At 41.1% G+C, this 72089-nt stretch overlaps 3 protein-coding genes across 9 annotated transcripts in view; 1 reads left to right on the top strand and 2 right to left on the bottom strand.

The window, feature by feature from the left end:
• Window positions 1-17333: 17333 nt before the first annotated feature.
• On the bottom strand, window positions 17334-55810 carry CRY1 (cryptochrome circadian regulator 1). Of its 2 annotated transcripts, XM_086753893.1 has the most exons (14): window positions 55242-55810; window positions 33908-34016; window positions 30032-30174; window positions 29036-29220; window positions 27589-27677; window positions 26869-27009; window positions 26465-26776; window positions 23960-24111; window positions 23661-23863; window positions 22744-22845; window positions 21450-21539; window positions 20214-20285; window positions 20010-20117; window positions 17869-18005 (listed from the first exon to the last, which is right to left on the bottom strand). In XM_086753893.1, the coding sequence occupies exons 1-13, from the start codon at window positions 55397-55399 to the stop codon at window positions 20014-20016; spliced, it is 1860 nt and encodes a 619-aa protein (XP_086610019.1). In that variant the 5' UTR covers window positions 55400-55810; the 3' UTR covers window positions 17869-18005; window positions 20010-20013. The 2 variants fall into 2 exon arrangements, with proteins under 2 accessions (XP_086610011.1, XP_086610019.1); XM_086753885.1 differs by lacking the exons at window positions 20010-20117; window positions 20214-20285 and having other exon boundaries at window positions 17334-18005.
• A 3890-nt stretch (window positions 55811-59700) lies between these two features.
• On the top strand, window positions 59701-65233 carry MTERF2 (mitochondrial transcription termination factor 2). 2 transcript variants are annotated; one of them, XM_086753906.1, is made up of 2 exons: window positions 59701-59728; window positions 64007-65233. In XM_086753906.1, exon 2 carries the CDS (start codon window positions 64021-64023, stop codon window positions 65212-65214), a length of 1194 nt encoding a protein of 397 aa, XP_086610032.1. In that variant the 5' UTR covers window positions 59701-59728; window positions 64007-64020; the 3' UTR covers window positions 65215-65233. The 2 variants fall into 2 exon arrangements, with proteins under 2 accessions (XP_086610032.1, XP_086610041.1); XM_086753915.1 differs by having other exon boundaries at window positions 59711-59728; window positions 63990-65233.
• A 2565-nt stretch (window positions 65234-67798) lies between these two features.
• TMEM263 (transmembrane protein 263) overlaps window positions 67799-72089 on the bottom strand; it is a 15242-nt gene continuing 10951 nt past the window's right edge. For all 5 annotated transcript variants that reach the window (XM_086753935.1, XM_086753926.1, XM_086753957.1 and 2 more), the window contains one exon: window positions 67799-70515. In XM_086753935.1, the coding sequence (XP_086610061.1) occupies window positions 70229-70515 (287 nt within the window). In that variant the 3' untranslated portion in view covers window positions 67799-70228. The remainder of the gene's footprint in view (window positions 70516-72089) is intronic.

Consider the following 72089-nt stretch of genomic DNA (forward strand, 5'->3'; position numbering starts at 1 on the left):
AAGTTCACAAAATTAAAAATATTACTAGGTCAAATTTTTCCCCAGAAGTTTTGAAAAAAGGTAAGAAGAGTGGAATTATTTCCATGAGATCATTTTCTCTTCCTAGCTACATTTAGCTAGTCGTGAGTACTGCTGTTCTCCAATGTTTCTGGTCCTGTCACTTCTTCCCAAGCTCAAACTCCCCTTTCAGACCAAATGCCCTGTGTTTGAGAACAGCTGATTTAGTGTACATGAACATTTATAAACATGCCCTCCTAAAAAAAAAAAAAATGCCATTGCACACAATTCTTCCTAACAGGAATACAAAAAATGAACAAGTCTCATGTGAGAGACACTGGGTACTTCCCATGGGAGGGCAAGTCAATACCATCAAGATGAAGAATAACAACAACAAATCAAACTAGCCAGAAGCACCAGCCCCTTTGAGGCTTTTGTTTCTTGTATTTCTATGTCATGCTCACAGCTACTGCAACATATAAAGGGTAGAAAGCAAAATAGAAAGCAGGTTTAAGTATATAAAATGAGTTCGGTATATGAAAAGCAGGTAAAGTTGGCATTGCTCAAATGAGAACTGAGTACGTTCAGATAACTTACATTTACCTTTGATTACAGCACTGCGTGGGCCAGAGCTGGGAAAAAAAAAAAAGCAATAGTTTCCTTTCCCTTGAGAGATCAGTGGAAAGGGTAGGTATCCACCCCAGTGACTGATAAGTTAGATGTCCAAAGATCTTTTGACACACAATGGATGGTTTTAGCCTGCACTTTTACACATAAGAAATTATTCTGGGCAGAAACACCTGGGCATGCACTGGTCACTCCTAGAAAGATCAATACAATGAGAGCTGCCAGGCTGTGCTTTGGTTTCATGGAGTCAGTAAGTCAGTATCTAGTCATTTCCCATGTGATTATGGCTAAGGATGTCAAACTAGATTCTGTGTCTATGTCTACACGAGGGCAAGTGTAAGTTAGGTGTGTTTCACAGTCGTCACCTCCCTGCAAATGTAGTTACAACTAATGAGTTAATCCAGTGCCAGCAAAATCCACAAGCATTGTGTATCGACTTTAGTACAGATAGGATCAGACTCCACATCATCTTACTGCCTATAATCTACCTTACAAGATAAAGGGTTTAAAAAAAAAAATAAATTACAAAACACCTATTGACTCTGAAGGCACAGGAAGAAGCCTATGGTGTGAAAAGTGCACAGGATGCTTTCTGGCTAGGAAGAGTTAAGCAGAATTGCTTTTCACTCAGTAAACAGTGGAAAAGCAGAATTCCACTGTGGCTACTAGACAGCCTCTTACAAGCTGAATAGACAATTGAATCAATACTTACAGTTTTACACTCTTACACATGCATTGGGGAAAAAAAAGTTTGTATTCTCATCATAGTATCTGATGGCTCAACAACAAAGACCATAGAAACAAAAGGAAAAAAACAAGCATTTGAAAATTCAGTGAGTGACAGTGAGACCTTGCTTTTAGATAGGAAATGCTTCTACTAAAATGACTTTAGCAAAATTGATCAGGTCATTCTAAAGGTTTGCAAGGTACATTCATTGAGGTAGCAATTTGAACTAAGCAGTCTCTTAAAATACCTAGCAAAACTTTCTAAAGAAAAATAGTTTGTTGGGTGTATCCCTGTAGATTAAATAGCCTTGGTAGAAGGAGAACTATTTCTGAAATTTTAATCAGCTTTCTTGCAAACAGTGAACGAGGAAAAATCCTGCCTAGCCCCATCTCCAAGTTTAAGCACGTGCAGAAGCTCTGTTTAGGTTGCTGAGAAGCAAGTCTGAGCCAAGTCCTGCCCTTTGAGCAATTCAAGCCCTTCAGAGAACAAGGCTTCCAGTGACACCAGGGTTCACCCTCTGGAGGGAGGTAAACTTGGTATCCACATCCTTTCTGGCTTGATGCGGAGGACAAGAGGCTATGGCACACTTGAACTGTTGCAGACTGTGGGAAGTGATACAAGACTCTGAGCTTACAACCAGCCCAGCACCAGTGAGCCAGAAAATGGAGGGGTTTCATCTTGTTTATTCTATATTCTGTGCAACTAAGACGAGTGCCTCTCTAACTGCATGTCCCTCAGTGACTGAGAGGTTACAGCAGAGATCCAGCAGTGCACTTAAGCACATGCTTAGATTTCTCTCTAGTAGAATCATAGAATAGAATCATAGAATGGTTAGGGTTGGAAGGGACCTTTTAAAGGTCATCTAGTCCAACCTCCTTGCAAGGAGCAGGGACCTCTTCAACTAGATCAGGTTGCTCAGAGCCTCATGCAAATAAGGGGTAGTAAAACCCCTCAAGTGTGCTGCTGTACCCTACACCTAGGTTTGCATTTCGCTACAAATCCCTCTGCCAGATGAATGGAGTCCTTTTTGTTAGAAGTGCTGGATTCAGAAGTGGTGTTTTGGACTGGGCTGCTACTCCTGTGGGCTCTCAGACAGGAGGACCAGGAGGAGTCACCTCAGAGGAGTGTAGCAGAAAGTAAATGCTATAATCGAGAGCAAAATGGATGGTGCACCTTCTTCAAGGACTGGGACGAAGGGGCATCTTGGGGCCCTGTGCAGCACCACTACATGGTGTTCAATGGCCTGAGAAGACACAAATATATTTACCTTATTTTCTAAGGCATACCCCATTTTCAAAACTGACTTGCGGTGAAAGGCTTCTACAGTAGCTATGTAACTGGGGGGGGGAATGCAGTCTGAGGCTTCCTTCATTATTTCTGAAAATTTTATGTGGACTGAATTGCTCTTCAGTATGTGAATGTGGAAAACTGGACACAGCTTCCCCGAGATGCAGGTTAGCACCTTACACGGGCACAAGCACGGGGATCGCGCTGCACACTCAGAAAGGTGCTGCCCACCCTGACGGTGAACCTTTGCAGTTTGAAGGGTGTTAGGCTTGACTACAACAAGAAAAGTGTTCAATTCTTAAGTGCCTGAAACTGTTTGCAGAGTATCCAGCAGTCCCTAGCATTTCACAGCAGCTGAGAACTCGTCTCAGGCAGCAAGCGCCTCCAGTGATACCAATGCTTGAGTTATTTCCAGGAAAAAAAACCTATTTTTTAAAACACTGATTAAAAGCAGATTTCTGTTCCTAAAACTAACTCATCCTAAAGATCAGGAAAAAAACAACTGCCATAGATAGAAAACTTTGACAATGCTGTTGCAGAACAAAGGAACAGCACACGAGCGATTAAACGATCATTATTTTAGTTACTGTCTTTCCTTCCTGATAAGCGTGGGAAGCAGCAGTAAAACAACGGCCTCGTACAGTGCTGTGCTGCACAACATTGAAGTGCCTTCAGCAGAAGCGCCCAGTGAAGTGTACTGAGTGTGTACCCACATACTCCAGTAAAATAAATATTGAAGGACAGAAAGGGAAAGCAGATTATTTTTTTTTATATTGCCACCTCGCCCCATACATGTTTTTCCCCTTTGAATGTGCTTTCCTGATCAGGGCTGGCTCAGAGACCCCATATTGCATGAAGTTCATTTCCTTAGTAGAGTCCACGGGCAAGATGCCACGTGGCTTTGCAGCCCCCATCTCAGGTTCGTGTGTGTCTTCTCTTCAGTCTACTTGCCACACGTGCAGCTGTGAGCTAGATGTGCTCTCCCATGCTGCCAGTGCAGACCTTCTTTGAAGTCTGGGGAGGAGGAAGGCAGTCCTCTGCACCCCATGCTTCTCTCATGCAACTCTCTGTGCGAGGCTTTGCAGCCACCATGCATGTCAGCCTCGCAGCCGGTCCCACGCTCCGACAGCTCTGACACGCCTGCAAGCCCTGAGAACAAGGATCTCCATAGAAGCTCCTCCAAGACACGACACCAGGACCCTTGTTGGTCACAGCAGGGAGGAAAGAGTTGTAAGAGGAACATGATGCCCTGTGTTCATGGAGGCGTGAAGAACTGTGGATCCTCCAAGGTCCATGCTGATAGTAGGAAGGGCTGCAATCTGTAGAGTGACTTCGGGTATCTGCCCATGGGTCCCCTAAAATCCTTCTACCATGTGACCTCTCTCCAGATGGTGTTCTCTGGCTTTCCCAAAAAGCAGCAAAGCTCCTTGGGTGAGTTGGCATGTGGTCAGAAATACATTGCGTCAGGCTTCAGTGCTGAAATTCACCATGCACAAGGTGCCATTGCTTCTTCCATCCATGTGTAGTTCACCTGTGGCAGAGCCCAAGGACATTTAACACCAGTGGTGATGACTTAACCCTTAGCTAAGGAGTGTGTATAAGTGCTATCTGTAGCAGCTGCTCCTGGTAATAGTTACCGTACCCTTAGGGATCCAGACCCATCCACACCAATGCCTTGGTCATTTGCATTACCACCAACAGCGCACACAAGCTGTCCCAGATGAACAGGAATACTGGGCAGCCTGGACAAGCACCTTTCCCCAGCTGCTCTTTCTTAGGGCTGGAGTACATGATTTTCAGTTTGCCTGGTATCACTTTACATTTCTTGGGAAGTTTTCTTCACGGTGCCACAGAGCCTCACACTGCAGCAGAAAGGAAAAAAGGAAAAAAAGACCCACGTATTTACAGCCACCACAGGGAGGATGTCGTTCCATTCTCCTCAGCTGTGCCCCACTCTGATGTGCTGACTCGACAGGATGGAAGAAGAAAAGGCAGGACAGCAGATGGGATTCAATGCTGCATAGCGATACCACTAATGGAGGGAAAACAACTTTCTGAACAAGAAAGGCTGAGAAAATTATAGGACTTGTAGTGAGCAAAGGAAAGAGGTAATGAGGGGGGACAGCAGGATGGAAGAAGAGAAAGAGGCAGGACATGAAATGCTGTGGGATCGAACAAGGCTTTTAGTTATAGGAGTAGAGAAAAAAGGTGACATGTCAAAGCTGTACTGGAAGAAACCATAAACTCTGGAGACAGAGGCAGAAATTCCCACAGGGCTGGCTGGCAGTCCTCATGGACTGGTAGTGCTGCACTGCTAGACGCTCCACAACCTCATCATAAGGCAAGGTCTGCCCCAAAGATCACCTGCCACTCCAAGGTGGACAGCAAGTTTTCTTCGGTTACTCCTTGATACCACTTGCTCCACAGCTTGGCATCTCTCCCTGCACTGCAGCAGGGAAGAGGTGCTCACCTTCCAGCCCAGGCAGAGAAGACCTTAGAGAATCATAGAATCACAGAATAGCTTGGGTTTGAAGAGACCTTTAAAGGTCATCTAGTCCAAACCCCCTGCAACAAGCAGGGACATCTTCAACCAGATCAGGTTGCTCAGAGAACCCGTCCAACCTGGCCTTGAATGTTTTAGGGATGCGGCATCCACCACCTCTCTGGGCAACCTGTTCCAGTGTTCCACCACCCTCATTGTAAAGAACCACCATCATTTCTCTCCATGGCGAAGAGAAATAGGCATTGCGCTAGTGGATACCAGCATTGTTATCCATGCAAAGACCTCTCAGTGCAGCGAGCAGGATTGCTGGAGGAGTCTGAGTGAAGAAATGAGACTGGTTTTGGTGTGGGGCTCCAGGCAGTGGGTCCCTTTGGAGAGGCAGCAGTGGCCTCCAGCAACGAGGTGCCAAACAATCACTGCTGCTCTTTCCAGATGCTGAGGGGGAAAAAAAGCCTTTGAGTGAATAGTTAATTACAGGGATTGTATTCCATTTCCTACAATTAAGGGAACCCATCTGTAGAGATTTTAATTAATGGAGATCTTATGAGGAGTTTCAGTTTGGCTAGAGGGTCTTACTGGGTGTACTCTGTCTCCTCGGTATTTTCTGTAGTTGTGCCGTCATTAGCATCTGCCATTAAAGACAATGTTAGATGGCAATAAATGAGGAATGGACAATAAAATTATTATCATACCTAGCAGATGTATGTGCCTCTTCCCCTGATTCCCACTACCTTTCCCAAGTTAATACAACTGCTAGCTACAAAAGTTTTGGATTTGTTTGGGGTTTTTTTTAGGGGAAAAAAAAAAAGGCAGATGGTACAATTCATGTGCATTAAGCCATTTTTTAAAAATGAAATGAGGACATTTTACCCTATATAATATATCAAATATAAACAGGCATAGGGCAGATATTAATAAGAATGATCCAATAACCCCTTTTTCTATCTAAAGGATTTTCATTCCGTTGTTTTTATGTGTTGCAATTAAAACTTATCAATATTTCTGTTGATCTGAATGCTTTTTCCCAGCTTCCTTTAGATATAGCCCCTCTTCTGAGACAGGATATTTCTTTCTCAGTTTAACTGAGTTTCTCCTAAAAGCACCTCAAAACTAGCAGTTCCAGGAGAAACAAAAAGCAGCTTAAATCATACATGTCATTTTTACTATGTGCTTGAGATACCCCAACGCACTGAGTTTTGTGCAGCCATGAGGAGTGCATAGCCGAAAGTCCAAATCACTGTGCATCTTCTCTTGCCATCAGGAGGCTTTGGATCTGACCTACACTCGTTTCTTCACTCATTACCTGACCAAGAGTACCCACACTGCTAGCTCCTGCTGTAGACTACTTAGGTTTTGCTTGGTCTAATTATTCCTCATGTCCTGGCTTCCCAGACACAGTTAAGCATCCTTGCAGCTGGCTGAGGGCTGGGAGCTGCCAGGCTTGCTGGTAAAGCCCTGGTGTGAAGGGGGAGACTGAGCCCTCCTGGCCCACCCTGCCTGCAAAACAAAGCCATAATGTAAAGCCCAAGGAATGTAACCGGACTCATCAGGTCAACCAGGCATGACTTACCATCCACAAGACTCCATTAGACTCTGCCTCCAGCTTCATCATGCCTGATCTTAAGATGGCAATGAGGGTCTGAGAGAGAAACCTCTGGAAAGTGATGGAGCCAGCAGCAATATGGTTTCTAGGCCCTGACTGTTGAATGCCACAGCATGTGTTTGCCTATATTGTAGCCCAGTCCAGATGTCTCTCCTGGGCCCAAGCATCAGCTGTGTGGATGAGGCTGCTCTTGCAGGGAGGGTCACAGAGCTGGGGGAGGCCGCTGCCTGGTGCTCTGAGCTGGACATCTGCACAAATCCCTTTGGGGTGTGAAACAGTCCCATAGGTGCAGCTGGAGTAGCGTCTTTACTTATATGTAGGTGCTTTGAATTTCCTGCTGCCTGGATTTCACTGCAGTCCCTTCTATTTTTTTTTCCCATTTTCAGAGATCATTTTTCATTCACTGTCTTTAATGAGACATTCAGTTCCACAGCAATATCCAGCTCATCAATCTCTTCCCTTCAAGACCACTGGTGCTTTTATTGATCCTCTATTTCTTTTATTATATACAGGCTATACACACACGCATTTATATGTGTGTGTACACAGTAGATTCCTTTTCCTTTTGTCTGTCTTTTTGTTCTTTGCTGTGTTTAAGTTGTTTTCAACATTCTCGTAATTACATGGCCCTTGATTACCTTATTGATTTATTCGGCCTTGAGTGATCTCTCCTCCTCCGTTGCAGCTGCTTGAATTTTCCTCACTGCTCCTAACACCTTCTCTTCTCATAGATGTCTCTCAGGAAGAATATTAACCAGCTTTTCTGTCATTCCCTTTCTTATGCCATTCCTGCTTATTAGCTGTCCAGTGAGATCTGCTCACCCATGCATATTTTTCTGGTAAAATGTGCTCTGCAGCAGTGAAGTGTATCCATCTTGACCTTCAGAGAGTCAGTCTGAGTCAAAGCTGAAGTCTAACTAAACCTCAGATTACTGTTTAAGAGATTTGGTAACATCGGCCCTCCTAACAAGGTCTGCCATGTTGCTCAGAGCCCTGGCAGGCAGCTCTGTTTCCTCTCCTCTTCCTGCATTTGGCTCCCAGTGCAATTATTCTCAAATTTTCAAAGCCAAAAAGCTTTACATACTGTCTATTCTCCATCTCAATGCCTGGAACAAGCCACAGTGGCCTTTACTACTCAGTCAAGTGTTACTGAAAATGTGGTAGATAGACACTATGCTATGCAAACCAGCAGGCCTTTGGGGGTTTGAGGCACTGAGTAATGCAACTTCTCCTGTGGGAGCGGCGCAGAAAAACAAACCAGCTGTCTGGATTGAAATCATGAGCAATTAACAGCAGTTTCAATTATCCAGAACAGAACTTTATAAATATTTGGAAATTACACCCTATCTATTTTCACATGAGGAGTGGCAACCCATGAGAGAGCTCTCCCTAGATCAGAGGGACATCTTCTCAGGAAATCCCAAAGGTCAAGGGTTCAAAAGATACTTCAAAATTATCTTCTTAATTAGAAGCAGCACAGCCTACTCTGCTATGCACAGACAGGCACAAGAACTACAGATAGAAATTAGAGACGGAGATTGGAGGGAAACTCTGCCAGTGGGTTCTCGTTGCAAGGCATGGCACGGCAGACATTCCAGCAGGAAGAGATTCTACCCCTGCCCACCTCCAGCATCCAGTGGAAATGCCACACTCATCAGACTGCAGTTACCATCGGAGAAAAAAAGGACCATTCATCTATACTTGTCCTGGGAGAAGGGAGTGGTTTGGAAATGAGTGCCCTTGCCACGTAAGAAAGATTTCTTTGGGTGGGGGGACAGATCTGTGTTTCCTTTTTGGGGCACTGGAGGCCAAAAGAAACCTAAGCATCATAATCGTTGCCATGTTAAAACATATCATGTCATGACAGCTGTAGAGACAGAAACCCACCCCAGATAGTCTGATAAAAATAGCTAAGATACATGGGGAATGGAATCCACCACCACCTCAGTGAAACCACAGGAATCTCTTTCCATTGTAAGTACGCTCCATACGACAATGCCAGCTCTCACAGGAGCGATAGTAAAACATAAATCACACTAACTAGTAACAGGACCCACAAAACAATGCAAAATGCCTAAAAATTGAGGCTTGGCTCAACACACATAGAGAATTGTGTGTAAACTTGGAGCATTTGCTAGGGCAGCCAGAGGCGAGGCTCAAGGCTTTGCTCAGATCACGGGGGGAAGGACCTAAACTGGGGACACAGTCTACACAGATAAGCCCACACACCTGTGTATTTTGTTGCTAGCTCATTTCTGGGGAGGTTGTAGGGGCTCAGTGTTTCTAACAGCCAAGGCCCAGGTAAAGAGAGTGCTAGACAGACCCATGGTACCTATAGGAAAGAAGTTATTGTATCAGTTTCAGATGAGAAATAATTTGGTCAAATCTGATACTCTGACTACATTTTGCTGTTATTAATTATTTAGAATCCATCTAAATCTGGATTTAGATCCTGAGGATATGTATGCAAATTTGAAAGTCCTGGCATACAAAACATTTCCCAGGGCTTCATTTTTGTCATGATTTTCCACAAACGTTAACGAGAGCAGAAAGAGGACAGTGACTCCTCTCATCAGTGCGTACTCTACCTGCCCACAGGACGTGCACACACAGCCTGAGAAACAGCCCAGGATTTTCTGTCAGTGGTAGTAAACTGCGAGTTAAATGCGAGTTCATCAAGCAGTACTGCTGTGGCTTCAAAATGGCATTATTCTTTATCTTGATCTACAAGTACACATTTGATTACAGCTGTAAGCAAATGACAAAATGCCTTGCAATGCAAATGCTATACAGTCATAAAGATAACATTTAAATATTTTTTCTTCTATCTACAGACTTCATTACTTCGGGTGGTGTTTTATGGTATGGAGCATAAATCCTTCAGATACTACCTTCAAACAAGCACTAAGGTAGTTTTTCCTTTCCCAATTGTGAGTTGACTTTTTTTTCCTGTATCTACTCAACACATTTGTCCTTAAACTGCAGGATTAAGCCAGTCCTTCCAAAAGCGTGACCATTTACAAGCTTTAAGTCTTGTCCAAAGCCCACAAAGAGCCCTGTTAATGGCAGCTGTTCCCCAGCGAGCCAGCTGTTTGCTGAAGCCCAGGCATCTACAAGGAATTAAGGAATGGTCCTGAATTCTCCCTACAGTGACTTGGAGTACAGCGGTGCAGGCCAGGCTCCCCTGCCTGACTACAAGGTGTGTGTGTGTGTTTCCCTGCAAACAGCTTTTGTCAGGCAGCCCCTCAGCTCAATGCTCCCCATGCTACACAGAAGCCGAGCTGGATGACCTAGCCATCAAACTTTGCCAAAACTCTCAGTAAGCGCCCAACACCACAGCCTCAGTAAATCCCCAAAATCACAGCTTGTTTAGCCTCAACACACGTGCGGCACAGAGAAAAAGCCTCTCATGAGCTCCAGCTTCTCAGGCAGAAGTCTAGCAACAGGAGCCATGGTAGAGGAGGGCTCCCCTCATCAGTAAGTGCTGTAATTAGTAGCATTTGATGTCACAAATAAAATCAAGGCTCGACTGTGCTTATTACCAAGAAATACATGTATGCAAATACTTTGCATGAGGTGAGCTGCCTTCTTAAATGCCCAGCCATGCTTTGCTGAGCTGGCTGAGCGGACAAGGGGAACGCTGAAACATCCAGGGGGGCAGCACCTCAGCTGCTCTGAAGAAGGGAGAGAAGCTGGGTGCGCTACCCCATAATGCTCTTCCCTGGAGGGGCTGATGGTACAACTGGGACCAAAACCATCAAAATCCCCAACCACTTGGAAAGCAAAGCCATATGCACTGTAAGTATTTCAGAAAATTGTAACATTGTGTAATACCTAAAATACCTGCAAAGGATCATTTCTTCCCCTTCTCAGCCCCTCAAAAAAAGGCTTGTGTTACAAAAGGACTAATTATCCAGTTAGGCAAGACACAATGGATGCTAAATGTATCCATGCACCCTCACCTGCCAGTACACTTTCATTTCTTATCTGATGTTTTGCTTCTTTCCTTCAGCTTGCTAACTTTCTTACACCATCCCTTTAATTTTCCTTCTTCCCTCTCTAAGCTTTCTGTAAAATCCTTCCCCACTTCCATCATCTTTCTTCCATCCATTCGCCAAGCTTCCCTGAAATCTCCTGCTCTTGTGCATGTAGCAGTCACCCTGAGGTCTGAACGCAACAGTAATGGCTGGGGAAAGCCATTCCTCAGAGCAGCGCTCTGTTTCTGTCTACCATCAGGTAAAGATGACTTTGCTTAAAAACATTCCTACTTTGGACAGGGTAAAAGGCGATTGAGAAACACGTATAACTCAGGTAATTAAAGAACTTGCGACGACCATATGGTCTGAAGCTCTAGAAAGTCAAAAAGACCTGAAGAAAATCCTCCCTCTCTGTAATTGCTGACTATAAATTGCTTTCTTATTAATTATTTATGTACTTACTGGCTACTCCCAGTCAGAACAATCACAGTTAACAGGATTATCTTCTTGTGCTAGGTGTAATTAGTGGAGATAAGAAAATCAGATAAAAGTATAATTTACCTGGCATTAGGTGCACAAGCTTCCACTAACCACAGGTCCTCGGATGTGATCTCACACATCGGTTGCACTTTTTTGTAGCTCTTTTGTAAGAGTTTTGGATTGTGAAATTTGCACTAAGATCTACTGCAAGCAAGGAAACCAACAGCATCCTGAAGAGAGATGCTCCTTGTTTATATATTTTCAATTTTTTATCTGCATCTTCCATCTTTCTGTCCTGCAGGACATTTTGTAAAAATTACTGAAATCAACTCTATTTGCATTTTTAACTTTAGTATTGAATTAATTTTGTATTTGCAACACAACTCAATTTCAGGAGCTTAGATCCCTTGAAATGAGCACTAAAATGATCTCTTTGCATCTGCTAAGAATTTCCCTGTGCTTTTCGGATCAATGTAAATTTCCCTTATACCCAGAAATTTTAAGAATTTTTGAAATTTTGAATTTTTTGGGAAAAAAAAATTGCAGTAGACACTCAAGTTGAAAGCTGAGATAATGGCTAAAGTGTGAGAATTTTGTTTGCTTGGTCTTTTAAGGGAGGGAATTCTTGCCCAAACAACACTTTTCTATTAGAAATAAGGAGCACAAGCAAGAGGGAGGAGGTTCTCTTTCTCTCCTGCTTCTTCTAATCTGATCTAATCTATAACAAAGCAGAACAACATGGCAATGCTAGCAAGAGCTTGTACATGAAGGCCTCAGGAATGGGCAGAGACTTACCTGAGACTGCTTAGCAGGTCCATGATAGAGAAGAGGCCAGAACCCAAATCTCAGGGGTCCAGCTCCATGCTTTAGTTACAAGGGTCTCCAGACAACAGAGGCAGCTTGACCACCTTTCCAAAAGCCAGTTTTTAAACAATCACTAGGTGCAAACAGACTGAAAGAGTTGGGGTTGGTTTTAAACTGAAAGAGGGTAGATTTAAATTAGATAAGAAGAAGAAATTATTTAGTGTAAGGGTGGTGAGGTACTGGAACAGGTTGCCCAGAGAAGTTGTGGATGCCCCATCCCTGGAAGTGTTCAAGGGCAGGTTGGATGGAGCTCTGAGCAACCTGATCTAGTGGAAGGTGGTGGAACTAGATGACCTTTAAGGATCCTTCCAACCCAAACTATTCTGTGATTTCATGAAGTGTATTTAAAAAGAGAATATATGTTTATGCAGTCAAGCACACAGGGTAACATTCCCAAAAAGCAACTTTTAGAGTAACAGAAGATATTTGGGTTCTAATCTGGAAGCACATGGTAGCTATTATTGCAGTGACACAGCAATTCTATAATTTCTCTGTGTTTCCCCTTTCCCAGCTGCTAGCAGAATATTTTGGATGACTAAGACTTTTTTTTTTTTTTTTTTTTTTTTTCGCTTTTCAAAACCGAAGTTCTCACTCGAGGGCAGTCAAACTCCCGTAAAAAGGTGACCTTGCACCTTCTCGAGGCGCTGGCCAGGCTGTGCCAGTGGCGGGCTCAGGCCCCAGCCACCTCCCCCCGTCCCGACACCTGCAAACCCCGGGCTGGCAGCACCATCTACGGACCGAGAGCAAAACAGCAGCGAAGAGAACAGCCAAGCTGGGAAGGGGGCAGTGCTCTTCCTTCAAGCTGCCGTTTGGTGCTCAGCGCCCGCCAAGAGAGGCCAAGGTGCAGGCCGAGGCCTGTAAGGTGACAGGGCAAGGCCTGTGGCACCGTGCGCTCGCCACTGCAAGGGAAAAGCAGCGGCGGAGGCCGTAGGCCAGGCCAGGCCACGCCACCGTGCAAACCCCTGCACGCAGGGCACAGCTTGTGCCCCTCCAGGCCCTTGTACTTACATAGCTTGTAACTTAACTTAAAAACATTTTTCCTTCTGTCTCACACTCAAAGAATGACTGCATTATCCTGAATTTAAAGTTTCAGCAAAGTGGCAAAACTGTTTCCAGCATACACATGGCTCAGAACATTTCAGTTTAACTTACCATGAGATTTGAAAGTATAATTTTAAAATAATAAAGCTTAATAAATAGGCAACAACAATAGTTTTACTTAAAACATACATCAAGAACTTGAAGGGGGTTTGTCTGTTACCTCTGAGCATCACTTCCAGCAGCCCAAACGACCTGTAAATACAGAGACACTGCTTCGGGGGAAGCCAGGCTTCAAATCACCACCCAGGGGAGCAGCACGGGCACCCACCTTCGTTTGCAAACCGCCTTTTCCTGACAAGGTGGGGAAGTGGTAAACACATGTATCACAGCTTGCTGTTGCACCTGCTCCTGCTGAGTACAGACAGGATTTCTAAGTTACAGGAAGGTTCACGCAAATGTCACTTTTCTTCAACAGAAACCAGTTAACTATGTCAAGCCTAGCATAAAACTAATTTCTGATTTCTAGCGGACAGGTACTCCTCACTCCAGGTTAGCCCAGGATCCTCTCTGTAGGGCCTCTGCAGGTTTGCTCTGAATTTAACTCCTTTCATTCCTCTCCTTTCAGAAGCATCTATTACCAGGTAGCACCAGTACAAGACAGGTCAGACAAGTTCCTTTGAAAACTCTCGGTTCTTTTTTCATCACAAATATCAACTAGAGTTATCCCTGCACACTTCCAGAATACGTTCTCCTGGGGTTTGGTTTCCAAGAAGCCTCAGCCTGCAACGCTCCCCTCCACATCCCCTGCCAGCTCAGTGAAGGGCCAGCTAAATCCCTCAGGAATAGAGCTTTCTTGAGGAATACTTTAAGCTCCATTTCTGGAGGAATGATCTAACAACAAACAATATCCTGGCCTTTATCCATACTGGTTTATAACACTTGTCCAACTCCTCCTTGAAAGTCACAAGGGGAGTAGTGGGAGCAGGGAGAGAAAACCTCTGCATGGTACAATAGTTTTGGTCAATTTTACTGTGCAGCCAAAGCCTCAGCCATTTTCTATTTATTTTTGTGGTCACAGCAAATACTAGTGGGAGGGAAGAATATGAAGCAAAGGGCTTTTATGAACCTACTGCTACTCAGAAGGCAACTTCTCCCCTTTCTCACAATAACCTACTTACAGACCATTTCTTCCACTGCAGTCCCGACACCAGAAATCACACGCACCAGCATGCGACTGAAACAGCATCTTCATCACAGACTTTCCTTTGCTAATCTAAGGACTTGCCTGCACCAAAAAGAGGAATTCTGCGTTTAGCATTCAAGGAGAAGGGAATTAACTTACCATAGAAATAAACTCCTTGTGAAACTTCTTTCACCTATTGAACTTCTAAGACTGGTTGGAAGAAAGACAATCTTTAAGCATATGTTCTTACCTTGATGAAGTTTCTCTGTGGGAGTTTCATAGCCTATTCATTCAGAAAAGCTAAGTGGAATATTTCATTTAGATGGTACGGTTTCTTTTTACTATAAGTCGGCAGAAAAAATCCAATATCATCTTAACAGAATCACATACTTCCTAAGACAGTGTAGGCCCATAGTCTTTCCCTAGCCACCCTCAACTACTTAAACAGAATTGTTTATTCTACTGTATTCTTGTGTGTCCTTCTAGGAAACCTCATCATTCTACTTGGACTCATCTGTGGAAAATACTTAGCATCTGCTTCTCTATTCTCATTGTTGAGATTTTTTTCTTTGCCTCAAGACAGTAAGCATGCCTGTATTTTCTTAGTAGTACTTTTGATTTTGCTATTGTATCCAAATCAGTATGCAGAGATATTTACAGTAACTATTATTATCCAAAATCATAGAATGGTTAGGGTTGGAAGGGACCTTCAAAGGTCATCTAGTCCAACCCCCCTGCAAGGCGCAGGGACATCCCTGACTAGGTCAGGTTGCTCAGAGCCTCATCCAGCCTGGCCTTGAACGTTTCCAGAGATGGGGCCTCCACCACCTTTCTGGGCAACCTGTTCCAGTGTTCTATAACTCGCATCGTAAAAAAAATTTTCCTAATTTCTAATCTAAATCTACCCCCCTCTATTTAAAAACCATTACCTCTCATCCTATTGCAACAGGCCCTACTAAACAGTCTTTCCCCATCTTTCTTGTAGGCCCCCTTGAGGTACTGGAAGACCGCTGTCAGGTCTCCCCGGAGCCTCCTCTTCTGCAGGCTGAACAGCCCCAACTCTCTCAGCCTGTCCTCATAAGAGAGGTGCTCCAGCCCTTTTATCATCTTTGTGGCCCTCCTCTGGACCTTCTCCAACTGGTCCATGTCCTTCTTGTGTTGGGGGCTCCAGAACTGGACACAGTACTCCAGGTGGGGTCTCACCAGGGCAGAGTAGAGGGGGAGAATCACCTCCCTCGACCTGCTGGCCACGCTCCTCTTGATGCAGCCCAGGATGCGGTTGGCCTTCTGGGCTGCAAGGGTGCATTGCCAGCTCATGTTGAGCTTCTCATCCACCAGCACTCCCAAGTCCTTCTCCTCAGGGCTGCTCTCAATCCATTCCCCGCCCAGCCTGTATTTGTGCCTGGGATTGCCATGACCCAGGTGCAGGACCTTGCACTTGGCCTGGTTGAACTTCATGAGGTTGGCACGGGCCCACCTCTCCAGCCTGTCAAGGTCCCTCTGGATGGCATCCCTCCCTTCCAGCATGTCAACGGCACCACACAGCTTGGTGTCGTCGGCGAACTTGCTGAGGGTGCACTCTATCCCACTGTCCATATCGCCGACAAAGATGTTGAACAGGGCCGGGCCCAGCACAGACCCCTGAGGGACGCCACTCATGACCGGTCTCCACATGGACATTGAGCCGTTGACCACCACTCTGTGAGTGCGGCCATCCAGCCAACTCCTTATCCACCGAGTGGTCCGTCCATCAAACCCATGTCTCTCTAGTTTAGAGAGAAGGATGTCGTGCGGGAAAATCTAGGAACAGGCAGAACCACGGCAGTTTATTCTGCAGCAAGTGCCCTGCTGTGTATGTTGTCAACCCGTAAATTTGGTCTGAGTTTTAAACCCACACACAGAAGTACCCCATGACTGGAAGCCACTCATGTGATACCAAGAACAAAGATAATTAACTCCTCCCTCATGAGAATTAATTTGTGCACCCACTGAAGTAGGTAACTTACTTAGTTATATGTTAAATGTAGTAATTCAGATTGCTTCTTCAGAGACCTTAATTGTCTGAGAAAACCTTTAGATACAACTTCTCTAAACATGTGAGACAGTATTGACTAAGTCCTCAGCAAACTTGATGTTTCTTTAGAAATCAACATCCTCAAAAAGCAGCAAGCAGGAAAGACTACCAAGCTATCAAATTGCAGTTACAGCAACCCTTCCTCCACCTAGATTTTTAAGAAACATTTAATACACTGGTGAAAAACTTTTAATGGTAAGAATACATACATGCATGCAATTTCAACAAAAAGGCCTGAATAATTTGGATAGTGTTTTGCTTCAGTATCATGAAACTTGAAGTGAAAGGTGTTGTGGTTTAGCCCTCATCACCACACAGTTTCTCACTCAGCCTCACCCTCCCCAACAGGATGGGGGAGAGAATTGGGAAGAAAGGAAAACTTGTGGGTTGAGATGAAGACAGTTTACTAGAACAGCAAATTAAAATTACAGTAACAACAAAATATAAGCATACTAAAATATAAAAAAATGAACCAGGCACGATTCCTGCCCACCTGATGTCCCAATGACCGATACAGCCCATCCTGAGCAGCGATCACGGAAACAAAAACCGAGCAGCAAGCAAAGGAGCGAGAGACGGAGAGAGATGCCCCTCCTGGCCAACCCCCACTTCCATACTAAGCATGATATTTATGGCATGGAAATTTTCTTTGGCCATTTGCGGTCAACTGTTCTGGCTATACCCTTCCCAGCTCCTGCACCTGCACATTAACGAGACCTGGAAAGCCAGTGTCCTTGGTCTTGTTAGCAACAACTCATAATATCAGTGTGTTTATCAACATTCTTCACATACAAAATCCAGAACACATCGGCTCCATTCCTGTCAAAACCAGAACAAAAGGTAATGTAGTTCACTGTTCATGGCTTCCAGATTAAGTCTAAAAATGACATTTCCCTTTTGTTTTTTCCTGAAACAGTTTTGTTTAGAAATATGTACCAGGGCAATAGCATACACAAGAGACAGACATATGTATCCATATATACACAGTTTTCCTTTATTAACAAGGTATGGCATTACTGAACAAGGCAACCGGGAAATACAAGGACTGAACATATACATGAAAATTTTACAACTCGACAAAAATTGGCATATGACTTATATACAGATGCGATTAATAAAGGTTACAACTCTACTGTATTTGATTAAACATAGTTCTAAGCACTTACGTTATGAAAATATGAAGTTGATCATACAGAGGTCAAGTTCTGGAATCTAAAAATAATAGAAATTTTAAAACTTCAAAACCTTCTATGTCCATCCATTTTACATAACATCACTATAGCTTTTCCTACTACCATATACATGAAAGATTATAAAAAATATATTGAGGGGTCTATCGCTAATCATGAATGTTTATATTTACATTAAGTTAGCAAACTCTTCACCAAATACTTTATATACAAAACTCAATTTGCCCTTTGTGAAAGAGTCATTAAAAAGTTAAAAACCATAGAAATGCCAGTTAGAAATAAAGCATTCCAAAAATTGGACTTGTTTACAACAACTGAGAACAATTGAAAATAATTTATGAAAAAGTATGTCATTTTAATACAAGTACTCTCACAACACTTAAGTTCCAATACAGAGTAGCAAGAATTTTGTCCTGTGTGTTCTTTGAGTAGTATCTTCTCTTCCAATAATGCTGCAAGAAAAAAGAAAAAATATTCTTAAGCAGTTTGTCTAAAGTCTTTGAAGAAGGCAAAAATAATTCAAGGGACTAATATTCTCCCCCCCGCTGCCCCACTCTGTGCAGGAAGCGCTGTCCCCATTTGTACTGGTCCAAATACTCAGAATTCTTATTTCTTACACCTTAGAGGCCAAAAGGGGAAGGAAAAAAAAAAAAAAAGAAAAAGAAAAAAAAAGAAAAGAGAAACGCAACATCCTCTCTGTACTTTAGTGCTATTCAGAAAGTGCACATCCTTTTGCCAGCAGTGTTTTTGTGTATGATCTTGATTGATTTTTTTGTTTTGACTATAATGCTTTTGCAGCATGCTTTGAACACACCTAACAAAATCAGTCTTCTCTGCCAAACTAGAAACCCCTCCAACCTGTCTCTGAATTGAAAAAGAGCTTAGACAGGAACCAGACGTTCGCTCTGCAGGCACTTCTTCTACACAGACACGAGCACCTAAGGAATTCTGCAATACAAAACATGGATGCTGAATGAATCTACAAGTACTAAGGATCAGACAGCTACTGAAACACGGACTCTCTATGTTCCACTCAGGCCCATCCAAGTACGAGAAATCAGTTTGAGAACATAGAAGCACAGTTTACAGTGCTTCCAGTATGAGAGAAAACAGCAGATGTATCAATCACTAAAGTCTCAGCTTACTTCAAGTGACAGGCATTACGGAAGCAACGCTGGGGTTCATCACTGAATCAAATCAGTACAACACAATTGTTCATAATGCACCGCAATAACTTTGTCAAAATGCTGACACCACATAACAAGCAAAAGTAGGTTTTGCTGTCAAATCGAAGTGAAGTGGATTGAATTTCCCTTTTTATCTCTATAGAGATGCTGAACGCATCATCTATACTTGCTGTATGGAAATCCTATCTTCCAAATCCACCAAAGTCTCTCCACGCGCTATTATTTCGCTTATGTGCTATTCTTTCTTATTCTTGAAACTCCGTAATGACCAACTCAAGTTTTTTTGTTTTTTTTTTTTTTGTAAAAGGTAACAATGGAATGACATGTCAACCACGTTTAATCTATGCAGCTACACTCCTAGCCTTGAAATTGTCCTCCCTTGTTTCAGACAGTCCTCCATTCTTTGGCTTTCCTCCCAAGTAATTAATCTTTAACTTGTCTTTCAGGTCATCCTCCTCATTCCTCCTCATTCCTCTCAAATCAAGCTCACTGGGAGAAGCAGTATACCATCTTCGGCCTTCCCTTTTCTCCATCCTGTTCCTAAATAACTTTACTCAAAACATAAAATCCAGTTATTTTCTCTATGTTGATGATTTCATGCATATCAAACTTTCTCCAGCTTACTGCTTCTCTCTACACATTTTCACACCTGTTTGTGTCTTATCTCGCAATGCCTCATTCTCCAAACTCAAGTACTTCTCACCACAGATTTTCTTGACAAACTTTGGCAGTACCAGCATCCTGCTTACGTTACAAACCAATGACAAATGCTCAAGTCTTCAAATCTTCCTTGTCCCTACATCTTTGCATGCAATAATTACATCAGCGTTTTCCAGGTTTTCTGTAGTATCTCTCTAAAACATGTTCTGCTTAGTCCACTTGCATGTCTAAAGCTCTAATCCAGGTCCGGAGCCTTTCCTTTTAAGTTCTTTTAGTCTTTTGATTCAGGTCACCATACATTCACAGAAGCAGTGCTGCTGGCACAACTTAAGGTGAGATGCGAGAGCAAAGAGTAACTGAAGCTACATAAACAGCTTTGCTAATGTGTATTAAACCACAGTTTATCCATCTCCCTTTCATTAACGCCTTGATCTGTGTCTGATAATCTTCAGTCTGGTTCTATAACTGTTTGTACAGTACCTGGAACTGAAATATTTACAGCAATAATTTAGGATCCTTTGCACTGCAGTTATATAAATGTTATAATAGACAATCTGTACAGGAATTTACTCATCAACAGGACATACTTCAAGGTGTCTCAGATCTTACCAGTTTAATTTGTGCTCTGTCGCTGGACTTTTGGTCCAACGCTCTGAGTATCTTCTTCTGGATTTGGGCGTTTCCCTGCACTAATGCCAGTACCAAGAGTCGTCCTTCCTGATAATTTAAAATCAGTATTTACATTAAGACTCTATTGCACCTTTACACATTCAGGAAAAGTGTTTTGGATTTTTTTGTTGTTCTTTAAATTACCTGCTTGCAATAAGTGTGATTGCTGATTGTCTCCATGAGCATAGTGTAAGATACTACTTGCTTGACAGTAACCTGTTCAGATACAGTAGATATGTATTATAATAAATAAAATTTAGAACTGCAAGCAAGTGTACAATTACATTTTTTACAATAACAAAAAGGAGCCAATTGATTTCTTTTCCATCATCAAAAAAAAATCTTGCCAGAAACCATCCTGAATGCAGAAGAGTTACCATGCAAAAAAAACTCCACTCTCATGGCAGTCTACAGCAGTTAAATATATATGCACAGTGAACAATATTAAGTGCGTACATATTTATGCATTATATTTGCAACAAGCAGGATGTTTATATATCCAAACACTTTAATTCTAAGTTGTTATAAATTTTAACATTTGTTCTGCCAAGTCTCCTTACCCTTTTTATTATTCTGTTATAGCAATACTAGTACATCCTTAGCATAACTAAGCTATGAAAAAACAAATGCAAGAAACTTAAAGAAAGATGCAAACTATTTTCTGGTTCACGCAAACTATCCACTGGCAACCTTGACGCTGAGTGCTCTGCATAAAGAGTGCAAATTAGCCAAAGCAGTTGCAAGGTTTCTTATTCTGAACAGTTGTGGTGTTCCAGTTATGTTCTGGATGCCTGAACAAAACAGATTACAGTCTTTCATGATCAGTAAACACATGACCTCTGTTAAGACTGCAAAGAAAGAAACAGTTGTGCTAAATTTGATTGTAACTTTGATCTATCACAAATCACAGCTTAAGTTTCTGTATAAAGTAACAAAAATTTGCCTCCACAATATGAGAATATCCACACAAAACTGTGGAAATTTATTATACATGGCAAGAGTATTAGTGAAATCGGGGAAAATATAACATGCAAATTTTGCTATCAAATACACAAACTTAACTTCTTTTTTTCAGTATCTTTCATTCAAAATAACCTAGGATAAAGTTTATTAATTTCTGTTTAGTCACACTTGTGATCCCTCCCACTCAAAAGATAAAAATACTGTTCTAGATTAGCATTTTAGACATAAAAGTGACAAGACAAGGATGTTCACTCTAAGAGATAATTTTTATGTTTCAAGAACAGAAACAAGGGCAGTTCAAGTTGTAGACAGCAGCTGTCACCAAAAAAATCTATCCACGTTATTTTGATGTTTTGTCTGTTTTTCCGCAGTTGCAAGGATTTGGAGATCCTCTACAGACAGGCACTGCCATAATACCTTGCTGCTGAATTCCACTTGCTCCTGTATGAGAATCTCCCAGGGCACATTGCTGAACTGTATGACCATCACCAGTTCCCAGCTGAGCTCCTGGAGAGGCAGGAAAAAAAGACTTAAACATAACAGGAGACACAATTCCTGTTCTGGAATTTTAAATGTTGGGGCTTTTCACCCTCTTCAAGAGGTAGACTTTAATTGTGGCTTTTTTTTTTTTTTTTTTTTTTTTTAAAAAAAACCCACCTCAGAACAGGTCGAAAGCTCTAATGCTTTCGTCTTTCCAAAGTCACACTTTGCAAATTGAGATGAATACACAACCTCCTACAAAACGGCTACATTTCTGATATGAAAAGTGTAAATGCATGTATACATTTAAGTATATACGCATACACCTTTAAGGACAAAAGACTGCACATAATGTTAATTTTTTTAAAGTAAGCCCTTCCTGTCTTCTAGATCACTGAACTTAAAAGAAATAAAAGCTCAAGCACCCAGCTTTAAGGAGTCTAGACTTTAATTCTTCGAGAGGAACTGTACTGGCTGAGAACAATAAGGTCCATCTTCCTCCGCAATCTCCTTCTAACCTTGACCAAAGCCTAAGGAGAACACAAAGCCAGTAAATTTCCAGTTCTGTTGTACTCTTTTACAATGAGGAGTCCAAGGTATATATAGTATTCAAGATGTTGATGCAGCATGGTTTTATACAATGTTAATACTGTTGGTTTTTTTTCTTCTTAGTAACTAGTTAACGCTAGTCTTTGTATGTCACAATAAGACTGTTAATACTCTAAAATAATTTTCATCAAAACTGTATGATAAATTCTATATTAAGTTATTTCAGACACTGTCCACCATATTGTTGTTGACATTATAGTAGAATTAAATTCCAGTAAGCAATCTAATGCTAGCATTAGAAAGCTTTACAAATTAACAGTTCTGACTTGAAAATTCACAAATCACTCCTTATTACAAATATCAGGATGCTCGCAGATGTCTAGAAGGAAATCACATTCAAATGCTTTTGAAATCAAACTGTTTAATATGTGTTAATGAATAATTTTTGGGGGATAAAAGAACAGGTTAAAAATTTTTATAAGTTTAAGGAAAAAAAATCTAAAGTTTTCTTTATACAAATACTAGCAAACTTAATGAATAAATTAGAAAATGTTTGTGATTTGCACTGGAAACTGTCTGGTGAAAACAATTATTTTTTATAATACATAATGTCAAGAGCATTATAAAAAAGTTTGTGTGGTTCAGTTCCAATAATTCTATGAATTGAAAGAATTTAACTGACCTCCTGTACTACCACAACCAGACACGCTTTCTCCTGGTGAATAGCCCATTAGGCCACCATTTCCATTTCCATTTGGATTAGAAGGCACTGTTGCAAGAAGACCTAAGCAACAAAATAAAATATATAGCCATAAAGAACGACAGGAAAAAAAAAAAAAAAAAAAAAAAAAAAGAGATTAAGCATAGTATGCTTTTTTTCCTCATGACAGCAAATTCTCCACCCTCACCCTGAGTGGTTTACCTTTATAACAGGAGAACATCTCTCTATATTGCCTAGTCCTGGGATCTTGCCAAGTAATTTTAATTCACAAATTATTTAACAGACATTTTCTATGTAATATTCTGCATAACTTTTCCCATGTTCATTAGTTACACGTATTCGCCGCATTGCACTGAAGTGCAATGCATCCTGATTCAATATCTAATATCTGAACATACTGACCACTTACACCTTCCTGAGCAATACAAGTGCATGTGGTTTTACCTCTCGGAGCAAAGGGGGCAGTCTTTCCTTTTGAGGAAGAATGCCTCCAGAGGTTGCACTGGTCTTATTTCAGCAACAGGACTTGCAAATGCATATAAAATATGGTTGAAGTTATGAACCATATTAATTTTCTAATCAGTGGTATTAAAACCTATCTGTACAAGAGCATCAGAATGCACAGACAACCTAGTTTAACAAAAATTTCCAAAAACCCACAGAAAAAAATTTCCAGGTAAGATTTGGAAAGAGGCGCTCCACTCAAGTTCCTTCTTCCCCTTTTTGGTTACATCTAATATTTTCATTTATTTGGATACACAACCACGGTCACCACACTGAGCTCACACCTGATTACCACTGCTATGGGAAAACATTAGTAATTGCTAGAAAGTGAGAGAAGTCTTCAAATAAATAAAGCAAATAGCATATAACCATACCTAGTCCTCTGTATCGTGAAAGCTGCTGGTAGATTTGTTTCATCCTTTCAATATTCAGACGGCTTGCCTCTGCATGATTTACCATTGGTTTGGGATAATTAACTCCAATAATACATTTTGCAGCCTTCTGGACACTCTCTGGGGCATTCCAAGGATCATAGATGTATTTTGCAGGGAAGCCTCTAAGTACTGGCAAATAACGTCTTAAAAAAAAAAAAAAGACGTCATTGTAAGTATAAAGGCACTTGGCAGTTTAAGCAATATCCATAAGATGCTGCAATTTCTGGACTGTGAGTTACCTGATATAATCCCCATTTGGGTCAGTTCTTCTGCCAAAACCCACTGGACAGTAGCAGTGAAAAAACTGCTGAAAGAAGGAACTACAGGATAGCCACATCCAGCTTCCAGCATTGACACTCCAATCTGCGTCAAGTAAGAGCTCTTCAAAGACCTTAAAAAAATTAGAGCAACAAGTTAGTCTGAACATAGCACACCTTCGAGACACCTACTTTTTCAAGAATTGTTCTGAGTTTCTGATTTCAGCAGAGGAAACCTAGCTCTTCAACACAGCAACACTTTCTTACATGGCAACATTCACAGAATTGCAAATACTCACCTAAATGCCAAACTCAAGAAGAAAAGTTACACATTCTTGCATAGACACATCCTTAAAAAAAAATCCTCAAAGGATGTCTGGAGCTTGACTGCTTTCAAGTGGCATTTGCTGATTTCAGAAAAATTGCTTCATTACATTACAACAAGAAAGGTTTGCAGACTTCCAGAAAACAGGGAAATCACAAAGCACATTTCAAACTCAAATTGTCTGAGTGTTGCACACCACCTTTCACAATGTGAGGAGTCCCAAGAGCAGAATTCAAGAGTTTCAAGGGAGCACAAACATTCAGAAGTTGTATTCTTGAAGGGCAATACTTGAATATTCAAGTCACAGCTTTGAGGATGTACACTTAAATTCTTGGAGGTTTATAAGCCACCAAAGCATGCTGAAGAATGGTAGGACAGATAATGAACCCTGATCTGAAGATAAAAAAAGTCTTCTCCGGTAACTGCTACCTCTATTATATTAAAAATAATCCATGAAGAAGTTGAAGATTTATGAGGGTTTTACTTCAAATCTGGAGCTCAATAGCTCTGAAACATTCAAGTTTCCAGCACTGATTGTTTTTTAATTATTAGCACAGAAAATACTAACTTGTATGAAAAGAAGTTTCTCTGCTCAGTCAGATCACTGGCAATACAGGTTAACAGGACATAAAGAGAAGCCTTATTCTTTGAAGGGGAACATTCAAGTACCTTTCACAAAAACAGTACATTGAGAAACAGTTTTTTAAACAGATGCTTAACATATATTTTTACAAGTTCCGATTTTCCTTTCTTGCATTGTCTCCAAATGTTCCAAATAAACTACCATCTTTCTTCATGCTACAACACTAAAACTTAACATCTTACTACTGCCACCCAACTTCAACTAATATTATTCCAATGTAAAGCCTAAATAAGGCAATATTATGAAACAAAGATCTTTCTTATACATTCAATAAGGCATTAATTCTACAGTATACACTGAATAAATGTTACAAAAGTATCTTTGTCTAAATATCTACAAGTGTTCTGGAAAAAATTCATTTAAAAAAAAGATTTATCTTAAAATATTTTTTAATAGAAAAATACTAATAATGTAATAAGATCTTTAGGTGAACATTAAGTGTTAGCACACAACTGTTCCACTAGATGCTGCCATGTACTAAGACTTCAGAAGTAACATCCCCGCGGAAGGCCAGATTAACTTTTGCTAGCTACAGATGTAGGAATTAAACATCCCTCCACTGCACAAGTCTGCCCCCCCCACAAATATTTGTATTATTTCAAAAGAACAAGTTGGCCTTTATCTGTAATATACAGCTTTGTCATTTGGCTGAGTTACCTATGTATGTGCATCTTCAATGTCTTTATCTATGAACTGCAAAGGAAGATTCCTAAAGCAGCTTATGTTGTTGTGTAACCAAGACAATTTTTTTTTTTAAACAAAAGGTGTTTGCTTACAACTGATTTGCTGAAGGTGAAATTTTGTAAGATTATATACATTTATAAATACGAGGTCACAATCCCAATGGCAAATATTTTTAGACTTCAAAAATAAATAATAAAAAAAACATTTTAAACTCTCATTGCTCAGTAAGTGATATGCTACCCTTCTAAAAATGTAAAACTGATTCAAAGGCTGAGATTAAATTATTCCATTATTTTATTCAAAAAACTGACATTTGTAATTTGAACTTCAGCATCTCTTGAATACTTGCATAGAAATTAATTCCACAAAAACTTCAGCCAAAATCACGCTGCCCATACTCACATTTCTAACACTGGGTGAAAGGACAGAAATTGCTGAAAGGACATTCTCAGCTTTTAGTTTTCTCCATTTAATTCCTGTGGTGCTTTCCCTTCACAGGGAAGCAGACACAAGACGCAAACAGAAACTGTTCACACAGTATGACTGGAAATCAGTTTCAATTACAAGAGTAATCCATGCTTATTTGCCAAGATTTAGGAAGAAACCTCCAATTTAAAAGAACTGCAGACCTATTCTGACTGCAAGAAATACTTTAATATTCCAATAAAAGGGGGCATTCACCAGGCAGAACTTCAGCACCACTGGTTTATCAGAACTGACTTAATTCTGCTACAGCTTAAAGTTTAAAACTCATCCTACACCACACAGTAATTCCAGAATGGCCATCTGAAACTTTAACAGGTACTTTAAGAAATTCACAAATATGAAAAAATACCTTCATTCCTTCTTCCCAGCTAATCCAGAGGTCACCTCGAGTCAAAAAGCATGCTACAGCATGCCGGGCTAAATGGTGAATCCAGCCTTCTTGACGAAGCTGCGTCATAATTGCATCAATCCAAGGAAAACCTGTCCTGCCTTCTGCCCACTTGGCCAAAGCCTCAGGATTCTTATCCCACGGAATTTGAACACAGATAGGATTCCCCTCCATTTTATCAAACCGTGGATTGTTAGTTGCCGCTGTGTAGAAAAATTCACGCCATAACAGCTGGCCATAGAGGGAGAGGGGAGGGGAGCTGTTCTTTTTTACCTGAAGATCATCATTAAAGGAAAACATTTTATTAGAAGTAGGGAAAAATCATGGCATCTAAGACTGCATAGCTGACTACGTAGAAATCATACCTTTTTGTACAGATCCGTTAACTTGAAATAAAAGAGACGACAGGACAAACAGCCAAAGCGGAGGTAGGGACTAAGCCCTGTAGGGCTTGCCAGAAGGGAATTTGCATTCATTCGTGGTCTTTCAAAGTTTGCTACCCAAGCCTTGGGAAAAACAAAACAAAACAAAAACCATACAGCAATATCAGACTACAGACTAGGTTGCAACTTGTAAGCATAAAGGGAGAAATCGTGCACTATCTATAACTGAATCCAGACAGCGGACAGATGATCATATTACCTACAATACCTGGAGGTCCCTCTTGAATCAGCAGAATCTCTAGAACATAGTTCACCTCAATGCAGAAGGCATGAACTGTCTTCCAGAACTATCTATCCCTTTCTTTTAAATACAGAGGAAACCTAGACAACTAGCAATATGTTAGCTTTGACAGGAATTCCCCTCCAAAGTTACTAAAAGTATGTTTCAAGCAAAGTTACCTCCAAAGAAAAAAAATTTTTTTTTTTAGTAGAAAATAGTATAATAGATTTTCTCTAAAATTCAAATTAGAAGACAACTTACTATCATCTTTCAAAACTAAGAAACATAACTTGATTTATATCAAGACTTCAAGTTTGTGGTTTTGATTTTTTTTAAAATGACTTGCCCATGGCTTTTACATTCCATTCCAAAGAACAACCATGTTTCTGATATGTCGTGCCTTGCAATGATCTGAAACATACCTTGCGTTCTAAATGTCTTTCCAATCGTGTGAGAGCTTCTGTTTCTCCCCCTGGCCATACTGCAGAAGGCAGACCATCCGTGTCAAAACCTGAAAAAACCAAACAGATACAAGGAAATTCCTTGTTTCCTTATACTGTAGGCCAACAAAATTCCAGCATATTGATACCCGACTACATTTTGTTGTATCTTGAGAATAACTCCAAATTGAACATAAGGCAAAGTATAAGTTTTAAGAGTATGCAATCAAATCTTATCAAAGCACATTCAATACCTCTAACTTGCAGCAAAAAAAAATTTTACTTTTATATTTATGTTACTAGTTTTACATGCTGACTGGTCTGTCTTCAATTCCACTTCTGTTTTTTTGCCTTTCTACCATTTTTCAAATTATTTTCAAGTTCTCAGCTCTGCAATATCTGGGCTATCCAAAAACCACAACTTTTTTTTTTTTTTTTTTTTTTTACAAATTACTAAGAAGCAACAATTGCTATTGTAATTTACAGAATGTCTAAAAACTTTTCCCATCAAGTTAAAAGCATGAATGCTATCTTCAGAACATTTTTAAGTTTCATTGCCCTTTACTTAAACAACAGATGGGGATTATTGCCAATTTGTTGATAAACACATACTTTACCCGCAAAAGAAAGATTAAAAGAAGGTAACAAGATTTCTTCCACACCCACACACCTTCTCCAAGATCATTCACCAGTTGCTTGAAATAACATGTCTCCCTACAGTTTAACCACTGTATACTGAGATCTTCTTTTCTTAAAAAGGCTTTAAAAGCAAGGTCTGTTGCATGAGAGTTCAAAGGGGCTAGACAGAGCAGCCAAAGCTTAGCTAAAAGCCATCCAGACCCTTTTGTTAGTCATGCCACATTATCTTGTATTTCAGCAGTAGTGGGGGAAAGGAAAGGGCGCGGAGGGATTCACAGGACAACAGCTTGATACTATTTCTTAAAATTAAATTTACAGAAGCCTAAGGCTTTTTTTTTTTTTTTTAAGATGCTCCTAAAACAATTATTTGCCTTATTATCATTTTTTTTTTGGCATTGCAAGGCAAGGGGATTTTTTAATTAACTTGTAAAATAACAGATTAATGACCTGAAGCACAAAGATACCAAATGCATTTAATGTAAAATGAACTATCAAAGACTATTAGTAGCTTAATGAATATTTGGTACCATGGGAAAATGGCTATGTTGCATTACAAGAAGCCAAACAGTACTTAGTGTAGTTTGATCTATCTGACCTCCCATTTAAAAGAAAACAACTAAAATTTACAGAGTTGATTATCCTTTTTTGGTCCTTTTGTATGTCATAATTGGCATCAATTTAACAATTAACCGAAAGTAGAACCTCTGTCATGGTTATTTTAAGTATTATGCTTCTAGTAGTAGATTCCATCTTACTTGTTTCACAATGTCAAAGCAATCTCAAAACATACCTAGCTCTTCAAGTGATGGGACACCGTATTTCTCATCATGGTCATCAGAAACTGGAGTAGTACATTTTTCCATTACTTCTGGGGTTATCGTCTCCACTGGCATCTCCAGTGGTTCCATTCTGCTAATTAGGGTCTGGAATCGCTTGTAAGTAAGAGGTGGCTGTCCTCCATTTAATTCTATTATTCTGGATTGGGGGGCGGGGGGGGGGAAGAGAGAGAGAAAAAAAAAGAAAAGTAGTATGTCAACAACAGTATAGAACATTATTTAAAAAAAAAAAATTAAATATACACATCCACACACATAGAAATATCTTCTTACCTGCCTCTAGCATGCTATATAAACATATAAACATCACAGATATACATGGTAATCCAGACAGTTTGAACTTTAATTTTACCATCCTTTTTTCCCCACTAGGGAGATATATAAACTAACTGCTTATAACCAAGTCAATTATTTTTCATTCCTGGGTTGAGGAAAGTCCCTCAAGAATAAGTAATTACTATGGACAGCTAAAGCAAAGAAAAATACAGATCAAAGCAGATGAGAGACCATAAAGATACATCCAAGGCACGTATAACACCATGCTATTTGCGTAAAAAACCCCTATTTGTCTATTTTGGTTAGATTGTTTTTGTTAGAAACCAGGACACAAAACAACTAAACAACAACAGATCTTTTTTTGGGGAGAAGTTACAGGCACGTTTGAGTAACTTCATTATAAGAGACAGATGATTAACATGATCATTATTTTCAGAAAAACCCCAAACCAAAACTGTATTTCAGATACAGTTGTGTATCATTTTGTGGAGTTGCAAAGTTCTACTCAATATGTAACAAAATTTAATGAATTAATAAAAGAGAAATATAAAACAAATTTGTAGCCTTCTTAACTATAAAGTGCTCTGTGTAGAAAGTAGCACACAATATCTAACCAAATACTACATAAAATTCATACTTTTTGCTTTTTAAAATCAGAGGTAATGGTAACTTACTTGTCTAGGTCATACAACGTATGGGAAATTCGAACGATGACCTCGACTCCAGCTTCACTAGCCAGCTTCTTAATCGCTGCATCTCTTTCCTTCCCAAATGGTTCAGAATCATATTCAATAGAAAGTTTTGCAATATTCCATTCCTGCAACATAAAACAAAAATGTACTCCTTCAGCAAGTCAGCTGCTTGATGGAGGACGAGGGAAAAGGAAACAGGAAGGAGAGGGACAAGATGGAACACTAGCCATTACCTGTGGATAGTTGTCAGAGACACACAAAGGCCCAAAATACATTTACACACCCAGATTCACAAAAATAAAGTTCAACGTTTTGCCATGTAAAAAGGAATTGGGCATAAAAAAGCCTGTATTTATTCATCCCATTAATGTGGGTGCACACAGTAATGGGACAACTTCTGTGCTAATTTTGAAAACTCAGCTCTGACTTTGGGATCCATATACCTTAAGAGACACAACACAACAGAAAGATGACAGGCTTTGTTCTGGACATTTATCAGCAGCAGTATCTTGCTCTGTAGAAAAGCTTTTCACATACGCCTGTCAGCTTTAACAGCAGAACTGAACGGGTTTTTAGGGAGGGGGGAGGCGGAGGGCAGGCAAAATACACCACCCACCCCCAAACCAAGCACCATACATTTTCCTTCCCTTTCTCAAATCCCTACCCCTCACCTTCCAGCAGAGACAATCTTAAAATTCTCAATTAAAAAAAAAAAGTCTCCTAAAAAGAGGATGCCTTAAGGAGTGCTCACTCTTGGAAAGAAGGCTCGACTCTTTCTGTCATGAAGTCTGCCAAGACTGACCCAGAAGGCCTTGAATCCTCAAACAACCTCCTACACCCTGATACAACATTTATTTTCCATTTCGTAATGTAAAGCACTGTCTGACAAGTTGCAGTAGATATGTTTCTAAATCTTTCTTTCCTCTGGCATATTGAAAAGAAAACAATAAAAAACGTGTCCAAGAGCCAGAGCCACGTCCCCAAGGGAGCCAAGGAACTCTGAGACAAGTGCTACATGATGTGAATACACCCAGATCACATCAGCATGAGTTAGGCATTTAGAAGAAGCATGGACACAAATTGCTTTGCTGGATGCTTTTAGCAATACTGATGCATTTGAAGAATTAGAGATCATTCCACTTCTGTTTTCTTTATCAAGCCAGTCCCAAAGAGCTAGACATACAGAGCAGACCAGGACAAACTGAAGAGAATGAGGCAAGAACCAACCAAAACTTGACTGGTTGAAGTTAACCTACAGGCATCAAGTGGGTGCCTGCTACTAGTGGAAGTTGCACCTCTAGTTAGAGGGAACCACCACCCTCAGGTTACTTGAAAAATGCCCAAACAAAAAAATAACCCAAAACCCAACAAAAGAACTAAGAGAATTTCGCAAAGATCTGCAAAGTCCACTGGTAAAAATATTCTGTCTCTATGCACTGCTCCAGAGGATGAGGATGACAGCCTACTGCTGCTATCGTCAGCACAATTATCTACTACTGCTGAAAACATGTGACACTGAATTCAGTGTCTTAAGGGAAGCAAAGCTGCTCTGAAGGACTGGAAAGAGTAAAGCAAACAGTCATATATATATATATGCATAAGACACACACATGAATGAAAGAGCCTAAAGGCCCTTGAGGGCTTTTGCAAGGATAAAGATAGATCAATGCTCTGCCTTTTGAAGAAATTGTCCTTTAGCTTGTGAAGAGTCCTACCAAGAAACAGCTGCGAAACATTCATTCCCAGGAAATCCACAAATGCTGGCATCTGTGATAGAGCTCCTGATACAAGGCTCTACGGAATTTCTACTACCTCCTACCATTATTTACTTAAAGTTATCTTCTCCCAGCCAAAAAATATCTACATGTGTTCCTCAGGGTCAGCATCATCGCTCACCTTTGAGACATTTAATGAGGATGATCTGAAAAGCTTGCTTCAGTCTTACATGCCCTTCACTGAACTGCAAGAGCCTGATGTACAGCTACTGCTCTGGCAAAAGAGGCTGTGGGATTAATGATATGAAACAGATGCATTTCCAGTTAGTCTTCAGCCAAAAGTTTTAAGTCCTCAAGAGCTTTAACAATGCCTCATTTATTAAGAAGGACATGGACCAGCTGGAGAAGGTCCAGAGGAGGGCCACAAAGATGATAAAAGGGCTGGAGCACCTCTCTTATGAGGACAGGCTAAGAGAGCTGGGGCTGTTCAGCCTGCAGAAGAGGAGGCTCCGGGGAGACCTGATAGTGGTCTTCCAGTACCTCAAGGGGGCCTACAGGAAAGATGGGGAAAGACTGTTCAGTAGGGCCTGTTGCAACAGGACAAGGGGTAATGGTTTTAAAATAGAGGGGGGTGGATTTAGATTGGAAATTAGGAAAAAATTTTTTACGATGCGAGTTATAGAACACTGGAACAGGTTGCCCAGAGAGGTGTTTGATGCCCCATCCCTGGAAACGTTCAAGGCCAGGCTGGATGAGGCTCTAAGCAACCTGATCTAGTCAGGGATGTCCCTGCTCCTTGCAGGAGGGTTGGACTAGATGACCTTTGAAGGTCCCTTCCAACTCTAACTATTCTATGATTCTATGATTCTATGATTCAAGGCTAGAGGATGTCCTGAAAAGCCCCCCCATGAACAAATATATAATAAAGACAATTTATGGTTATTTAAGGAATCAGAAGACAAACAGATGTGAATGTTCTTTTTTGACAACTGTACACTATCTATATGACAAGTTATTTTCATTACCTTCTCAGCACTAAAATTAATATTCTGCAAATGTGGTACTCCAATGCTGTTAGGCATAAGAAGATCAGCCTAGTAGCAAGATCTGAAACATAGTTGTCAAAGTAGCCATTAAAGTATTTAAGAAAACTTGTCATAGGTCACTCAAATCCTGAAGACAATGCACACAACAGTAAGATTTTTGCCCCTATTTAAATGCAATCAAACCAAATTTGGCAGGCATATATAACAAGCTTGAATATCTAGGGGGTTGCAAGCAGCAACTAATGCCGTAGTACTCCTGCAGTAAGTTCTTCACTGAAGGGAAATCAAGAAAAGACCAGTCAGGGTATAATTCAGTCAGCCTTTCAAAACTAAAGCACAAGAACGAAGACAGAAATTTGAGTTTTGGTTGAGTTTTCAGCTTGGTGTTGAAGACTTGGGAATAAAAATCTTGAACAGATGATCTCTTTGGAAAAACAGATAAGTTCCCCTCCCTCTTCACCCCAGTCTTGCTTGTCTCAGTCACCTCAATCCCGTAAATAAATTATTATCCATGGAAAACAAATTAAAATCAGTAACAATCCCTCACAGCTTTTATTTGCTCAGTAAGACCCTTTTCCACAAAAGCCTAAAATTTTTTTACTAGAAATCGCTTTTTACCTGCACTATGCTTTTACCAAGCCTACTGTCAGCAAAAAGCTTATTAAATCACTTTTAATGGCCAAAAAGCAACCACAAAAGATATTCCACCCAAATAAAACATTGTTTTTAGAGGTCACGCTTTGAACCTGGGTTCACGCACATAGAATTACATGTCAATATTTCAAAGGGAATCTGGAAAGGAAAATTCAGTAACATACAGTACCTACACTTAGCAAGCCCTTAGAAATCAGTTCCATTTCCAGAAAGAAAAACTCAAAACTGTGAAGTCTAATAGCAACTCAGTTAAATTGGCGATATACACATCAGAGGTGAAAAATCAAAATTAACAAAAAGAAGCTTAAAGAGAAACTACAAGAGAAATTAAGTATTTGCATGGATAACAACCTGCACTAAAGTATACAGTAGAAGTTCTTAGTTGAAATTAGCTTGACAGTCATATTCATGCATAGAAACAGCAACTGCAAGATGGCATTTACCTTAAAAAGTCTGGGGAAAACATCTGCTGGCTGTCCACGAATAACAAACAAACGTGAATTCAGTTTCCGTAGATTGGCATCAAGGTCCTCAAGACACTGAAGCAGGAATCTGCAAGGAATAGTAAAGAAACATTTATTTTCTGAGGCAAACCAGACAATTTTACAACAGAAGGGAACTTTGAGGAACAATCATTATCAGACCTTCGGTATTTGGTGCATATTTGGGTGATGCATGCATGTTCACCTTCAAATCACACTTAGCTTACAGTAGTTTAACCGCTACTAAACTTAATCCAGGTCCTTCTTACAACACAGCAGCCTGAACCATTACTAAAAACAGCATACCACAGGACCATACGGTCGTAACTAACCCTTTGGCCTTCATTTATTAAAACAGCCCTCTATATAACAAACAGTTTCATGCAGCTTGGCTGTAACCTCACCTGAATTATTTAATAAGCAAATCAGCAAACAAGGGGGGAAAAAAAAAGGTGGGGAGAGGAATGGGGTGCTGCAAGTCTTCAAGAGGAACAGGTAATTGCACGGAGGATGTTGAGATAGGTTCACATCTGCAAAGATTTATGGGTGGGTTCAGTAACTAAAAATAAGTCCAATGGTGAAAGTTCTTTTGGGGAAGAAATAAAAACAAAAGGAAGGAGAGGAAAAATGGAAACTCTCCCTTGCAGCCAGCCAGAGAGGTGTTGGGGATCCCCAGATGAATGCCCTTCCCCTGGACTCCTCTCCAGCATAGCAAGCAGCTCCTCTCCAATATTTTGCCTTGTAGTAAATAATATTATTTTCGTCAGAAGCTACTCAAACCCTGTCAGCTGTTCTTATTCACTATGCTATTGGCACTCAAAGTGCGTGTTGATCAGTGCAGTCACGGAGTCAGAGCCTGCCAGTCATTAACCTCTGTGCATGCACACGCGCATTGGATCCCCTGCCATAAACCAAAAGCTACACCCAATAGAGGGGAAAAAAAAAGAGGAGATTCCCACACTGCAGACCATTATTCCTGAGAGAGTCTGCTGTAACAACACCATGTGCGGGCGCAAGGCCAAGAGGGCAACACCACAGGAGCCACTGCCCGCGACCAAGGCAGGCAGAGCAGTGCCACAGAGGCCTGGAGACGCTGCACCTGCAGCCTGGGTGAAAGGCGCGGAGCTACCCGGGAAGGGCAGGCTGCCCCACCGCAACTGCCCAGAGCGTTACAAAGACAAAGGCACTGAGCAACCAGGTTTACCAAAATCAGGAGTTCATAAAACACTGGGGTTTTTAAGCATGAATCCTAACAATCAGTTACAATGAAAACGCTACACCTTCTAGAACATAACATACAGGACTATTGTAAATCTACCAACATTTTTTACATTTTCTAGAGATTTAGCAACACATAAGTGATGCCTATCTAACGCGTATCACTCCAACTTTATATGGAAAAAAAATTATTAAAATGAATATATAGGAGGCTGGCAGGAAAACTCCCTAACTGCTACTAAATGCCAAAAACGCATGGCTTACTTAATCTGAAAAAGTAAGAGAAAGCAAGCAATCCTGAGAGGAAGCCCAGTGTACAAGAATGCAACTGGTTCTTGGTTGGCAATTATGCTTTTATGTTTAATGACTGGAACAAGCCAAAAATGTCCAATTCTTTCATTTTGCTAAATTTGATTTTGAAAAATACTCCGGGGTAGTGAAACCATGAAGTAGGATGTGTTGTATCGAAAAATAAACTTTTGTATACTCCTTTAGTTAGAAACCACATAGGAGTAGTTTTAAGAATCAGATGAGAATCACACAGGCTTCTATCAGAAAGGACTTGGGCCTCACATTCCCAGGCCAAAGTCACTTCCAGTTGGACTCTGAGAAGTACAGCTTCATTTTATCTCTTTTTTAAACCTGGAATGACAGACTATCATTAATCTTATCCACCTGAATCTTGCTTTCAAAGAGCACGTGCCTTCACTTATACTTCACAAATCAATGTGAAGACAAACTGCAATAGTGTCCTGCATGCGTTTGGAACGGTCCAGGAAAGTCTGGGTTTTTTTCTTGGTGGGGTTTTGTTGCTGTGGTGGGGTTTTGGTGTGGGGGTTTTTTTTGCCTTTTTTTTTGGTTGCTTGGTTTTTTAACTTTATATCACAGAATATAGGAAAAGGGTATGAAGAGAAACTGGTGACATAAAAGGGTCATAACTACTCAAAGTAAAAATCTATCTTTCAGAAAATTGGTTTTTTTTTCCTATTTACATCTCAGTTCCTTCTATTTTCTCTCTCTTCTCTTCCTACCTGACAGACCATAACATACAACTTCTAGCCTGGACTTGGCACAAAATCCTATTCAAGAAGATTACATGCGCTGACCTGGTCTCCAATTCACGTCCAAGATCCCTAAACTTGCCCTTAATACTGTTTAATCTCTATTTTGTTGGTTCCCCAAATCCCCTTTATTATCTCTCTTAACTATCTCTTACCACACACTCCAGCATCACAATCTCCATAAAACTCTTTCATGTATTTAACAAAAGCAATGATGTAGACTCAAATTGTTTAATAGACGTAGGAAGGGAGCAGGAGAGTGGCCAGGAGACACACACACACTCTCCCTACGCAAACAAACCCAGAACAAATAAACAGCCAAACCACAGCTTGAGCTGCAAAACTCACTGAAAGCACACTGTTCAAAAATAATAGACCAAATTAAACCCTAGTGACCCTATGATACTTACAGGAACAGTAATGCAAAAGCATACTGCTTTTGACTTTCAGAACACAGATTTAGTTTATGAGCATATTTGAATCTTTCAGTTGGAGCAAAGGTGTTTTAACAAAATGTGCCGCAAATAATAATCAATTTTGTTTTCACCAACTATATTTATGCTATACCACATCTAAAGGCATTTTCTCATTAAAGCGTTAATAAAATTTGTCTAACATAAGAGCCTTTACACAGATTTATAAAATCACAGAATAGTTTGGGTTGGAAGTGACCTTTAAAGGTCATCCAGTCCAACCCCCTCCCCCCAGTAGTGAGCCCTGCTCAATTAAAAATGAGCTGTCTTAAATCACTGCTTTCAGATACAACCTCTACCAAAAAAACTTAATAGTTGAAGCAACTACTTACCATAATCAGTTTTCACCTCCTCTTTTTCTCATTAGTACCTTAAAATTTGCAGAAGCAGCACAGCATCTTTACTGTGGTTAAATGCATACAAATTAATACCTAGCTTTAGATATATCCAGACACAAATTACTCTGAATTTAAGGAAGGAAAATTCTACCTTTCTGAACATCTGAATTCAACTGGCATGTTAACAGATGACTGTGTGAACAGCCCTGCGTGAAAGGAAATATTTTAACTATATCAACTCCCTGGGACAAATTCTAATTCTTGCACTTTCTCAAATTTTGGCATGGCATTGTAATGCATTGCATTAATCTCCTGTCCGAGCAAATTATTGTTTCATCTATAACATACCCAGCTATGTCAGGGAGGAGTAATAACATATCCACAACAGGCACACCCCTCTGCATACTAATAGAAAAATAATAAAATAATAATTTTCAGCACTCAACACACCATCACAGTGAATTATTATGGGATCTGGAAGAGGAGAGTTTTTAGTTTTCCAAGGTAACATTTTGACTGGTAAGACTTGTTTGCAAGTGAAATAATTCTGAATTACTCTAATGCCATGCAAGGGCACTCGCTGCAGCACAGGAACAGGCAGGTGTTTTGCTCAGTGCAGACATTTAAACATAATTAAGAGCAGAATTCTAGGATAGACAAGGCAAAATTATTTGAGCTTTCCCTCTGAAGAGGTACACCCAATTGCCCACAAACATGTTCCTTTCACAGTATAACACAAATGAAAATGAATAGTAAGTTAGTCTGTGAACTGAACCCAAATATGATGCCTCCATTGCATAAAAAGTAATTTATTTTCAATGTATGAGCTCTTGAGGCAAAGCTTCTTCATAGCAGCTATGAAGTAAGACCTACTAGGCTTGAACTCTATTATACTTTACACTGAAGTGTGGCAATTAGGAGCTATTTAAATCTCTCCCTACAGTAACAGGTCATGTTTCTGAGTCTGCAATCTAAACCAACTTTTTCCTCTCAACCTAACGGTCAATGGGAAAGCACTTTCTTTTGCAATTTGAATAAGTTTTTAAAAATACATTACATGACTTCATCACAAAGACACAAAAATTATGCACAGATACTATTTATCAGATTAGAGCATCAACCCAGGTTTCTGCATCTGGTCTTCCAATTTCCCTTGGACAAACCAGAGGAAGGAAAGGTTCACTATTACGGTAGCAAACTATGTGTGGTAAATGCACGACTGAGGTGATGGTGTTAAGCAGAAAAACAAAAAAAAAAACCACACAAAAAAACCCCTAAACTTACTTATGGTAACACAGAGAGGATGCCGATGCAAAGCATACCTGCCTTCAAGCAACTTTCTTAGAGGGCATTATATAGATTTTGCTCAGGGTCATTCAATTATGATATTCAGTATTTTCATGAAAGCTTCTGAAGACCACATTCTTTAAAAGACACGCACGTAAAATCTGAGGACTTTGCTTCAAGAAACTCCACAATCTTCCCTGCTGCTAATTATGCAAGATCCACTTGGGGTCTGAAATCTAAACGAAATGTTCTGTCCATCTGCATCTTAAGAGTGACCACCAGAAACTGGTTCGTGTAATACAGACCATAATTTTAGCTACGACGCAGATGAAATAAACCAGTACCATCGAGGAAGAAATTCTTAAATAAATAATTGTTAACACAGTTAACCATTAACTAAATGAACAAAACTAAGCACTACATGATGCAGCCTTCCTGGCTCTGCACTGGTAACATGATTGAAGACTTTCTCCAGAGAAGAAGTCGTGAGTAGTCTGTTAAAAACGTAGCCTTTTTATTTAGGAGGAGACTTGCAAGAAGGATACTTATAGGCACACTGTTTAAGGCTACCGTTAAGACTTGTTGAGTTATTTTTAGGAGTAATAAACACCCAGAAACCATAATCACATAGGAGCATCCTCGCCAGTATGAAATGAGGACAGTTACTGAGAACTGAATGGACTTAAAATGCAATTACTTTTCTTTCAGGTGTCATTCACATCTGAAAACGGTGGTGTTAAGCCATTAAGAATCAAGAAATTTCAGTTTCTGTTTTTTTTTTTTTTTTCCTGAACTGATCCAGATTCTGAATTTAACTGTTAGGCAAGGCAGGAGTCAGACTGCACAGCCAGTACCACACAAAAGAAAGGAATCTAGTCAGGCTTCGTCATTCTGAGGAAGAAGTTTAAAAAGTTGAGTGAAAAAGAACAGTGCTAAAACTGGTTTAATTCCTCAGTTTAATTAACACTTTTACCTATGACTGGTCAACTTCCAGGAGTCCATCCAAACTTCTGTTTAGCCAAATACCGTCTATCCTACCCACTAGTCCTCATGTTGAGCCATCGATTACAATTTCTCCAGTGAAAGAAAAGCACTGTCAAACAAGAGACTACGTCGTTATGCAAATCTGATCGCCACCCAGACTTTGTCTATCAGAATTATCTTAAGCAGTCTGTCTGCTAGTTTAATTTTCCTATTCCATTTTTTTTTCCCAACATCGCTATCAGATATTCTTCCTTCATCTTTCAGAGTTTAGTAGAGCTGGATTTAATAACAAGAAAGAATATTACATACCGTGTAACATTAACCACCTTTTTTTATTTGAATGAGGAGAGTTTACAGCATTAGATGCTGGCTGTATTAATAAATTATGCAACATTTATTTCTCTTCATGGAAAAAAGGGAGAGAGAGTGAGCCTTTCTTTCACACATATCTGCTATTTTGCTGTATGTCCAGCTAGGTCATTATGAAAGTCCAATATCATATGTATTGGTATATAAGTGATATTATTATGTATCATATACCTCATACCAAGTTCTACAGGAATCGTAAGGCGGATTTCATCTAATACTGAAACAGTAAGAGATACTGAGAAGTATCTCAAATCTGATATAGCTATATACAAATACCTAAGATTTTATCAGTGTACTTTCCTGTTAGATTGCCAACCACTGTGTCTTAGTGCGAGCAGTATATTCTTATGAAACTATAAGAAGATTAAGCTCAGACAGGATTTAAGTGTTATGTACACTCCACAGCATCCCTTGGCAGCAAGCCATAGTAATATTTTCCTATTACCAAATCAAGGTCACAGACGCATGCCTTATTATATTACATTGTTTCAGCAAATACTGCATACAACTTCCACATCCTAAAAAGGTATGCAATAATAAATTTCATAGAGGTATTATCCTTTAAGCTTATACACAAGAGCAGGAAAAAGTTCACATTATTAAACTCCAGATACTTAAGTGAAGCGGCTGTGGAAGCTAACTAATCTCCTGCAGGGTTGCTCTGTACTCAGTGAAGAAAAAACAGCTCCTTCAGAGTGCAGTTCAGGACTTCAGCATCTTTCATAACTTAAGAAGAGCTGATCCACATAGAATCATCAAATAGCTTGGGCTGGAAGGGACCTTTAAAGGTCATCTAATCCAACCCCCCTGGAAGGAGCAGGGACATCTCCAACCAGATCAGGTTGCTTAGAGCCCCGTTCATCCTGGCCTTGAACGTTTCCAGGGATGGGGCATCTACCACCTCTCTGGGCAACCTGTGCCAGTGTTCCACCACCCTCATTGTAAAAAAAATTCCGAAAAAAAAAAGAAAACCACAGACCATGAAGTGCGTCACTTAACTTTTTTCCTCTAATATCTACTACTGTTACAATCTTCAAGCCAAAGCAGAGCTGTGATGGAAGAACGAGGCACGATACACCCAAGCCCATGTACAGCTGAAATACTCCTAATTGCTGTAAAAGATATTCTTAAACAAATTCAACTCTTTGAAAAGCATGAAAGAAAGGGCGTCAAACAATATTTGGGAGAAAGCAATGTTTAAAATTTAATCTAAGTTGAGTTCTTTTGAGTGCACCTTCTTTGAAGCTAAGTAGTAAAGACCATCTCACATATGGAGTCGGGCCAGAATACCAACTACAGCAAGCACTACTGCAACAAAATCACTTCAATCTAACTTAGCTTACATTGGACACAAAGCTAGCGTTTCCTTACATATCATTCCTTATTAATTTCTTTCCAATGGAACTAGTTGTTCAAGTTTAGCATTCCCCAAAGGACAGAAACACTATTTTTTTTGTCCTATTCAAAAGACATCTATAATCTCCCAAATAGCAATCTGTATTTGGCTCCTATTTTGTCAACTGTACGTCACAGCAAATACTGCATTTAACTTCTGTAAAGATCTGGATCTCAACTTCACATTCAAAGGGCACCTATTATTCATCTGAACTATTCCCATACAACTAGCAACAAACATCTCAAATTACTTGCTTGTTACAAAGGTCAGCCTTCTCATGATACGGGGCTAACAGGCTCACAGCTTCTTAAATCTCTCTCCCAGTGTCTTCCCTTCTTTAATATATCTATTCTGAGTTTCTTTTTGTCTAACTCTCTAATTCCAATCTGATAAATCAAAGTCCTTATTATTTGACTTTAATTCCTTATGCCTACTCTTTCCAGAGAGAAACTAGTTGGATCCATAAAGGAAAACCCAAGAGCAAACAAATCTATTTGCAGTGGGGACAGCTGGGGAAATAGGACCTAGAAGCAAATTACAAAACTAAGTTACTTGAGAGTACAGACATGCTCATCTTTAAATAAATTTAAAACTCCTTATTCTCATGTACCCAAGTTCTTTTATTTAAATGAGCTGCTCATAAGGCTTGATGTAATTAAACCAGAGCTGGCCTGCTTTTTCTTCCTGCCACTGAATAAAATAGTTTAGCGTGTTGTTTTCGGCAATCTAAGCTGTCCATGAGAAAGTAACAGCTATGGCTCATTTCAAAAGAGCAGGCTGGATAAGAGCACTATAACAAGACAGTCTTAAAATCTGATTCTGAAGGACAAATTTTCTACTGCCCCTCATTTACTTCAATAAAAGCCTTTTACTTACCTTAAAGTGACCTTTTAAGGTTATAATTACTGCGAGTAAGATTTTGCAGAGTTTTACATTTCCCAGAAAAAATACTGTGTAAAATGAACATATTTCTCAGCTACGCTGTATAAATGAAGTCCTTAAGCTTAATTCTGTTGTCTCTTACTTCCCATGTCTGAAAAAACCTATTAAAGTAACAGAAGAGAATTAAGGATAGAGCTTAAATCTAGCAGCAAGCACTGAAATTGGTAGAAAGTTTGGAAAACAGAAAAAAACCCAAGCATTAAGCTATTCCCAAAAATCTTAATTAAAAATGACTGGATTTTATCTCTGTGGTGCTTGCCTTATGGTGGTCAGACACTCAGCATTATCCTAACTTTCCATTGCTACTCTTATGAATCAAGAAGGTAAAAATTTTCTGAACTGTTCTTTCAATATTGAAATTAGGCATTTACACCTGAATACAAGGTGAACAAAACATGTTAAGGTTTTTGAGTAATAACCATGCAGAAATAATGAATTTTTAAAAGAAAGAAAAAAAAAAGGTAAGCTTTGTTTATTAAACTGCCTAAGTCCAGAAAAGTTCCACTTTGTCCCAAACTTTCTTAGAGTATGAGTAGAGTAATGGAGGCAATGGTTCACTTCATGCTGCAGAGGCTTTCCACCTCAAAGTCTAGAGCTGATTAAAAAGATGCACAGAGTTCAGGAACGTAAGCCCTGGGATACAAAACTGAAATATAGCTCAAGACATAATAGATAAAAAAATTCAAATAACCACTAGATAAACATGCTATCTTAATCTGCCACAGCTGCAATACTGAAGGTCAGGACCAACACTGGGGTCAAGGACCAACAAAGTACCTCACTTGAATTAACTAAATTAATCTTGAAAAATTACATAACTACAGTTAAATGGAACATTCCGATAACTAAAAAGTGATAGCAGTTAGCTGAAAAGTTATTTTATGAAGAATGAAACTTTTTTAGAACTGTATTCTTACATTTTCCTTGTTTTCCCTGTCTGCCCACTCCTCTCAGAAGAAGGGAATGAACAAAATTCACCTCCTGAACACCGGTCAGATTTTTTTACTACTTTGACTGTTGAAAGAATAAAGGTAGACAACTGGAAAACATCAGCCTACACAGAATCACTTTGTTTCTTCCAGGTTGCTTGTGCCAGGATCGGAATTCATCGCAACACAGACGATGGACACAGGAACACTGCCAATTTAAAGGGGGCAGGGGTGGGGGGGGGGGGAAGAAAAGGAGGAGGAGCACCAAGCCCAGCTTCCTGAAGGTGAATAAACTTTGTTGAAGACAAAGTAGTTAAAGAGCAGCAGTTGAATATCAAGCAAACTGTTAGCATTCCAGAAAAAGAGACAGTTTCCTTTTTTAAAGCTTCACATTATTTCTGTACACAAAACCAAAAGAGGAGTATTTGTAGGCTCTAAACTCTGGAAATTTAATCACCACTGATAAATAAGTATTATTGCTATGCAGAACCTTCAAGGAAGAAGAGATGTTCCCCACTAGAGGTCAAACTGAAGAAAAACAAATCTTATTTGCTTTAATCCCCTTATGTCCAACATCAAGGGGCAAGACCATCACGGGGGGGGAGGGGAAGGAGGGGGCGAGGGGGTGGAAGGGGAGTCTACAAAGCCTGCCGCTTTCATTGCTACATGTCTCATAACCTGATCATTTCCTTATATCACTTGTAAGAAGACTTCAATATGAATCAACAAAAATAGTTCCCTAAAGTAGGTCGTTGCTGCAGCAACCAGGCGGCTGTTTGGACTACTCCCTGCCACCATGACCTACTTTTCCAGTTATATGTAACCACTGTAGTAGGAGCCCAGTTTTCCTTCCCTTTGGAGCGGCTCTGAGAGGATTCCCGAACCACAGCCGAACTTTATCCCTAAGCAGGACCGAGGAAGGCTCCCAGCAGGTACGAACTGCAGCTCGCTCCTGCTCCTCTGTGTCGCATTTGGAACCGTTGGCTGCTAAAGGTTAAATGAAACCCAGTACGGGGCTGGGAGTTCAAAACGTACCAAGCACATGTTCAAAACCCGAGGAGCTGATCAAAACACAGAAGGGGAGGGTGTTAAAGCGAACAGCAGCCCTGCCAGAGCCAGCAGCTGGCAGCCTGCGTCAGCACGGACGGGCTGCCGCTGCGCTGCGTCCCCGCACAGGCTAACGGACGTCATCTTCTGTCACGGGTCTAAACAACAATACAGCCGCATACAAGAACCACCCTCGCGAACGACAGGTAAAGCTAACACATTTTTAAACCCTCTTTAACCCTGCATGGACAGTGGAACAGGGACATACACACAAAAAAAAAATAATAAAATTGGGGGTTGGACTGGATGACGCTTAAAGGTCCCTTCCAAACCAAACCATTCTGTGATAAATCCAGGAAGTAACGTTGACAACTACTTAATTTCCTGTTTACTGTTGCTGTTAACGACCATTAACCTTACAACAAAGGAAAAAAGATTACCAGTGCAACTTTTCATTGAACCATATCGTAACCTCATGAAGAAAATTATTACCTCTGTAGAAATAAGCCTACGAGGCTTCAAACATCAATCACAGTGACTGGTGCTTAGGCATTTTTTGGATCAATTTTTGCAAACCTTACCTTCAAAAGTTTTCATTCAAGGTAAAATTTAAGAGGCAAGCACAAGAGACCAACACTTCTAAGCGAAAGACAACTCTTTCTAACAAAAGGCAAGCTAGGCATTACCATACAGTACGTCCTAACTAAAACTGTAACAGAAGGGTTCTGACAGAGCTCATACCACGAAAGCAGAAAAACAAAGCACACACAGCAAAGCTCTCCAAAGCTTCCTTTATCTTAAATCTTCTTAAAACTTGTAAGTTCTGCAGGCAAAATACTGGAATCAATGACAAGACAGTACTGTGAATGGAAAAGTTTTTGAAATTTCCACCACACTTCCACTTGGGAACAAATCATATACAATGAGATAATTACTCCTGCAAATCTCACTCTTGAAACAGAGCAGAAAAAAAAAAAACAAAAAAAACCACACCTAAAAACTGTTTTTACTTTACCATTGCACTTGACAAGTGCACGGCAGCAGTTGCAAAGGTAGGATTCTGGAAGAAAGATGGACTAGCAGAAGAAAAATATTGTAGACTTATGAAAAAAAAAATCAGAGAAGCTGCTGCTGCGAGAGCAACATCTGATCCCTAGTAACACTTTTCAGTTTGAAAGCGTGACCTCCCATGCCAAAAACGCAAGCTCCATTGTGCTCTCATATGGAAGTAGTGTAAAGAACTGGAGTAAAACTTTCAGTGCAGCATTGAAGAACTTTTCTTTGACAAAGTAACAGAAAGTTTCAGACTTGGCACTGAAAAAGAGAGGTCGGTGGAGTTATAGTTGAAAGAAAGCAGAAAGCCAAAATTTGAAATGTAAAAAGAGGAAGATCCACATTATCCCCACAAATCCACAATTTTCTTCATGGTTTGGAAGAAAAACACATGCTCTCTGAAATAAGTACTTTTCACCAGTAAATTTATTGGCAACTAGCTTACAGAAAGGAAAATTTCAATCAAATGAAAACAGCTCTCCTCACTGAAAAACACCAAGAATACGTGATCAATACCAATCTTTAGGTCTCCCTATATTATGAAAGCCTTGAAATATAAGGGGAAAATACACCACAGTGAAAACTGAACTGTCAATATCACACCAGTTTAAAACTTTTTCCTTCATCATAAACTGATGAAACTACATATTAGTAGATGTTTCCAGGTCATACCAGTTAAAGAGTGTGCTGAATGAAAGAAAATAAAAAAGTCATTCATAAAAAGTAATTTTAAAAGCATTTACAGGATTTGGGATACACTGCATAATAGCAGCTATGTTGTCTAAAAAGAAGCACACAAAGCACAGTAAACTAGATCTTAATAAGCCTGCCATCTACTGAAAAATAATGGTGTAAAGTCACAGGAATTATCCCTAGGCAATCCAAATAAAACAAATAATTCAGATGACACCTTTTGCTTGATCACCCTCATTAAGAGTTGGATAATTTCAACTTCTTGAGTTCACTACTAGCAAGACTTACAAAAACAAAGAACAAAACTAAAACACAAGCTCCTCCCCAAAGACCCTTTTGAAACCTGGATGGCAAAAATTACTCTGTAGAATAATTTATTTTAAATGCATATCTCAGTTTTACAGATGTAGAATCATGCCTCTCCCATGAGAGAGGAATAAGGAAAATAATACTAGGTAATCTCTGTTAAGAGCTGTATTGTTCTCTTTTTCTGCTATAAGACTCCTAGGAAAAAAAAAAAAAAAGTTTGTTTATTCTCCAGAATGTGAAATGTGAAGGGGGGGGGGGGTGTGAAGAAAGTTTCAACTCAGGGGAAACTCACAAGAGAACACAGGAAAGAAAAAGTTTACTCCATTCTTCAATTAATCCAATGTATTGGAAATCAAATCATTCATTATTTTTAATGCCAGTTGCTCTATCAAATGGAGTTTCACAATTCTGGACACTTCTCCAGTACTTCAGAACTACACAGATAGTGAAACTGAGATAAAGCTTGCCATGGCATTCTGTGTCTTCAGTGTACAGCAAAACTGGAACCAGGCAGACCATGATCATATTTTATGAACTGTACCAGGCATGAAGTAACAAGCAACCTACATGAAAGAGCAAGTTATTTATTTATGGATCTTTCAATGAAAGTTGCCCTCCTATTTCTGTTTGCCCCACTCTCTAAACTGCAGCACAGTTTACCCTTTACCTACAAGGTAAGTAGAATATTGGCATGAAGGAAAAACAAAAGCCTGCGAGTGCTGAACTCCACCGGCTCCTTACTATGAAAAGTAAAGCATTTCCTAGGTCATGGATTCCACACTTTAGATAGATAATAGATAGAAAAATCAAAGTTGTCCATACAGGAATTGTTCCTCAGTAACCTGTGCTGTAAATATTTCATCTCCATCACTGAAGAATCAATAATAATATGTATTCATGCTTCACAACTTCCCCATTTGAGTTTAAACAGATTTCTTTTTCCACCATCTCTAGTTCTAATTTTTAAAGAGCAGGAGTTCATGTTCTGAAAGGAATCAAGCTATAGTGCAAGAATTTTGCAGCCTTTAGTTTTCACAGCTGTGCAAAAGTCACAAACACTAACAGAGGTTAAAAAAATGAATGCATGTGACTGAACAGGAAAGGACAAGCTTTCCTACAAATCAAGAAGCACAGAGACAAAGTAAGTTTCAAAAGCAGGCCTTGAAAACTTCTCTAGTTTAGTTGCAGGAGGAAGCAATGGATAACACCAAAGCTCAGGTGTACAGGACATCACACACCTGTCACTACAGAAATTAAGACTTGCAGGACACATCCTGACCAATGTTCAACTGGAAAAAATTCCTTCTGCCTCTGATAATCTGGACAGGTTCCATCCTATTGCAAAGAACTTGTTGCAATAGCACTTTTCAAACAGATTATGAACAATAATTTGACACTTGAATTTACTTCTCAAACCCCAAGTATTATCAAATTCTTATTTCCTACAGAGGTTTACCCATATAGACTTTCAGACCTTTCAAATGCTAATACAATTAAAAAAAAAAAAAAAAAAGAAGAATCAAAGTATAGAATTTAAGGGGAAAAAAAAAAAGCATAGTTTAGAAAGCTGTTTACTACAGCTCAGCTACTGTCTAAAATAACACTAACAAAGTTCATGTAATAATTTTTATTATCTCTCCATTAGTAATTGGTATGCTCTCAGATTAGTAACTGTTTCAAAAGTAGAGATATACAGGTGGACTTTTGCCACAGCTGTCTCCATTTACACACTTGAAACACAACACTGCAATATTGATGTGTTTTCCCCAGTCCTTTCCAGTCTGTCCTTCACCTCCACTAAAGCTTTATTCCTGCACAAAGAAATATCTACACACACAAAACTCCAAAGCAGTGAAAGTAAACGCCTAACAGTGACCTGAAAAATATATGGAGGCTTTGGGGTTAGAAGAACATTGCAATTACAGTTCACCTGCTGACCTAGATTGCAAAGAACTCGAAAGACAGAAGTATATAGAAGCACAGAAACTAACCTTGCTCCACGTTTAAACTGGAGTTCTAAAAATTTAGTTAAAATGTATTGCATTAAAATACCGTAAAGTTCTTACTCTGGTAATCAAATCCAATCCTTTCCTAGAGGTAAGCAAAAGCACGGCTACTAAACCTGCTAAAATGTGATATGCAAATTACTAAGCCCATAAAACACACAGGCACATACTCCCACACTACTTACACAACCCAGTCATGCTCAGGCTGACTTTTGCCTTTTTAGGTCACTACGGGAAAGTCACAAAATTCCCTACTGTGAAGAGTTCCTTTCAATATACAAATTAATACAACATAGACTTCTGTGTAACTTTTACACTGAAAAAAAATGTCCGACTTTGCTGCCAGATTGACCTTCCTCCTATCTTGGGTTATATAACTAACCTGAAAACCTGCCAGGCATTGAGAGGGTACAGAAAGGAATCCTTTCTCTTGAAAATAAAGGCTTCCATGCTGTAGATAAACTGTCAGAAACCAAAAAGTTCAGCTGGTACAATGATAAACAACTTTTTCTGCAATATTTGCATAATGAAATATGTTTCAAGAATAGATTCCACTGGTAGAAATGAAGACATTTTCATAAACTGGAGGAAAAAATACTTTATTGCATGAAAATGGCCAAAAGAGGAAGACAGTACATAAAATAATTTGCTTTCAAAGCTGATGCAGAATTGACGCTGCCACATACCGATCAGTTAAAAAAAAAAAAAAACCAAAACAAAAAACCCCCACAAAACAACAAACAAAAACAACCCCCCCACACACAACTGTATTCTTGATTGCCTAAAGAAAGCTGCTTTCACATTCATCACAGATGGTGTTTGCAGGGGGTTAAAACCCTCTCTTTTTATGATCAAAGGAAATAACACCACAAGTTGCAGACAGATTACCTTCCCTTGCTCAAAGAAGGTGATCTACTGATACTTAGGTAAAATAAAACAAAAATAGACCTCTGGTCTCAAGAGAAGGAAGACTGAAATAATCCCATGGAGTTGTTTCAAGACCATATTTGTCCCTTGATACTCAAAGTCCACATGCTCCTCTTGACATGTCAAGAACATTCTACCCAGATCTTCTTTTGATATCCTCAAACCTGGAGATTAGTAATGTAAAACTAGGTCTCTAAAACCTCAAAACTTAACATGAGGAATTAAATTCCTTCAAGATCAATCTTGCAGTCAAAAAGCAAATTGTATAAATGCTCATTGGAATTTTTCAGGCCTGTAACTGTTACTTGGAAAAAACCCTAACTTATTGAACATTTTGTATAAAATTGGATTTGCAGTACCAGCAGCCCTCTCCAGACCAACCACTGCAGATTTCTTGTCCAATTTAATAAATAATAGTTACATTACAGAATCTGGCAATACAAGATCATTCACCAGAATAAACAAACAAGCATAGTGTATGTCAGTGTGTATCTCTCTGGCAGAGTTACTTCTCACATTTGGACAGTTCGACAAAAAAATAAATCAGGCCTTTGCCCTAACACAGTACAAAGGCCAATACTTATTTTTGACAATATAACTTCAAAGGGTGTAAACAAATGGCAAGCTACAGAAGAAACCAATAATCACCTTCCAAAAAACACCCGGTGGTTACTACACACATGAGCAATGCAGGCCACAGTTTTACAGCCATTTTAATCTGGAACAAATCCATACCGCCACTGAAAGAAATGGTACCTGCCCTTCCCACTCTCGCCTCTTCACAATTACTACTGCCACAACCTTTCCGCTGGCAACAGTCTACCACAGAGCTAATCCCACCAAAACTGGTAACTAATCTCTCCTGGACAGATTGATGAGCTAACCTGGTTCACCACAGGGCTGCGTGCTATCGTGAAAGGGTGGAACCACCCCTTTCATCAACACTGCAGGATTAAAACCACGAGAACATACGTCAGTGTGGTTCAGTGACGTACTCTGTAAATCACAGGACTAGATAATATAACATGATGAACTACAGAGGGAATCTCTGAACTGTGGGCACTTTTGGGGTACACAGGGCTTTCTATGAAAGATGACAAGTGGGCAACGTCGGTGTGTAGCACTGGAGGGTTTATCCAATTTAACTGCTAGTACCACAGAACTCCCATCTGAACACACAGCTTCTGAAAAGAAGTTATCACTCTTTGATAAAAGATTTTGAAATTTACACATTAATCACCCTCAATTTCATGAGCTGGTTGGACAAAAGTGCTTCAAGTTGCGCACAGAGGTAGAGTTGAAGCCACTCATGAAAAGGTATGATGGCTACATCTAGAACACAGTACAGTGTGCTGGTTTTGTCTGGGGTAGAGTTAATTCTCTTCATAGCAGCTAGTACAGGGCTATGTTTTGGATTTGTGGTGGAAGCAGTCGATAACAGGGATGTTTTAGTTACTGCTGAGCAGTGCTTACATAGAGTCAAGGTTTCTTCTGCTTCTCACACCACCCCACCAGCAACTAGGCTGGGGGTGCACAGAAAGTTGTGAGGGGACACAGCCGGGACAGCTGACCCCAACTGACCAAAGGGATATTCCATATCATGGGACATCATGCTCAGCAATATAAAGCTGGGGGAAGAAGATGGAAGCAAGGGACATTTGGAGTGATGGCATTTGTCTTCCCAAGTCACCATTAGGTATGATGGAGCCCTGCTTTCCTGGAGATGGCTGAACATCTGCCTGCCAATGGGAAGTGGTGAATGAATTCCGTGTTTTGCTTGGCATGTGTGCAGCTTTGCTTTACCTGTTACACTGATCTCAATCCATGAGTTCTCTCACTTTTACTCTTCTGCATCTTTTTTCCATCCCAATTTTTGGGGGGGAGTGAGCAAGTGGCTGTGTGGTGTTTAGTTAAACCACAACACACAGGAACACTGAAGTTCCCTTGCAGACCTGTTACACTCTGGCTATAGCAGCACGGGCTACCTACCCTGTAAAAGAAACCCCAGAGCATCTACCAAATACATACAAAACTAATGTTACTCCCAAATGAGATGCCTGTCTAGCTTTGTATATGAAAAACCAAGAGTCTTGTCTCTATTTATACTTTAGATGGCTGGCTTGATGTTAAATATTTCATAAATGAAACAGATTTTCATCCTAAGTGCTACACCATGAAAACAAACTTAAAGGGATGTTTTTAGCAGGGAAGTCACCATTATTTTGGCACACTTCACATACCAGGAATGTCACCAAAACTAACAAATTACATAAAATACACGTTTTGCCCGCCTGAATTACAGATATGGTATTATTTAATACTGAAATCACTCATAGAATAATTCCACTGACAAACTTTCTTCACCAATCCCATATCCAGCAAACAGGTCTCTGTAGGACAAATAATTTCCTACATAACCTGAAACTGTAAGCATATTTTCAAAAACAGATGCACAGAATAGCAGAATTTAACAGATGCTATAGAAGGATGTCCAAGTAATTTTTTTTAAAAAACAAACTCCTATTTCTGTGAATTGCAGTGATTGTTCTGGAAATTAAGTCTTTTTTTGCTCAAGTTTTTAATTTTTAATATGCTTTGAGGTATGAGTGTTAAAAAAACCAAAACCACCTTTTCCTCCTCCTAAATCAATAGGATTATCTGCCATAACAACAGCAGCTAACTTTGCAGGATGTTGAACACATCAATATTCTCACAAAATCTACCAGAGATGCAAAACAAATTGTAGGAACTCTTCAGGAACAGTTAAAAAAAGAAATACAAGTATTGGCAAGATTAGACTATCCATCTTTTTAAATTAACTGCTGCAAGTGAGTCTTAACTAACATATCAAAAACATAGATACACAATCAAAAAGACAAACTAAAAAAGTAAATTATTAGCCAAAGTAAATTCTTATGCAGCAACTGATGGAATGTTTGCCTTTCTTTTTAGATATTGTGAGCAGCTGCCACTATGTACTAAAACCAGAGCAAAATAAAACCCTCCCCTAAGTGATATTGCTAAACATGAGATCCCATTCTCCTTAATATGGAAAAGCCTGTGAGCCCATATGAACACATTTTTTCGTAAGTAGGTAATGGTTACTGTCTACTCTGATGACACAATTAGATGCACGCTAATTCTGGCACCAAAAGTTTAAGGGCAACTGAACAAACTTTTAAGATAGTGTTAAAGCATTTTCCATTTAGCATCTCCCTCCACCATTTCTCCATCACCTTTTACTGCACCTAATAAACTCTCTCATAAGCCTTGACCTGTGAACGACACTGGAAAACTCATTATATAGACAAAGTATGTCTCAATAGAAGCACATCTTGATTTATCTAACAGCTTGGAGGAAGGAACAATAAGAAGAAACAGAAGAGAAGCAGAAAAAAAACAAAGTGAGTCGATGAAGTCCCTGGCACTTGTTACGTTGCATTCGTGATTTTAGAACAGGTAGGCTGAATGCCAGGAGAAAGGAGGTCAGTAAGACCATGTGACTGCTTAGTAATTAGACTTGCTCAACAGTGCAATTACACAAAAATATTCGTTCATGAGTGTTACATGACTGTCTTAAAGATAAAAGTTAATCAGAAAGCACTTATGTATTAAAGGCTGCTATTTGCCAGATTTAACATAGATTTTTAAAAATGAACCATAACTGGTGACTCTGCAGAGGGATAATATTACTTTTAACAAGAAACTAAACCTCCTAGTTTCTTGTATCCTTGGACCATTTTTCTTCATATCCATTGTGTAAGTCATACTTTGAACTCTGACAGACAAGAGTTTTGTCCAGGGCATTAGGACCATAAACTCATCAGAACATAAACTCTCTGTGTCAATCAACTCAAACTAAGAAAGGACCACTGTAAATTCACAGCAGAAAACTAAATTTGACTCATGTTCCAAAAGCTGAAAGGCCTCTGCTCCTAATCTCAAATTAAATATTTTTTACTAATTCAACACCTTATTCTACAGGCACATAAGCAGGGATCTTGCTTACAGTCATCAAGTAACCAAGGACATAAAATGCTTATTAACTGCAAGTACCAAATGAGACTGGCAAACCAAAAAACTGCATCATAAGCCTTGTGTATGCATACTGTGAATGTGTGTGTTACCACTGGTTAAAAATAGCTCATTAAAACCACTGGAATCTAAAAAGGATTAATTACAAACTAGTAACTGTTCATTTAAATAAAAATGTATTGAGATTACTCTAATAAACATACAGCTCCAGCAGCCGGTTATTCTATAAAGTTACTGTACTTTTAAACTTGAAAAAAACTGAAGATGTCACAAAACCAGGCTATGAAGGCAGTGAGATTTCCTACTCAAATTTATGCGCAGCATGTGCCTTGAGGGTATTTGAGTCCCAGGAGATTATTTGAAGTGCTTTGCATAGGGGAGTTGTAATTTACCCTTCTGGGAGATCATCATGGGGGGTGAGGGTGGGGAGAAGCACACAAAATCAATGGACTAAAAGAAAAATGCACCTCTTCATTAAATAAATAAGTGGGCCCACACCACCAAAAACTCCGCCCCTCTAACCAGCAACTGAAAAAAGATGGGAACAGTTAAAGTAAACCACCTAGCAAATACTTCACACACAAATGTATTCAAGGATTGTATTAACTAATGACCGTATTAAACAGTCGTTGAAGAACCAGGGCAGTAGTACTGAAGACAGCAACTTCCCTTTGCTAGAATCAAAGTTCACATTTGTCTATCATTCACTAGCTCAGAGAAAATAACCAAAAACAGTTTAGCATTTCAATTGCAAAACACATTAGAAACCTATGAAGTATCCCTAAGACATGTGATTTCCTTAATACTTAGACTTGCGCCAATTGCCTGCATTATTTTAAAACTTCAGTCACTGCTCACTCTTCATCCATAAAACTAAGACCTCTGAGCTTTCTTTATATTCAAAAAACCCTATCCCCTTCAAAATGAAAAAAAAATTAAAGCCTCTATAAAATAAATGTACATCTCATGTACATTTCTCAAATAAGGGAAGTATCCCTCAATAAACCTCAAACCTCAAATAAGGGAAGTTGTTATTGTTAAGTGGTATGAACCTTATTTTTGTCAGTGAAAATGGAATAACCATCAAGTTAAAAGTTCACAGAGATCATTTTTAGTGTTTCTATCTTCTAAAAAATCAGAAATAGGACCATAAGGAAAAATTCTCAAATTTTGGAAAAAAAAAGCCTCCAAAGGTAAGTTACCTTGCTGGTAAACTATTTAATGACCTTGGATATAAACTATTAAATCTGAAACAAAGAATCCTTGAAGAGAAGTAAACTGAACCGAAACATGAAATGTCTCAACTTTGTCACTCTTCTATTTGTGGTGTTAAGCCAAGTTTCATTGTGCTTGTTCCATAATTAGGCAACTCTTCTCAGCATCATAGTCTGGGCAGGCTAAACTCATGAGCATTTCAAGTTCCTGACACTAGCTGGACAAATAATACAAGAACTCTACTGCATTATCAACCCTTTTGAAAAGGGTAATAACTTTCAGATCTCCAGTGATGCCTTAAGAAAACTCCCAAGATTGGTATGCACTGAAGTCGCATTGACCTCTGCCTTGTTACGGCTCACGTTTAGCATGGAAGTGTCCACAATAAAGTTCATTTTTGTATTAGGCAGGTCCACCTCTGGCTTGAAGATGCAGGAATAGATCTGTGTGCTGTGGAAAGGGACACTACCTACCTTTCCCTGCAGGAAAGATACCCTGAGAAATTACTTCTGAACCAATCAAGCAGCTTAACAGTTTTTTGGTGTTTTTTTTTTTTTTTTTCTTTTTGCAGAACGGAGTCACTCTGTTCCGCCGTGGGGTTTCTGGCTGCCCGAGGGTGAAGTAACCCCTCCGGGCTGCTCCTCCTCGGGGCTTTGCGGTCCGGCTACCGGCCACGCAGCAGCCCCGCTCTGAGCGCCGGCGCGGGCGGGCACCGGGGGCGCGCTCGGGCACGGAACCGCCGCCCTCGGGAGCGGGAACAAGAACACCCCCCCCCCCTCCCCTCGCCCCCCCCGCTTCCCCGGGAAGCCTCCGCCCCCGCGCTCGCCCAGAGGCTTCCCCGCTTCCCCCTCCCCCTCCCCGGGCCGCCGCAGGGGCTGGATATGTAACACCGCCGAAGCCGCGGGGAGGGCGAAGGAAACCGGCGCTGGCAGCGGCCCAACCGGGCGGGGAGGCAGCGTGACCGCATACATAACGCGGGGATCAGGGCCCCCCCGCCGCCGCCCCGCACTCACCGCCACCTGTTGATGCCCACGTTGGAGGAGCCGGCGAACCAAGGGTCCAAGATGTAGACGCAGCGGACCGTGTCGGCCCCCTGGATGCACTCCCGCAGCGCCGGGTTGTCGTGGAGCCGCAGCCCCTTGCGGAACCAGTGTACGGCGTTCACCCCCATGCCGCCGGGCCGGGCCGGGTTTGGCCGGGCCGGGGGCGCTGGCGCTCAGCGGGAACGCTCAGCCACCGCCCGCGGAGCCACTCATGGCCCGGCGCCGCCGCTGGGCGCCCGGGCGAGCAACGGCGGCCGCCGCCGCCCCGCGTGGAGAAGGGGGCCGAGCGGCGCGGGGTCCGCGGGGCCTCGCCTCGGGCGGCTCTAGGACCCAGCGGAAACGGCGGGGGCGGCCGCTCGGCGGGGACGCATCACCCCGCGCAGCCCCCACGCCGCGGAGACGGAGGGAAAGAAAACGAGGAGGGTCCGGCGGCCGCTCCGGGGCGGTGGGATCCCCTCCCTCCTCTTGCCCGCGGGAAGCAGCCGTCGGCGCCGGCAGCGCGCACGCCTCGTGCCAACCAGCTGCCGCCGCCTCGCCGTTCGCCCTGTGACTCTGCGCTGGGCGCCGGGGCTCCGCCGGCCGCCCCGCCCTGCCCCGCCCTCCTCGCCGCTGATTGGTCGAGCCCTTCCCCCACGTGACCGCCAGCCCTCACGTTTCTGAAGTGTGTTTACTACCGGCGGAGCGGGAGGGAGGCGGTGCGGGGAGGCGAGGCGCCGGGCGCCCCCAGCCCAGCACCGTTCCCTCGGCGGGGCGCCTGGCGGAGCCTGCCATGGCGGCGGGAATCCCACCGGCCGGGGCGGCAAGAGGCAGCGGGCCGCGGCGAGGAAGGGTGGCGGGGGCGGAGAGCCCTCTCCCCCGCCCCCCTTCTCCGGCTGGGGGCGGTGGGACCCGGATGAGCACGGGGCTCGGGGGAGGCTCTCGGAGGCGCCGATTCCTGTCAGGGGGCGCCTGTGCGCACGCGCGGGAGCCGCCGCGGGCCGGGGAGCGCGCAGCTGCCGGCGCGCGCCCGCCGGCCTGTTATGTATAGCGCCCTGCGCGCCCCCGCGGCTCTCGCGCGTGCGTGCAGGCGCGGCTCTCCCCACTCCGCCGCGCAGCGCCTGCCGCGGGTTTTGGGGCGGGACAGGCACCGGCCCAGCCCGGCCGATCCCACCGCGCCCCATCCCGCGGGGCAGGGGCGGGGCGCTTATGTAAGCCCGTGGGTCAGGAGCCCAGCCCCCACCGGGGGCCGGCCTGTGCGCGGCCCCCCCTGAGGCGCAGCCGGGCGGACGGAGGAACGCCGGCCGCCGCCCCCTCCCCTCCCCCTCTCCTCCCCGTTTTAGCTCTCGCACGTACCCCTCTGCTCGTCCGGGCCGGCCGCCTGCCTGAGGAGGGAGGGCGTCTCCCCTCCCGTGTTAATTTAGGGTGCGTGTTGCTTACACAACGGGCCGTGTTTCTGCCGGTGGCCGTTGCGGTCCTGCTAAAAAAGCCGGAGCAGCAGCGCCGAGCGGGAGGCAGAGCCGGCTGGGCTGCGCAGCTGAAGGAAAACACGTTTCCAAGCGAGTACCGAGCAGCAGAATGAGTTAAAATGGTCTCCCTAGCGCTGCTAGTAAAGCTATTATTAGTAAATGGTGCTTATCTAACGTCTTCTCTTTTAATTACGGAGCTCAAACCAAGATCTGTGTGCTGCCCGCGCAGCGGGTTTCCCTCGGCCTTCTCTGGCGTTGGCCGCCAGGCATGGCTCGCTCCCCAGTGAGGCGCCATGCGGACAGGACTCGGAGCAATTTCGAGTCCTAACGGGGCAGCTCTAGATGTTGATCTGAAAATAAACCTCCACCTGTGGATTGCATGGCAAATCTACGACTTCCAGAGCATTCGTAGTGGGCAGCAACAGCAAGAGGGGCCTCGTTAGAAATAACGGCTCTTGCATAAAAGGCAGAGGACTCGGATCAGCAGTACTGACCTTTCTTGACTTCAGAATTCTAGAGGATAGCTCTTTAAGAACTGTAGTTGCTCTTTCTACTATTTTTTTTTTCTGCTAACATACATAGAAAGTAAAATTCAAGTCAAAAAGAGACATGCATCACACTTCCCTTGGCGCTTTTCTTTCCTCACTTTGTATGACTTCATAAAATGTCATTACTGATCAAGGCACGCTAGCAGCAGAGGCTCCAGCCATAAGCAGAATCCCCTTCTACGTGGTTTTACACAAAATTTATTTCTAAAAAGTGCGGGAACCCAACTGTTCTTAAGCACTGACTTTAACAACAGCATAAATTATTATGAGTTTTTCAATGATTACTTTGTCACGTGTGGAATATCATGTTCCAGAGCTCATAATTCTGGTCCAAGAAGAACATACGGGATCCTGTCATACATCCTTGCTGCAACTCAAACCTGGAGCAGTTAGGTCACTGTAAAGTTGAGCATTGTTTTCTCAAGTAATAAAAAGTATATTCTTCCTTGTTTGTTTTCTGCTTTTATTCTTAAGAAATGCCAAATATTTGGTGAATAATTTCCAAATAAATAACATAGAAAAAGAAATCTCGGTACTTAATGAACACTTTTGATCAAACTCCTTTTAATTCTATAATTTTTGAGCACATTGAAGAAGATCAATTCCTTATTTTCAAGGAAAATCACTTTACAATACAGTTTTTATTTCAAACTTTTGAACTGCTTTTTCATATGTTTCCTGCTAGATCCTTACAAGGCTGCAAAACTGAAGATGATCCTGAATAAAGTCCAGCATCAACTGACCTGCCTTCTTGGGAATATTGAGGTGGAAGCAGCCCTCCCTCACTAGACTTTATGGTTTCATAACCAAATTGCAACCATGAAAACCATCAGTCTGTAAGCCCTTTTGTCGCCACGGACAAAATAACAACTGTAGGATATCATCAGCATATCACTATGTCAAAACACCATTTGGCTGTAGCCATGCCTTCCGTGCTAGATGGTTTGTTCTTGATATAGAAGTGGAAGGAAGGTAGAGAATATATTAATTAAAATGTCAAATCTCAAGGGAAGAGTCTCTCCAAGTTAGTAGAAAAAGAAAATAGAATCACAGTTAATCAGGGAACTTGTACAAGTAAGCCTCACTACTGTGTTCTCTTGTGGATAACTTTTTTAAAGAACATTATTGCTAATTTAGCCCAGACCGTGATTGCAGAAATCAAGACAATGGGGAGGAGTTAGAAGGGAAAAAAAAGACAACATGGAGGTGTGAAATGACAAAAATCAAACATAAAGAAGCAAGTATACAATACATTGTGTATTACAAATTAGAAGTGGTTTTAGAGGCATGTTTTAAACATCATTGTATATCATCTATATTCACAAACATTCTTAACTGTTCTTGAAACAGCAGTTATGTTGGAGACCACGCCTGAACTGGGTTCATAGAGCACGGCTTGTTTCCCTAGCAGTTCTCTTCTTCATTACCTCTTTGTCACAGACCTAATACAGACTACTGAAAATGTAGCTGACAAAATAAGTGTTCCCAGAGAGCAGTGCTGATTTCCACTCTCTGAAGGATGTGATTGCGCACACCCAGAGTTAAAGACTCCTAACGCACCTAGAAAGTTCTTTCTAGTCTAGAAATCATTTCTGTGTCTCTGCTCATTTGTTACTCTATAAAGTAGATACAGCTGAAAAAAAATAAGATAGAGGAAGATGATTCTCACCATCAAAGCTCATTTAACTTCTGAAACACCCCTCATGAAACACTATAAATCCAATAACTGTATATGTGAATTTTATTCTGTAATAAGCGCAGTGATCATACGGAAGAGAATATGTTGATATGAGCCCAGCCTCCCATCATCGTATCGGTGAAGAGTTTGCTGAGAGTGCTGCTTTCCAGAAGAGTGGAAGCCTCTTCGCGGAGGCTGCGGCGCGTGGCACGAGGCGCGGCGGGGGCTCTGGCTCCCCGGCGGTGCCCACGGTCACTGTTGGGCTGCGCAGAGCGCGAGGCCTCCCCAGCGCTGTTACGTCAACGTCAGTTCTGGATAAAGAGAAGAAACAGACTCTTTCCCTTACAGAATCGGCAGGACCACCTGCTTCCCGTCTGAACACAGGCACTCGAACGGCCTAAGTTTCAAATGTTCCCTTCTGATTTTGATTTACTACACTGAATTTCGCTTGAAAGCTGTTGGAAGTCCAACCGCCTTTAAGTCTCTCTGATCGCAACAGAGCCTGCTGCGGTGAGTTCGCGCCAGGAAGGGACCCCGCAAGCCCATTCCCCCCACGCTGATGAAGAGCGGAGCGCGCCAGGACGCCAGCTCTGGCCCGCCCGCCCGACGGCCGTAGGACGGCAGCAGTCCTTGCTCGCTGCCAAGCCCAACGTCATAACGGTGGCTTCACTGCCCGCCCCCCCCCCCCCCCCCCGCGGCGGCAGCCACAATGGTACATTCCCAACACCCCCGGCACCGGTGGTAGGGCCCAGCGCGGCGGCGCAGCGCTCCGCGGCGGCGAGCCAGGTGAGGCGCGGGGCGGGGGAGCTGGGTCCAGCCGGGCCCAGCCGGTTCCGGCCGCTTCCCGCCAGCCGCGGGGCCGGGGCCGGGGCCGGGGCCGTAGGGTGCCTCGGCGGCGGCCCGGCCAAGGAACGGCCCGTGAGGGAGGCCTCGGCGCGGCCCTCAGCCGGGGCGCCGGCGTTAGCGGGCGGCTGACGGTACGGGGGGCCTCCCCCGTATGCGGCCGTGTCGTAGCGACGGCGGCCTGGTGATAACCGGGGCGAGATGCAAGGAGAAGCCGCGTGTTTTTCAGATGATGCTGTGGGTGGGTGGGCGGAAGCCCTTAGGCACGAGTCGTCCTTCGTAGGGCGGCCGTGACTTCGCCGATAACGGCGGAACCCAGCCGCGGTAGCGAGGGCCGGGGCTGGGTGGGGAGAGCCCTCGGCTCCGTGCGGTGCGGGCTGCGGGAAACCGCCCTCCTGCTGCCCCTCCACCCCAAAGGGAGAGGCGGGGTGTGCGGAGACGGGGCGTGTAGGTGCCCGGGCTTACCCAACCGGGCTCTGGTTGCTTGCTGGCTTTCCATTTTCTCTCTACTAAAAAACACCAGTTGATGGCCTTCGTCTTAAATAGCGCTACGTTTCCTTAAGCTTTTAAAAAATCTCTTTCCTAGACAGAAGGGAAAGCTTTTTCCCCACGAGGACGGTCAGACAGTAGAACAGGCAGCCCAGAGAGGCTGGGCTGGCTCCATCCATGGAGGTTTCAGGATCTGACTGGGCAATGGAGCCTACTCTTATCCCATAGCAGACCTTGCTTTGAGCTCTTGAGGTGCCTTCCAACCTGGATTATCCTGAGATCCTCTGCATTTTTTTTCTAGAAAGTCTTATGTTGGTCTAGCATATTTTTGTAATGCTTCTTTAGCTCATTTCCATTACTGATGTAAAGCAGGGATTCTTTTTTTGACTCTGAGTGCAGAAGTGTGAATGCTTACTCTACTGTGCATTAATCTACAGAACTGCTCCAGACTTCTTCACAAGCTATTCAAATCCTATCTACACTGCTCTCTTCTAGGTAGATATGTGGTCTTCCTGATAAATTCAAAGTTAAATTAAACTACTAAATGCCTAGATTGAATTATCTACAGCCTACTAAGACCTAGCTGCAGTTTGCTGTAATAATGATAGTGACAAGCATACAGTAGTACTCAAACTGTTGCTCTCTTCAGTGAAAGATTTTGTGAAAAATACAACACAACCAAGAGGTTGGTTTGCTAATTTTTCCAAAAAGTGAGATTTGAGTCTCAGATTTAAAAATTCAAAATTTCTGAATGAAGTGAGGGGTCAGTCAGGCAGTTGGTGCTACTTACTGTCCATTTCCAATAGAAGAAATACATAGAAGCCTCATTACATAGTGAAACTTAAAACACCTCTTTACTCTGCAGATATAGGTCACTGCAAGTGTGCTAACTAGCAAGATCACAGATAACTTCGAGGCAGACATTAGTTCACTTCCTTATTGCTGTTATGACACCTGGCGATAAGAAAGTGCTGCTGGCAGCGAGAGCAAATGTCTCGTCTAAGCTGGCTGTTGTTTTTTTTTTTTTCATAATCTCTTGATTGATTTACAATCCCCGCAGCAGTGTAAGTATGTAAAAAGTTAGAGTGGAGTCTGGATATTAGAATCCAGCATGAGCTTTAGGAGAACTCTGAATTCTTGGAACAGGTTACATACCCTGGAAATGTGATACTGTCAGCTATGGAGTCTGAAATACACCAAATCGTAACTCTTCATCATCATCTCTGTTTCTATAGAACACCATGACATTAAAATCCATTCATCTTATTTCCCATGTTATATTTCGCTTCGTGCTTTACAAAGGTTCCTGAGTACCCCAGTCAAATGCAGTTTAGCCAATACAGTTCTCCTTCCTTTCTGTGTTTCTGCATGGATGATCCTCACTAACAACAGGAAAAAATGACTATGATGTCAAACATTTTCAGACAACATAAAGCTTCTTTTAAGTGAATATAATCATTTCCATGTCAGATCTTGGAAGAGCACAATTTACTGTATCAGAATTTTTAAAAGCTCTATAATAGATAAAATGACTGTGTTTTAAGTAATTGCATTACTCAGAAGGCAATTTTGTTTAACAGCAGGATTACACATTGAAATAAAAGTCACGGTTAGTTATTTTTCCACTTTGTACTTTGGAAGTATCATCTAACATCCCAAACAATTTTAACAGTACTTTATTTTGCTGGCAGTTTCCAGCTGAGCTGAAGCATTAACGAAGAAAGCCCTGATCCTTCAGAGATTTTACTTCCTCTGACTGGACCCAGTAAACTACTCAGAGTACTCGCACACGGGTGGCTGTGTCACTCCCTGTGAAGGAGAGACATTAGTCTGCAGTCCCAGTGAAACAGGCACTTCTTTAGGACGTGGAAAGGTCAGCACACAAGAAGTCTGTGACTTACCTACACTCCCAGGGCTTTCAGGGCTATTGGGAAAAATCGCTGCTTCTGTGGTGGAGCTTGCTGGACAGCACTTCTCAAGTCACAAAGTTTAGGAAGATAAAATCATTACCCTCAGGGTTATGACACAAAGCAGCCTCAGTATGCAATCAGGTTTTGCCTTAGGAGATTTGAAATTCTACTGAAAAACAAGTTACTGATGAACAGCTTCTGTTAATAACATCAGCTTGCGTATAGGAAATTATGTTTTATATCTATTAGTGTATGATGTAGTAACATAACAAGAGTCCTTTTAGAAGCTGAAAAACATCAACTTAAAAGCAAAGGTACACTTTCTTGAGATAAAGTATTTTACCCCTGGAAAATATTTAACCTTACCTGGCAACTAGACAGGCTCTATCACTTAAGTTCTCTAAACAAACAATGTATTTTCTTAAAGGTGGGCTATAAAGAAGATTCTAGGGGTCTCGTACAGCTGTTCCTGCAATAGGCTTCTTGGTCTGTTATGTAGGAGATTATTAGGCTGCATGACCATAACAGTCTTTTCTCTCAAAAAAAAAAAAAAAAAAAAAACCAAAACCCAACAATAATTTAACTTAATGCTCACCTAGGTACTTTTTGAAGCATGCTATACTTTGGGAGAGATGAAAGCAACTGTGTAAATAGCATTGTCAAATGCACAAATTGTATTGTTTTTCCTCATTTTCGATTTCAGCAGTTTTAACATGTAACCACCAGCAGCAATTAGTGTATTTCACAGACCAGCAGTTCTCCCTTTCACACTCTGTGCTTGCAAAACATTGCTATGAAAACACCCCCTAGGAAGTTAAAAATAGACTTGATGATACCTTTTCGTGTTTGACTGCTGCAGCTCCTTTGGCCATTGCAGAGCAGGTGGCACCACACGTGCTACTGGTGATACCTGGCAGCCTGTTTTTTGAGCAAAGGCGGGGTACAGCGTTACCCACAACTACCCCGGGGTAGCTCTGCTGACCCTAGCACAGCCGCGCACCTATGCCACAAGGACTCTCTGCCTGCTGGGGCTGGCTGGCAATGACAGAAGTGACCTGGAGACAGAAATACGGCGTCAGTGCAGAAGTCAGCTGTAGCGAAGCAGGGACTGGAAGAGGCAAGTGAAGGCCTGAAGATGTTACAGCATGCGTACTTCCTCTCTCTAAATAGCACTGTGCTTATTCAGAACCCATTAACAGACTCAGCTAGTGAAAAACACATACGTAAAGGTTTTGATGATTTTTTTCTTTAGTTAAAACAATTTTTCACAATGCAGTTAAGCTATGAACTGCTAATGAAGGAGCACCAGGGGGGCCTCTGGCACGTGAAGGAACAAGTCACACTCCAAACAATGCTTGAGAAGTTAAGCAAATACATTTAGAAGAGTTAAGAAAAATATTTAACCTGCTTTTAAAAAGTTTATTTAATAGAATTAGTGTAAAATTAAATTGCATGAAGCATTCTTCTAATATAGTACGAGTGAGCTATAACAATATTGGCTGCAGGAAACAGCTAACAGTTCGGTTCTTGTATGACTGCAATCATTTATATGGACAGAGCGCTGCCCCCACGTCAGGTCTGTCACATCCACGTATTACTGTTCCACTGAGGCATCCATCAGAACATTAACCTTTCAGAAGCCTTTTTTTCCTGCGCCCCCACCTGCTTTGACATGAAAGCTGAATTTTGTGCTAATAATAAAACACACCACTGAGAGTAATTTCTTACGCTAGTTCAGTCTAAATATAAGTATCTCTGAGAACACTACGAGGTATAACATTTGTCTTAAATGTGTTTTCTTATAGCTGTTCTCTCTCCACAGGGCTGAATTCCACGATGTTGAGAGGAGTCGCTCACAGTGCAAAAGACGGATTTGCTCTTCTGTTGGCAAGATCTCAGTACTGTAACCCAGGATTGAATTTTTCATCAGTCTGGACTGAAGTAGCAAACAGAAGTTTCCCGATGCATTCCAGTTACACAACCGATACAAAATCAAGAGAGGAAAATAAAAAAACCATTGAGGATCTCTACAGATTGTCAGTCGACATAAAGAAAATACGCAGACTAAAGGAATGGGTCCTTCTCCAGGATGCGGCCTATGTTAAAGAAATTGCTGGTATCTTACAAGAAATGGGAGCGGATGAGACTGCTGTAGCCAACATTTTAGAACGCTGCCCAGAGGCAATTCTCCATACCGCTGCAGAGATAAACTCTCAGAGAGCTCTATGGCAATTAGTATGCCAGAATGAAAAACAGTTGATTAAATTAATAGAGCAATTTCCAGAGTCTTTTTTTACTGCTGAATATCATGAGAACCAGAAGGCAAATATACTGTTTTTTCAAGAGCTGGGACTTAAGAATAATATAATTACCAGGTTCTTGACAAGCGCACCCAGTATTTTCTACAATCCTGTTGAGAAAAACAAAAACGTGATAGAGGCATTACAAAGAAACTATGTAAGCTTAGGAGGTTCTGATGCAAATATGAAGATCTGGATACTGAAGCTATTGAGCCAAAATCCATTTATTTTATTAAATAGCTCCACTGCAATCCAGGAGAACTTGGAATTTCTCCAGAAGAATGCTTTCACTGACCGTGAAGTTCTACAGCTGCTGTCCAAACTTAAAGGTTTCATTTTTCAGCTTACTCCTGCTACTATGCAGAAGAGTATGCTTTTTTCCAAAAATGTCTTTAAGTGCAGTGATCAAGAATTAAAACAGCTAGTGCTGAAATGCCCAGCCCTTCTCTACTATTCTGTTCCGGTTTTGGAAGAAAGACTTGAAGGACTACTGAAGGAAGGAATTTCTGTAGCGCAAATTAGGGAGACACCAATGGTGCTGGAGTTGACAACCCAAATTGTTCAGTACCGAATTAAAAAACTCTCCGCTTTAGGATACGATATAAAGAGTGGAACTCTGGAGAGCTTGAATGGTACCAAGAAAGATTTTGAAGTAAATTATGGTAAGATACAATCCAAGAAGGAGAGACCAATTTTTAATCCTGTTGCTCCTATAAACATTGAAGATTAATTTGAATGCTGTTCTTTAAATTAAGCAACCTCATTATACAATTGTGGCTTTCTAATGTTTTCAAGTAATACCATAGAAACTGGTTATGATAAATTTACTTTTTTTTTTTTTCCCCAGGGAGCACCTCACACTTTTTTTTTGTTCTGCTACATTTCCTTATCTAACAGGACATTAACTGCTTTGGATGTTCAGCTGCCATTGCACAGTCCAGCCTGTCATAGTGATTAGCACTATCTGTATCTGAGAAAGAGAAAAGAAGGAGAGTTATATTTGTTCATCAGCCCACTGGTTCACCGATTTTTGGAGACTCCTTTGGAGTTCCCTCCCTTATTAGCTGCAATAAGTAGCTCTAGCTCCCGGATCCTGACCTGGAGCAGACTTGATTTCTTGGACAGGAGGGCCTAGCTAGACTGCAGTCTGACAACAGGGACAGGATATAGTTTTTTTATTTAGTGACTGCTACAGTGAGCCCCTAGCATGTTTGCGTACAAACTGTCATGCACAGAAACTACAAGACAACCTCCTTTACATTTCTGAGACTTCACTTTTTCAAAAGGCTTGGGGCAGGAGGAAATACATTTCTTGCTATTGTCTAGTTCTTAATTTCTTCTTTTCTAGCAAGGCTTGGGGAGAGAAAAGGTTAGAGACTCGACTGAGTCTCAAATGATCGTAGCAGAAAGGAAAAAGTCATGCTTTTATATAAAGTGTAACAAAACTCTAGTCTGTAAACCACTGGTGATTAAAAATGATCACCAGATTTACAAACAGCTGCCACAGTTTCTAAATATATGAGTGACACTGCTTCTCAGATATCACCGTATGGTAACTGTTGACAAGTGCTGGCTTTCAAAATAGTAACTCTCTGGCAGTGCTTTAAGTTCTCAGGAGATTTTATTTATTTTCATTTATGGGTTGTGAATGGTAATATAAAATAGTAGCATCACTGACGATCATCTCAATAGAAAATCACTGATGAGCCCAATTCTTTCTCAGAAGGACTTTTCTAAGCAACTATTCCATACACATTCCCTCTTGACAGCAGGAGAGAAAAAAACAAACAAACAAACAAACAAAAACCCCACCAAAGTTACACGCTCCCCTCTGGCCCATTCTTCAAGGTCATTTTCAACAGACATTTTGGCAGCCTTTTTCTTAAAGAGTTTTAAATTGCTGAGGAAAGCTGGTATCGAATTACTTGTTTAGAGGGTGGGCTGCACGACGATTTTATATAGCCTGCCACATTATCCGCTGTGAGCTTGCAAAGGACTAGTAACATCTGGTTAGAGCAGCGCCAACATCTCAGCAGCTGAAGGTCTTAAACTCACCACCATGCAGGCAAGTGTGGACGTGACAGCAGCCTTGTGGGGAGGGGGGTAAACACCACTCTCTAGGAGCAGGTGCGACAGTGGCAAGAATTCAAGCACGGGCACGTATCACCAGTGCGGTAAGACTCAGGCTGTCTTACTAAGCCATTTCTTTGCCAACTCTTCAAAACACATTATGGTTTTCTAAGAGGAAACTGGGAAGACAGCCACATTAAAAATTCATAGGAAGTTGCCTTTGTCACTGTCTGACTGTCCTTCAGTGTTTAACTACTAAGCAGACCACAATATTACTTGAATTCAAAAGCATCCTTCCCCTCAGACACAAGGGGGCATTTCAGCTCGCTGAAGCTATTCATAATACAATCTCTAATGTTGAACCACTGAACTGATTGGTGGTTTAGGATGAAGAGGAAACCAAGACATAAAACCATTTTCCCTGAAAATTTAGTTTCAGCATTTCTACATGTGTCTATTTTTAAAGTTCCCAAACCAGCTTATTCCCATCACTTACAGTACTTCCAGCAGCAACAGAAAGTGACATATTTCTTTAACTGAGTCAACAGCCCGAGTTATCACAAACTCATTTTCCATTCTGAATATTTCAATTTCTCTTACTCCCTGTTCCAAGCAAAAGCATATACAGAAAGACTCCTTTTCTCTACCAGCAGACCAAAATTCATTCAATCCTTCATTCATAACTCTGTGCCTGGCATCTGTTTTTTTTCTTCTTCACAGGATTCATTTATAATAAAACCTGAGGGAAGCTCTCAATTACCAAAACATTGTATTGTTGAAATCCACTTCCTTGTCTCTTGCTGTTACTCACAGTGAACGTGAATCAGTTTATACTGTTTAAGTCTGACACACAGAAGCCGGTAAACCAACCTTCCATTACACAGTGAGCAGTCAGGCATACAAGTAGTCTTCATAAACATTTCCCGTTTTGAAATGGGGGCTGAGGAAAGTAAAATAAAACCGCCACAAAAACAACCCCACTCCCCTTGAAAATATCAGTTCCATATTCCATTCAGCTCACTATGATCTTAAAAGTGGGTATCCCGAAGCATCAGTTCCCAGAAAAAAAGTACAAGGGATTTTGTGTCTATGCACAGTCTACAACACAATGAAGTTACAGTGTTTGTTAAGAGCTCCTTGGTGCTATTTAGATGCAGATAAAAGACACTCTGGGACATGATACAGTGGGAAGATTTATACCCAAGCATGCCTTTCTCCACAAATTAACTAAGGAAGCTTTCAAATGTCTGAAACAGCAACAATTTAATGTTTCACAAGTGTCAGGACAGAATCAGCACAAGTTTTTAAGATGAAGCAAGTTTTGTAAGTGAATGGAAAATATGCAGGATAAAGGACAAAGCTCTTTTTGAAAACTAAAACCATATGCCATGTTCAAGTGTTTCAGTTACAAGATTCAGAAGTAATAACTACAGGATAAGTTAAGAACAAAACATAATGAAGTGTTGGCAGCTCTTTACAGATCTAACATTGCTTATCTCAGACCACATTTGTTTTGCAGCAAGTTTCATAGTAGAAAAATTAAGAGAATGTAATAAAAAAAAAAAAAAAAAAAAAAAAAAAGGGCTATGACCAGTTTAACATTGTTTTCTGAAAACAATTAGGCAGTCTGGTTGAGTGTCACAAATATCACTATGCTCCAAACAGGTGACTCACGAGATCAGTGGTAGCACTCTGGGGATACATCTACACTGGAAACTGTGAGGGAGCAGACCATACTAAATTATTTGCTGCAGGTATATTGCCTCTGATATCCAAGCTAGCTCATGTCTTTAACTAACAGGTATCCTTGAACTACCCTGTATTCTATGCGACTAGCTTTTGACTATAAAAACAGTTAACGTCTTCCATTTGTTGCAGAAACTTACCTCTACTACACCCTTGCAGCAGAATGGAGCTAAGCAGCTGATGCATCTAAAAAAAGGAGCAGATAATTCCATTTGCTGGGGTTTTGTTCTCCCTGCTGCCGCAAATCCCCATGCTCATGAATACCATGCTACCACCACATACAACAATTACTGATATCAAATAAAGTTGTTCCAGACTGCAGTTGAAGTACCAATGGCTCAGAGAGACTTGGTGGCTACTGTACCATAATTTACACATAGTATGCTTTCAACACCCAGGAATATAGAACTAAGCTTTAGATAAGTTATATATTTGGATTTTTTTTTTTTAATTTCTAAAAAGTCTCCCTCTGTATACTTCTTGTACAACCGTAGCCACTGAAGAAGTAAGCTTACATGCTTAGAAATTCTTTGTAGGAACAAAAAATACTGCATACACAACATTCACAGCGCCTTCTATGGGCTTCCAAAGAGGTTACTTATTTGCAAAGTCAGTACACAAAAAAAAGATCTCCAGCAGCTTCTGTTTTAAGGCAACCTCAAGCTGTGTCTTAGAAGTGCGTTCTGCCTCACACGCTGCAGAGTTCCTACAGATGTTCCCATTTGAGGTGTGTCAATGTTTGGAATCTGTCAGTATACAATTTACTTGGATGATGTTTCTCTTTTTTTAATTTTTTTTTTTTTTTAAGGCCTCATCCTTTTTTTTTGTTTGTTTTAAATAACAGTATTGCATTTTACTCAAAAATCAAAATGCAAAGTATGAGAGAAAGATGTAGTGAAAAATTCCTTGCATTTTCTTAAACAGAGTAAGAAGCTAACCTGGCGCATCAGAGTTGAGACAACAGCTTTGCTAGTTCTTCAGTGGTTTCCAGCTACACAAAGAAATTCTGTTCAAGTCAGACAGTTGTGCTAGATGACCACAAATATCAGTCCAGATTCCATTAAGCCATCATTTTTTCTAATGTCTATAGGAAGTTTATTAGAAACACTTTTTCACTTGCAGGAGATAAATGCATATCATTAAATACACCTGAGATGGAGCGATCTTGTTTTCGGTAAAAATTGACAAAGTTTCGGATATCAGGATTCGTAAAGAGAGTCTAAAGCTCATTCTGTGAACTGCACCGAGACGACAGGACAGTTCTTTACACCGCTTCACCTGGTAAAAAGATATTTTTTCTAATAAGGCATTAAGTTAGTTTACTCTTTATGATCCCTTCTCCCATGTTGTCAAACTTCTCCCTTCTATCTCCCACTCTCATTTCCAATTTCTGCACACCTCCAGCCTGCACTGGCAGAATGCAATCACTGATAGTTCACAGGCTGCCTGCAAGTACAGTTTCGTAACCGTAACTATTTGGGTACGCCCAACAATGCCGTTACGCAGCTGAAGGATCCTTAGAGGGAGGATGGGGAAACCACTGAGAACAGTAAATGGCATCTCGTCATATTGATGGTATGGCAGAGATAACCAAGTTTCTATGTTCACATTTTAGTCCAAAACTGCAAAGACTTACAGTAAATGAATATTCAAATATGTATTATCCCTTCAGATACACTTACTCACTTCTATAGTTATCAAGTGTAACATTTCACCAGATACAAAGCTTCAATCTAGGCTCTAATAAATCTTCATATTCTGTGCTAGCCAAGCTTCTTCTTTCCTTTTCAGATGAAATCGAGTTACTTGCACAGCTCTTTAGAAGATAAAGTGTCTAAGACACATGGCTTCTCATGGTCCAAATCTTAGCAGATTTTAATGCCACTGATGTAATATTCTGAAGAATCAAGTATGTCTCAGTTTTGGTTTTAGTCAGACTTATCCTTTTTCTTCCCTGTTAAAGGCACTTTACTTGCAACAGCAGATCCTACAGCTGTAACACCTCCAGCCACAGCAGAAACACTTCCTTTGACTAGCCCCACTCCCATCGAAGGCACAGATGTGACCGCTGTTTTGGTGATTTCCAAGCTCTTCCCTCCAATCCAAGCAACACCCCCGATTGTGGCACCAACAGCTCCCTTCGTGACACTGAAGAGCCCACCAGTCACACGAGAAAGCATGCCAGGCTGCTGCTGCGGGTGGTCTTTTAATGAACCTAAGGGAGAACACAACAATCACGTCAATCACAGCGCTATGATTTTCAAAGGAAAAGCTGTTTCTAAGTATTGCCTTTTGTAGCCTAACAGCCATTGCACACAGCATATACTTACCTTGCAGGCTACTTTTCTTGGATGCTCATACACTATCATTGATCCAAATAAAACAAGACACTTCACTGCAGCGAGATGTACCTCAATGCTGTTTTCTAAAACGCAAGTCAATACTGAGTCTACAAATACCAGGCATAAAGCTCCCCGATGGTCTTACATGATAAACTTCTGTCCTCTGTCTGCGTGCAGCACCTCTTTCCCAGACTGCAAAGTCTCATGGCCAAGTCAGCTTCATTTCTGGACTTTATAAGTGTGGGGGAAAACCCCTCTTGTTCCCCCCTTCCAAATATTCAGAGTTAATCCATGGAGGGGGGACAACACATCCCAAAAAAAAGCAGCAGCACTAGCTTGTTCACATCTCTAAGGAGGGACTGGAAAGAGTTTACTGGAGAAGCAGAGCCAAAGTTTTATTTAAAAAAAAAAAAAATAAAAAAAAAAAGAAAAAGCCGTTCTTTGAAAAGAATTCACCTTCAGACAAAGTTATTTCGCTCCTTAATAATTACCGTTTTTAAGATCTGTTTACAAGGGTTGTGTGCAGCAGTCAGAAAAGAGGAAAAGAAGGTTACAAACAAGAGAGCAAAGCAGAAGAGTCAAAAGAAGCATCAGAAGGACAAAACTGATACCAGCTCTTCACTGTATCACTTCCTCTCTTCATCACGTACACAGATTTAATTTTCTTCCAAAAAGGCCTTTTCTGTAATTTGGATAGGGAAGGGAGGAAAAATTTTTAAAAGTCCAAGAGCCAAATAAGCTCATTAAATACCAAAAGTGGTCCCCAAAGGCATTACCAATAGCAAGAGTGACAGGCTCCCAGCAGAAGACCCAATACAATGCATGAACTCAAATCTCAAACCAGAGGATTCCTGCATGTTACTGACCATGTAAATGTTTTTTTTTTTTTTCTTTTCAATATTATGTTTAACTGGTGCTTTGCACAGTTTCTTGCTACATGCTGTGTAAGTCAATTCCTATTCCTTATTTATGGTACAATTACATGGCCTCAAAATAAAAGAGAGTATTAGAGTCAAACTCCCAGAATTAGGCATTTAGCCTTCCAATAGTTTAGTAATTACTTTGTATTTCTAAGTGTAGGCTTCACAATCCTCAAGAGATACATGTGCCTTGCCTCTAAAGGGAATTAAGACAACTCCACGCCCCACTACTGCATAAGCATCATCTAATCTTCAAAGAAACAGGAAGATGAAACAGTATGTTAATGTTGTATTTTAGCACACAAGAAAATATCACCCACTGCACCTAGAAACCAGTAGCCCCAACACGTGTTTGCCTGCAAGGTATTTTCAATGTGAACCTTGAGAAATCTCTGGTCTTCACAACAATGTTGTATAGGTAAGCATTTTTTTCAGCTCCTCTCTTGTCAATTCCTCACCAACCCCAAACACTTCTTCAAAATGTTTAAGAGAGAACCATGGCAAGAGACAGACAGCAGCATAAGTGT

Source organism: Chlamydotis macqueenii, chromosome 1 (assembly GCF_036417535.1).
Source record: "Chlamydotis macqueenii isolate bChlMac1 chromosome 1, bChlMac1.mat, whole genome shotgun sequence".
Taxonomy (NCBI): Eukaryota; Metazoa; Chordata; class Aves; order Otidiformes; family Otididae; genus Chlamydotis; species Chlamydotis macqueenii.

Coding starts and splice junctions, on each gene's coding strand:
- MTERF2 (XM_086753906.1), top strand. CDS start 64,021: ATGTTGAGAGGAGTCGCTCACAGTGCAAAAGACGGATTTGCTCTTCTG.
- CRY1 (XM_086753885.1), bottom strand. CDS start 55,399: ATGGGGGTGAACGCCGTACACTGGTTCCGCAAGGGGCTGCGGCTCCAC. Junction 29,221..30,031: donor ACGTTGTATGACCTAGACAA/GTAAGTTACCAT, acceptor CCCCCAATCCAG/AATAATAGAATTAAATGGAG. Junction 27,678..29,035: donor CCCATCACTTGAAGAGCTAG/GTATGTTTTGAG, acceptor TGGTTTTTTCAG/GTTTTGACACGGATGGTCTG.